Source organism: Hydractinia symbiolongicarpus, chromosome 4 (assembly GCF_029227915.1).
Source record: "Hydractinia symbiolongicarpus strain clone_291-10 chromosome 4, HSymV2.1, whole genome shotgun sequence".
NCBI classification, from domain to species: domain Eukaryota; kingdom Metazoa; phylum Cnidaria; class Hydrozoa; order Anthoathecata; family Hydractiniidae; genus Hydractinia; species Hydractinia symbiolongicarpus.
The window spans coordinates 13,847,987-13,902,682 of record NC_079878.1 but is presented as its reverse complement, the minus strand read 5'-3'; the positions used below and the strand labels follow the sequence as shown (position 1 = coordinate 13,902,682).

At 33.4% G+C, this 54,696-nt stretch overlaps 6 protein-coding genes across 9 annotated transcripts; 5 read left to right on the top strand and 1 right to left on the bottom strand.

Moving 5' to 3' along the window:
* Window positions 1–14,578: 14,578 nt before the first annotated feature.
* On the top strand, window positions 14,579–16,846 carry LOC130641446 (protein phosphatase 1 regulatory subunit 3C-like). Its single transcript, XM_057448251.1, has 2 exons — window positions 14,579–14,686; window positions 14,808–16,846. Exon 2 carries the CDS (start codon window positions 14,888–14,890, stop codon window positions 15,821–15,823), a length of 936 nt encoding a protein of 311 aa, XP_057304234.1. The 5' UTR covers window positions 14,579–14,686; window positions 14,808–14,887; the 3' UTR covers window positions 15,824–16,846.
* A 3,860-nt stretch (window positions 16,847–20,706) lies between these two features.
* LOC130641445 (sarcoplasmic reticulum histidine-rich calcium-binding protein-like) lies at window positions 20,707–23,250 on the bottom strand. Of its 2 annotated transcripts, none has more exons than XR_008982459.1 (5): window positions 22,893–23,250; window positions 22,590–22,658; window positions 21,977–22,031; window positions 21,703–21,812; window positions 20,707–21,567 (listed from the first exon to the last, which is right to left on the bottom strand). XR_008982459.1 is itself a non-coding variant. In XM_057448250.1 (5 exons), exons 1-5 carry the CDS (start codon window positions 23,211–23,213, stop codon window positions 21,480–21,482), a joined length of 570 nt encoding a protein of 189 aa, XP_057304233.1. In that variant the 5' UTR covers window positions 23,214–23,250; the 3' UTR covers window positions 20,707–21,479. The 2 variants fall into 2 exon arrangements, 1 of the variants encoding a protein (XP_057304233.1); XM_057448250.1 differs by having other exon boundaries at window positions 21,776–21,812.
* A 6,539-nt stretch (window positions 23,251–29,789) lies between these two features.
* LOC130641444 (E3 ubiquitin-protein ligase RNF168-like) lies at window positions 29,790–33,658 on the top strand. The gene is made up of 4 exons (XM_057448249.1): window positions 29,790–30,223; window positions 31,493–31,515; window positions 31,633–31,704; window positions 31,997–33,658. The coding sequence occupies exons 1-4, from the start codon at window positions 29,940–29,942 to the stop codon at window positions 32,776–32,778; spliced, it is 1,161 nt and encodes a 386-aa protein (XP_057304232.1). The 5' UTR covers window positions 29,790–29,939; the 3' UTR covers window positions 32,779–33,658.
* A 2,810-nt stretch (window positions 33,659–36,468) lies between these two features.
* LOC130641443 (E3 ubiquitin-protein ligase RNF168-like) lies at window positions 36,469–39,909 on the top strand. The gene is made up of 4 exons (XM_057448248.1): window positions 36,469–36,851; window positions 38,121–38,143; window positions 38,261–38,332; window positions 38,625–39,909. The coding sequence occupies exons 1-4, from the start codon at window positions 36,568–36,570 to the stop codon at window positions 39,404–39,406; spliced, it is 1,161 nt and encodes a 386-aa protein (XP_057304231.1). The 5' UTR covers window positions 36,469–36,567; the 3' UTR covers window positions 39,407–39,909.
* Window positions 39,726–44,407, top strand: LOC130641442 (uncharacterized). 3 transcript variants are annotated; one of them, XM_057448245.1, is made up of 5 exons: window positions 39,743–39,791; window positions 39,911–40,043; window positions 41,956–42,244; window positions 42,396–42,436; window positions 42,868–44,407. In XM_057448245.1, the coding sequence occupies exons 3-5, from the start codon at window positions 41,961–41,963 to the stop codon at window positions 43,716–43,718; spliced, it is 1,176 nt and encodes a 391-aa protein (XP_057304228.1). In that variant the 5' UTR covers window positions 39,743–39,791; window positions 39,911–40,043; window positions 41,956–41,960; the 3' UTR covers window positions 43,719–44,407. The 3 variants fall into 3 exon arrangements, with proteins under 3 accessions (XP_057304227.1, XP_057304229.1, XP_057304228.1); XM_057448244.1 differs by lacking the exon at window positions 39,911–40,043 and having other exon boundaries at window positions 39,726–39,791; XM_057448246.1 differs by lacking the exon at window positions 39,911–40,043 and having other exon boundaries at window positions 39,738–39,791; window positions 41,960–42,244.
* Window positions 44,408–45,387: 980 nt separating this feature from the next.
* Window positions 45,388–54,353, top strand: LOC130641426 (repetitive organellar protein-like). Its single transcript, XM_057448227.1, has 5 exons — window positions 45,388–45,620; window positions 46,755–47,185; window positions 47,426–50,680; window positions 50,921–51,102; window positions 51,396–54,353. Exons 2-5 carry the CDS (start codon window positions 46,780–46,782, stop codon window positions 52,647–52,649), a joined length of 5,097 nt encoding a protein of 1,698 aa, XP_057304210.1. The 5' UTR covers window positions 45,388–45,620; window positions 46,755–46,779; the 3' UTR covers window positions 52,650–54,353.
* The last annotated feature ends 343 nt before the right edge of the window (window positions 54,354–54,696 follow it).

Below are 54,696 nucleotides of genomic sequence, written 5' to 3'. Positions count from 1 at the left end.
GAGTTTGTGGTTGATTTGCCCAACTGATATAAATATAACCTAGTTAACAATTCTTTCTTTGAGAATATCAAATTGAGTTTTTCTCAAACACAAGCTTAGACGCAAACAAATGTCAGAGCGAAAATTCAAATCCTTCTTAAAAGCAAACCCCGAATCACAATTAACCAATAAACACAAACTCGACGTGGTGACATCTTACCCTATTAAATAATACAAGAATTATTTCTATTTGTTCGGGTAAGTGTACCATTCGCGCTCAAAACAGGATTTCCAAATATTGACTACGTAAGCAGACAATAGAATTAACTAATCAAAAAAGCGCGGTCCGTATTCTGAGCGTAGAAATTTCGTTTAAGATCCAGAGTAATTCTCCCCACCTTAGCTATTCCGATTTCCTGGTGGTAAGAAAAATTACGATGGGTCTCTTAATATGAATAATGTCAGTAGGTAAAATGATGCCAGAACAGGATATGTTCTTTCAATCTTACCCGTAACTACTTTAGTGAGGGTTGAGATATGCATAGTTGCGGTCTATTTCGGGAAAAAACGCATTCTTTCGAAACGTGCTTGTGTTAATGATTTGGTGATAAAATGCCGCACGTTGAATTATCATTCAGAACTTACAATATTTATTTGTTCCTTCTATTTTTCATTTAGGTTTTTATGAAGACATTATTTATTTATTGTTTGCTAAGTATTTCTCAATTCAACACAACTTGATTTCCCAATATTATTTTAATTAGAACATCGAGTCTAAATTATGTGCGCATATGCACGTGTACGCGTGTCTTTACATAAAACTTGTGAAATTGGATTCAACTGTTGGAAATAGATGTAAGTAACATACGCCGCTATCAATTTTCAAGAATGGCCCCCTTTTTAACTCCCAACCAACCAATCTACCCACCCACTCACCCACCCCTTTTTGTGCTTTGGTTAACTTCTCCAATCCTTATGTCTCTTGACGGTTTAAATACTGCGTCAGGCCATCCTGCATGGTTTTCATTAGTTGGAATAAATTGTACACATACATACTGAGAGAGCTACAGAGCTATTTTTGCCGCTGTCTATTGCGAATTTTAATTTTGAAAAAGTGTATCTTTGTCTTTCCAGTAAAAACACGTGTCCGTTTTTATACACCATTAGAAAATGCAAATTTTCCAAAACGTTTCTCTGAACAAAACGTGCATAACATCAGAAAGCAGGAAAATTTACAATCTCATTATCTCTTCCGAGTTATGATTTTATGACATAAACGTACAAGCGTGAATACAGAAATGTTTTTTGTTTTCAAAATTACTTCAGAAAAGAGCTTGTCACTTATAACATAATTTTAGTGACGGCTTGTTCCACAAGTGTTGGAATTATCTAACTCTTATTCAAAATGATAATAGATAGATGTCTTTGTCATCATACTTACATGTTGCAAGTAGAAGTTTTATTGAAAAGAATTTTGTACCGGGTAGGGTGTTTTACGCAAAGTCCTACCCTATTTGTTAAACAAATAATACCGCGTTGATGTAAGATGTAAAGTTTATGACTACACTGTCAAGCTGCTATTTTCTGAGTTAGAAAAAAGAGAAACAGAATGGTGAATTTAAAAGGTAAAAAAATTTTATATCAACTATTGTTGTGCGACATCAAGGGCTAACGTAGACTCATTTGTTCTTTTTATTTACTAAAACTCACACGAATAAACCACATTTGTTCTGAATTAGCAGAGGATATAAAACAAAATTTTTGGATAAAAAATTATCTATTGCTTGTTCTAAGTTTGATTTTCTTTTAAAAATTTTACAAAAAAAACCTGACAACAAGTTTTGGGTCAATAATGTTAATTAGTTTAAATTATTCCATTTTTGACTTTTGCGACATCGATCTGTGGGAGGTTCGTCCATGGCTAAATGGTGACAACGCCTTAAACTATACTTTTGTGGTAATGTCACAAATCATAAAACATAACAGATTATAAAGGAAACACCAACGGGACAAAACGGCTACCATTTTTATCTGGAGAACTGGACCGAGTTTACAGTAAACAAACTGCTAGCTAGCTGGTCATTTATTATTGTGAGTAAATGTAAAAGTTATTTGTGGCATTTGGTCGTAGAGATATAGGCTCTGCTAACTGTGCTTGTTGCTGGGTGTATGAATAACACAAGGAAACTACGTTTCGTTTTGTTTTACCCTTTACTCTTCTTGTTTTACTCTTCTTTATTTACGCCGTCCGTGTTATGTCGAATTAGTGTAACCACCGCGAACAATATATTTATTTTTAATCCACTTAAAATTCTAAGCTCGCTGTCAGAATGAACAAATCCATATTGCATTGCGTGTAGAAAATATAAACATGGGGACCCTAATTCCCTGTATGTAAAGTAAAGTTTAAAAACACCATAGCCATGAGAAAAATTGTCTAGAGGCGAGAACACGGATGTTATAATTTTTGTTCCCAAAAATACTAGTGTCCAGTCGAATGTATGTGGAATAAATTTCAAAGCGGTGAAAAGAGCGAGACAACTTTTTGAAGTGCTTATATCACTTAAAGGATGATAATCTTATATATTTATGGCTTTAATATTTCGAATCATTTTAACCCCATAACGGGTCGACTTGCGACACAAGCTGCCATTTTATTGTGTGAATAATACATCTAAATAAAACACGTTCTAAGTAATTATATGCTTTTGTAGCTGACAAGAAGAAAATTAAGCCATATCATGTGATTATGATCACGAATAAGGATTTCTATAGTTAAGGTTCTTAAAGAGCTTTTTAGGATTTATTAAGTCCTCCGTCTCGTCCTCGCTCGTCCTCGCGCCTCTTAATTACACTTCGCGTCCTTCCATTACACGAAGCATCCTTCTTTTGCGCCAAGCGTCCTTCTATTACGCCAAACGTCCTTCTATTGCGCTTTGTGTCTCTCCATTACTTCTCGCGACTTTCTGTATTGGACGCGATCTATATTGCACCTCGACACTGTACGACACTCTATAGTGTGACTTTTGTCCAGTACATGACTCCATAGACGGAAAGTTGTATATACTGACCATCTTTTGGTTTCTGCATGTTTCATCACCATGAATTGAACAATTAAAGCCAGACATACTTAAGATTTTCCTCCATAAACGACAAAAGCACTTCAAAAGTTTGTCTCGCTCTTTCCAACGCTTCGAAAGTTCATTCCACATACATTCGACTGGACACTATTATTTTGGAAACAATCTTAAAGGTGAATTTCCACTCAAAAATAAAATGAAACGGATTGGAACGGCACGGACAAAGTTGAAAGTTAAAATAGTTTTCTTGTGGACAGGAAGGAAAAAAATATAAAAAGGTGAATAGGTGAAAGGTCATCCATCGTCGTGTTTTTAGGCACGTTGGTAAATTTCGGAATGTTTGTCCTCTCTCGTCAATTTCATAAAATAAATAAAACACAAAGCCCAAAATAATATTTGCAATGTAACTTATTTATGCACGTCATTTCGTAGAATAAAATGAAATATAATATATACGAAGAATAATAAACTTAGTTTTAAGGGGGTGTTCGTATGGAGAAAAAACAGCCCTGCAAACCGGTGCCTTCGGTTGTTGGAGATTCTGCCAAGTGGTATTTTTCTAGTAAAAAATGCTTCGCATTCATATGTAAATAGAAAATTTCCGCCTCACCGAGATCTTGGCACACTGGTACCGAGATCTCGACACACTGGTACCGGGATATACAAACAAACTTTCATGTTTTTCTTCAGCCTGCCTAACTGGGACATCTCGCCTCATATGACCGTAAAAAATATCAACCCGCCTAACCGAGCCAGCTCGCCTTATATGAAAAACCTCAACTGTATATGTAAGTGGTGTTCAACCTATCATTTTATTTCATTTTATTATTAATCTTTGTTATTTTTTTTTGTTACATTTCGTTTATAGTTTTCAACCAGGCCTTGGTACCTACGACTAAAGAACATGCATTTTTCCAAATAAACCATACAGTATAAGCACGGAGCTTAAGCAAAAAAAAAACAACAAACAAAAAAAAAACGCTACAGTTGCAAATTGTAAATATTCAGAATCCATAATGTACAGTCTATTACTAAAAGATGGAATTTTACGAGGAAAGGCTCAATATATTAACTGGTTTACTACCACCATATTAAAACTTCTATGCTCCATCCTTTCGAGAGAAATGTTGTGAAAATAATTATGTTAGATTATTCGAATTTTAAACACAAAAAAATTTGTCGGAACCATTGCGATTCTTTTTAAAAGTGAAATTTAAACTATATATTACGCCACGTCAGAATGTGTCTCCCATAATAAGGCTTAGAGGCCGAGAGGCCCTAAATTTAAGGATGTACTATACCTCAGAATTCTTTTTTTAATGGATTTCTGTCACCACTCGCATTATAAGAAATGCGAACTGACAAAATAAAGTAAAGACGTGCAAAGTAGCATGAAAGAAGGTGGTATTTCAAGATTAAAAAGTTCTGGAATTACTCTAAGGTCTGTACACGCCTTATCATAGAAGCTCACAGTGACTGTACACACAAATGAGTGCGTAGTTTCAAGTGCGATATGCACGATTCTTTTGCTCAACAACATGAGGCTTAAGTTTTCTAAGAACGAAGCAATTGCTAACAACAGTTAGTCTAAAGTAAGCAAATATGAAAAAGGACTGAAAAAAAAGGATTGTAAAAATAAAATAATAAAGTTCTCGGATTATTAAAATTGAGTCTCAACCAATATTTGCGTTTCTTATGCCGCAATTCTCTGCCAGTTAAAGAACTTTTTCTCCCATTTAACAAACAAGTGAAATGAAAATAGTAAAGACAAACCTACAATTTTATATATCAAGGTCATCTAGAAAATCTCTAAACAATGGATAGAAATAAAAAAGCTTTATAGTTTCCATGTAGCGCTAATTGCAGATATATTTTTAACGCCTTAAGGTTGGTTTCCATCTGGCGTTAAATCGCGTTAATTTTTATGCGCTAATTTCTGACCTCAGAGTTAACCATATGTGTGCTATATCTTGCTGATAGGAGGGGTGGGTGAATCTTTATGTAAATTTTGATCACGTAATTAATTCGATTCCCCTTTTTTTTCGATTTTACCCGAAAATGAAGGAAACTGATTTTCGGGCAATTTTTGGCCTTAATTTATGCGAACTATATTAAAGCCGGAAAAGAAATTAAATAAAATTTATTTGGCTGTCAGAAACTTTAAACAGAATGTAAAAATTCGCAAACGGAGATGTTGATGACTAATACACCTTTTTCCCGAATTTCATAAATTATAGTAATTATGACGTCACCCAAAATTTTATAATGGTTCTATGCTCTTCCAATTAGGATGCTCAGATAAAATCTCAAAATATCATGACAAAACTGAAGTTTCTAGAGCAATATAATATTCTGGTTGGATTTTATTTAGATTTAAAAAAAATAATTATTTTATAAAATGAGGCAATTCTTAGACAGATCGACTATATAAAAGGTTTGACCGTAACTTTCAGCTCGCAATTGAGGCACTTAACGAGTAGAATTATGTATGCATTTGGTTATCTATTCTACCTTTTGATAAGAAACTTAGGGATAAGAATCATTTTTAGTATCAACCTCTTTAATTGAGTTTAACATAATTAGGAAATTCGGGAAAGGTCTATTATTAGCGCACCTATTTAACTCCGATTAGTGTACAGGTTAATTTTTTTTTTATAGTTCAAAGCGAATTAGCACAATTAAAAATATCATATATTTATTCGTCCAGAAGCTGGTGAAATTCTATAAAATAAATTAGCATATTATTTTTTTCAAACTGGTACACAAAAAAATATTTCAATATCACCATCTTGTCCAGGAGATATGGTGATACACTTCATATTACCATCATTTTACAAAAAAATCATGGACCTAAGTTCTTGACCGTTTTCTTTTTTGCTTTTGCCTTCTTCTTTAACTTTACCTTATAAAAATCCATGGCAAAATGTCCTCCTCGATGTCATTAGACATATTTACTCAACGAAACGAATTTAAACAAGATGCAGGCGCTGCATAAACTATCTTGCTATTAAAAATGCACAACTATGAAACATCCACAATGCGACCCAATTCTACAATTTCTGCTAACAAAAATACAGCCTATCATCCATGGTCGCGCGATTGAAACGTTTATGGTCTTAAACGGCATTTAGGTGACAAAGAATCAAAATTTTGATGTCACCATCATGTTAGCATACTTTTTTTGTTATCTGTGCCAAATTTTGTCGAAAATAAAGTAGTTTTAATTTCGGACCAATTTTGGCCTAAAATGACATTTAGGTGACAAAAATCAAAATTTTAATGTCACCATCATGTTCAGCATACGTTTTTTGTTAACTTTGCCAAATTTTGTCTAAAATAAAGTAGTTTTAATTTTTGGACCAATTTTGGCCTAAAATGACATTTAGGTGACAAAAATCAAAATTATGATGTCACTATTATGTTCAGCATACCTTTTTGCAATTGACCATTTGGGACATTTAGTTAGTTACGAGTTGGAAACCTATCCTCGCAGGCGAGATAGTAAAAAGAAAAAAAAAAGTAAAAATAGTTACCAAGATGAGATTCGAACACACGACTACTCCCGTGTCGGTGCTCAGAGAGCCAAAAATTTCCATTTTGGGACGGACAGCTGTATTTGAATACTCCTCGCAGGCGAGATAGTAATAAATACATGTTCGCCGAGTCGCATGTTTTTAAAAATTGTAGAATTTTGATGTTTGGACTTCAAAATCGTTGAATCAGTGAATGTATAAATTTTCAACTTAATCCGACATGTGAAAATGCTGTTTTGGTGTTGTCAATGTTACGGTCCAAGTCTCCTACACTTGTTCTAATAAGCTTCTGATTCAAGCAGAGGTCAATTAGTACAAAATTACAAAAAGACTGTTGTAACAGGTTGTTTGTTTGCTGTACGAATCTAAAGATTTCACATTCTATCAATTCAGGTGAGGATTTTAAAAATAATATTCATTTTGCTTGAGAAAAAGCAGCGGTACATCAAAGAAAACTGATTCAGAAAAGGTAAAATTTTACTTACAATGGTAACGTCCTTGCCTTAAATACTCAAGATGATTAAGCATAGTCTGATAATGAATTAACTCTTAGATCAGATTAGCGCAGATAAGTTGACGCGAATATCTCCAGATGGAAACCAAGCCTGTACCCACTGTATATTCACGGATCGACACAAGCTACCATTTTAATGTTTGAATATTACATCTAAATAAAACCTAACACGTTCTCAGTAATCATATGTAATCATATGCATATAAGAAATTTATACAAAATACCGCATCTGCCTGAACCCGTTTGCTGTAGTTCTTGACATTTATGGAAAGTTATATCGAGAGTCAAATAAAAGTTGTTTAACATACTCAGGCCTTTGCATATTTCAGATAACAAAATGCAATTTTTGGGTAAAATCCGAAAAAAATCAGGGAATCAGAACATGTTAGAATGATTATCCTTGATAAAACGAAGTTATGTTTCAAGTTTCAAGTACTATGCATAATCCCAACGAAAGTTAAATCAGTTTCCTCAAAATGAAAACTTGTAACTAATCCAACTCCCCGAAAGAAATTCAAATTTGAGAATTTGAATCAAAAAAGAATAATAAACAATCAGTTGAATTCAATAAATCAATTTCAACAAAATAAATACAGGTTTCAAAATCATGCATCGCCTGCTTAATATGTTACTTGTTTAACAAAGATATCAAAAGCCGGCCTGATTAAATTTATATACATTATTATATATATATAATATACCTGTGCATCACATCCCATGGATTTGTATCCTTGTTTTAAATTCCCTTTTTAAATCAAAGAGGCAAAGAGAGGTTAAAGAGACAATATTTAAACAACCTGGTTTTAATGCAGTTTATGGTAAAATTGAATTCTTGTTTGTTATTTTTAAAACGTACCTTCTTTTTCAGATCAGCTGTTATCAAACCATGCACCATCAGCATTTTCAAAAAATTTTCACCAAGAGAGTAAAAATTTGATTCAAATTTTTACTCTCTTGCTCTCTCTTTTTTACTCTCTATGCTCATATATTTATATATATTTACATATATGTAATATACCATGTGTATCACATGGCATTGATTTGTATCTTTTTAATAAATTCCCTCTTCAAATCAAAGAGACAAGGGAAACAATAATAAAACAACCTGGTGTTAATTATGGTAAAATTGTATTCAGGTTTCTCATTTTGTATTCATTCAGCATTTTCAAAAAATCTTCAATGAGAGTGAATTCTAAAGGCCTAAAAAACTGAAATATTCAAATGCTAATACGTATTTATTGCTGAATTAATTGAATAGTAATTCATTGAAATTGAACTTGTTCAGAAGTTATATTCAAATCTCTTCATGTTCATACATAACAAGATTTGTATCCTGGAATTTCCAGAATTTTCCAGATCAGTTTCAAAAATTTCCAGTTAAAGTTTTACTATTATTTTAGAGTATTATATATATAATATATAAGTTGTATTTAAACATTGCAGGTTAGTTACAATAATAATTGAGAATTAGTATACTCAATGATTTGTTTACCCCATTCTCCGTTTTCAAGGTCTACTTCAAATTTCAAAATCTCTCAGGCTAATGACGGAAATCTTAAAGCCGCAGGGCTTTTTGTTTTTAGTTTTTATTAACTCCTGATATAAATGGTATAGATAGATAATGTTGTATGTCAATAAAAATTCAATTTACACTTGTACTTGCATGTTTTTTTCATTGCCAAGATTGCCCCTTTTTCCGGTAACTGTTGACCAACCTCTTAAAAAAAACACTTTAACTCGAACTATAAACTCATTTTAGAGTAAATTTGACTTAACGGGAGCTTCTTTTTACTCAAATATTCATTAAGTCAAACTATTTTCCTTGGTCCCTTGGAGGTTCGAGTTACCGGGCGTTAACTGTAATAGGTGACTGGTTAAATTTTATGTACACATGATTTACGCTGATGTAGCAGCTCGTGATTTATGCTTTATTTAATGTAAATTACGGCTTATGATTTACGCTGTCTTCAATGTGTGCACCCCTTTCTCGCCGTGAATTATTTTCTAAAGTTGAGATATTTTGCATCAAAAATGTTGCAACGTGCGTATATATATATTAATATTGTTTCACTAATTATTTATACCTACCAATCTGCTCTTTTAGTGCCATTTAACAGAATAACGAATAATAGACTATATTAATAAAGAATACGAATTATCAAACAAAACATAATATTGGCCATAATTTGGAACTTTGAAAATGTCGGCTATAAAGAGGTGTCGACTACATTAAGGTTCTTCCCAATATATAGAGAGGTAAGCTGCAGGGGATTGCGCAAGTTGGGTCCTCGAAATGACGTCCACTGTGTCCGTTATAAATAAGTGAATAAAATATAGGGGATACAAAATTCACCACTTGGAGCGGAATCTTTAAAAATGGCCTCGAAAGGGATGTAGAGTACAGTATTTTCCTCAAATAACCTGAGGAAAAACAACCTTGTAAAAATCTTTGCTACAGTATTTTGGTAAAGCAGGTGAATACTTAAAAACGACCCACATCGCCCACAGTTTTGCAGAAAATGCGCCCAAAACCAAGTATGATTCTGAGAAACACGTGAAAATGTGCACATAGTGTTACTCTGACGTAACTTGGTAAGCTATTTTTTTATATTTTTTACCGATGTTTATCGATCATCAGCAAGGCATTTATAACCTCGAGTAAATTCCACATAATTAACGGTAATTATAAATCAATCTTTTTAAATGTTTATTAATAAGTCGATTACCTCCATATCCTGTTTTGAATGTAAATATTATAAATTGATGAATATTCAATGTCAGATCTCACGATGTAGGTAAAAAATGTAAGTACAGACTATTGGGTGTCACAGGACATAATTTGACAGGACGATTGTGTCATGTCGCGTCATGACAAATGCAGTCATGCAGGAATACGCATTCTACGGAATATAAAGACATGGTGGACAAGTGGAATTCCCTCACTATAGAAGGAAACAAGAAACCCAGGGGCCTCCGAAAGATCCTCGCTATTATTATTATGCTTAGTAACCCATAAAATTTGATGCATACTTAAAAAACAAGGTAGAGTAAGAAAAATCATAAAAACAAATGTATATTTTTGAACCATAACTATTTTTTTCAAATCACCAGCAATATAACTAAATATCAACCTTGATTCCAAGACCTGTTGTCTCTTTTTGCATATCGGACTGCGAGGCGCAGCGCCGATGAGAGGGAAAAAGCCCTCGGAACGAGGTTGACTAAACATGTATAAAAAGTACAAATTTACTCACAGTGTTGTTAAAAACTTAAAAATCGAGAAATTTCTTGAATCTAGAAAATTCTTGAAACTCCACGATGGAAATCCTTTTTATGCAAAATTGATAAATATTATCCAGATAAAGTTACTTTATGTAAGTGTAAGCAAGTTCAAACCACTGCTCTGTTGTCTTGCTTAGTAAAGCCATTATTAACATCCGAATGTTTTGAAGGCATTTAAATGTCACTGCTTTAAGATGTTTGTTGGATATTCTGCTGCTTTGGTAACGATTGCATTGAAAAAATGATAAAAGAATGGCATTGTTACTGGTGTTTTTCGAACTCACATTTAATAATATAATGTATATAGTAATGTAATGCTAGTCAGTGACCGTGGATAATTCCACTGGTTCGCCCGTACTTTTAACTGCATTTCGTGTGTGGACGGACGGACGGACGGACGGACGGACGAACGGACAGACGTCTACGGACATTATAATATAGATGTTGGCCTCATCTCAATAAGTTAATTTATATATCGCATTTTATGTTTCCGTAACAGACAGACAAACAGACAGACGACGGCTATTATTATAGAGAGTAGTTGCTACCCGTGGAAAAATCCAGGAGGTCGTGCGTCTTTAAATTACACACTATTTTGTGTGCCTGTTGCACGATACTTTCACTTTTATTGAAGAGATAATAGAAGAATGTAATAGAAGTTTAATATATTATCACTAGTCGTTAGCCCGTGGGAAAATCCACGGGTTCGCCCGTCGCAGCTAAGCTACCATTTTGCGTGACAGACAGACGGACGGACGGACGGACGGACAGACGTATACGGGCATTATAATATAGATATTGGCCTCATCTCAATAAGTTAATGGCCAAGTAATAGATCTTTGAAAATTAGTGTTTGCTGCCGCAACATCAAAAATTCATAGTAACAATCATCATTTGAGCCTTCTTTTTATGTCAAGTGCACATCCGTATTAAGACTTATCATTAGTTATTACACTCTCCTATGCCCCGGTATAAGTAGTTTTAATATTCGAAATTAAATTCTTTCCTTAGATTTTTCTTCTCTGGAACAACAAAATTGCTTAATTAGGGCATTTTTCTAATCACTTGATTTGAACTATGTGATAGATAGAAAGCAAAAGTAAGTAGTGTAGCCAGTTTCGCTTCCTAATTTCACCATACCGTTTTTTTTTTGCAGCATCATCATGAGAGTTTCTCGTAATGAGAGGAATGTTTTAATCCATGTGGGTAGGATTTAGAAACTTATTAATTAGTTATTAATAACTAAAGACAAGTTTGGAATTTTCCTGTTACCGAACATAAAAGAGACTTGTTACCAACAGTTTTTTTTTATAAAAAATTTTGATTGACGCGAAACTAAACAATTGTATTAAAATGTTGGTGAACACAAGGTTTCGATCGTGGGTAAATAAGGAGTTTTATTAAAGTGTACAACTTTGACTGCATTGAAAGTTATAAAGTTTTGTATGTATTTGATCTGCTAATATGTCAATCAATTGTTTATTTTAGCGCGTATGTTTGAGCTAAAATGGTAGCTGCAAGTAGCAAAGGGAGAATTTTCGTGTTTTTTTTCGCGAAGATCGTTTTTAAAAAAATTTGTGATGAAGGTGAAAAGAGATGTTTTAAATAAAGTTTTGACAAAGTTGATAAAGAAGTTTTGTTGTCCTTCCTTTTTAGCGGCATCAGAAGAAGTACAACATAACTTAAAAAAACGGAACTCGGCGAACTGGAATTGAGTTTAAAATGCAACGAATGTAAAAGTAACACTTACAAATTTTCAATTCATTCAATCAACTTTTGTTCCAACCTCGTTCCCAAGGCTATTTTTCTCTTTTTGACAATCGCTGTCCAAGATTGCCAGAAAGAAAAAGAAGCCCTGGGGATTAGGTTGCTTGTCCTCGTCAATAAGTGTAGGTTCTAAAACTGTGCACAGTCATAGACTATGAACTGTGGAATTGCGGATAAAATTTGAAGAAACACAGATATTTCCTCATTAACATTTAAAATTTATAGAACTTTCAGAGTTTTACAAACACGTTTGTCATGCGATTTACAATAATGATTTTCACGTGGAACGAAAAACGTGTGTAAAATTTACAATACTGAATGTAAGCACTCCTTTGGGTATCTTAAACTCAGACAGTTATTTTAAAATCTTTCCAGTAATGAGTTTTTCTAAGAATAAACATTGAATATTGCGTTATGATTAATTAAAAGTTTACAGCGAAATATTTTACTATTAAAAGGAAGGAACTAATTCTACTTTTCGGCGAAGCAAATTTTCTCGATGCAAAATAAAAACAACTGCGCATGCTCATATACATTCGTCGGCGAATTCGCCGTTCAATCATCCGCTCCGTGAAAATCCTCCTATAAAAATTCAATTTTAAAGGTTACCTCCTGCGAAAAATCAAGTTGAGCACATATGAAAGATCTTTGAAGGTTCTATAGAAATATTTTTATTTTTTTGAAAAATCTTTATCTGTTCTCGAGATATTTGTCTCAAAAGTTGCGCTAATTATGCAAAATTATGACGTCATGAGTTAGTATTGAGTATAATTATGGCAACTAAATATTAAAATTTATGTAAAATGTTCAAAATGGGTCAAAGTGAATGGACAGAAAACATTTTTAACTCTATATGGCTTGTCAAAAATGTTAAATATAACACGTCTGCAGAGCTAGCTTATGACATCATGCATAATTAGTGCATCTTCCTAGTCCAAGTTCTGAAGAACCAATCAAGAATTTTAAAAAAAAATATTTAAATTTCTTCTAGACAACCTTTCAAGCTCTTTCATATGCAATAAACTTTATTTTTCGCGGGAGATAACATTTAAACGAAAAGGACTTCTTTACTGAACGCTCATAACCTCGTGCCCCAGGGCTTGTTGACTTTTTCTACGTCGGTCAGGAGAGAACTCATGATAAAAAACGAATATAATTAACAGTCCATAGTTGCTTAATTTTCTTAGATACAAGATCAAATAAAATTGAAACAGCCTGCATCTTCGTCCCCAGGGTTTCTTGTCTTATGTCAAAGCCGCTAAGGCTTATTTGACGCCTCGATGTCAAAAAACCAAAACCGCTGCGTACGAGGTTGAACTGCCTGCCTGTAAATGTTTATGACAGACGAAAACCTTATGTTTATTCTTGTTCCTTAAACTCTTTAAAGATAGTAATTATGAAAGAACCCCAGGTACTGCTCCTATATAGATGAAAGTAGTATTAATTTTGTTACAATTGAATTATTTAATAGTCAATGCTTTAAAATTTATGTTTTTATCCAACAATATTGGTAATGTTTAATGACATTGCCTTACTACTACAGTTTTGAAAATTTATCGGACAGTGGTTTATGATGACAATTCGCGTTAAAACATTAATTGTCCTGAATTCACTGTATTTTACGGACCCCGTCATTTTATGCCAAAAAATGCGCCGGTGTTAGAGGTTATCAACTTGGATATTATGATGTCATAATGATGATGAATATTCCAACGGGACTGTCCGCTTTTTTGTTGTTTACGCGCCCAGTGTCGGGAACGCATGTTTGGTATTATGACGTCATAATTGTTATAAATATTCAAATAGAGCTACATACTCTTCTACCTAGAGCCTTTTACACTTCTATAAAGCTCGACGTGCAAATGACCTTCATGAGTGACGACATAATTATGATAAATATTCAAGTAGATTATTCGCTCTCCTACTTAAAGCCTTTTTATCAATATAATTTTGTATAGCTTTATAATTTTGTTCACCACAACAAGATTATTTATACTGGGACTTTACTTTAAGTTTAACCGTTTGTGTGTAGCTGTTAGAAAAAGGTGTCGTTTTTTGTACATTCTAAGTGTAAACAGAGATTAAAAATTGTTTTAATCGTTGCCATGAGTATAATATAAAAAATGTAGTGTGAAAAAATATTCTCAAAAAGGTTAAAATGAATTTTTGAGAATAATCGCTACTCATGCAGCTGTTTATAAAAATAATATGACAAGCCGGGGGTAAGATGCTTAAATTGTTTTAACGACAACTAATTTTGTGTCAAGGGATTTGCAAAAAATAGTTTTGAAATACTATGTCATTAAATATTGCTAAGCCCTTTGATAAAAAAGAATTACTCTGTTAAAATAATAGAAAAATAAAAAAATACATTAATTATGCAATAATTACACCCCCCCTGTGTCATTTTCGGCTGCCGTAAAGCGTTTTAACTACAAGAGTAAACGAGCGCGTAGAAATGATTTGTTGCACGACTCTCGCTTGCGGTCGTAATTTGTTCATTTTCGTGCTCACACTCATTTCAAAGACGGGTATATATATTATATTTCTTTTTAAAGTCGTTACAGTTTTCTATTTACGCTCAGCGCACACTGTCCTAAGGAAGAGCGGAAAAGAATAGTCAAAAACAATAAATAATAATTTTTATTTTAGAACTTAAACTTTTACACAAGATTTACTTTTAACACAGAGATTAAAGAAGAACGTATGAGAACTTTCTGGACAAATCTTACATGGCTTTACTTTGCACGTCCGAAGTGTTGACTTTAAATCCTTTTATCATGGGTTTTCCAAGACATAGTGAATTGTCAAACTTTGAACGAGACACCTTAGAAATACACGAGTGTTATGGACTGAGGTTTCCTCGTGATGATTATACGCGTAGAAGATGTAAACTTAGTGTATCTGTGGAAGAACTGACATCAAAAATGAAGGACGAGCCACGGAGTATACTGAAGAAAAGTATAAGCGCCGACGAAGCTAAGATACATGAACTGAAGCAGTGTCTCCTCTCTCAGATATCCAATGCGCGATCGTTTCCAGATATTGATCAAATAACAAACGAAAATACTTCAGAACCACCGAAAAGTCCAACGAAAAACGTAACTTTCGCCGACGATAATAATTTATCCTTGGTGGAAATTCGGAACTTTATACCAAGTAGCGATAGCATAAACGAGTGGCAAAGTTTTCGTGGTAAATATAAAGTTGATTTATGCGAAACCGAAGAATCAAATATGCTTGCTTATCATAATAAGAAAAATAATCGCAAGAAACCGAACGAGTTGACTTTATGTTTCAAAGAGCCGTCCGAATCTACCGATTTCTTAGAACGCTTCAAGCATCGTTGTGTAGCGCTGGAGAAATGCGGGACGAGAGACAGGGTAGTTACAGGAGTCATAATGGTTAAAAATATGGAATATCATAAATCGGTTTTTGTGCGTTACACGTTGGACAGTTGGCAGAGTTCGGCAGATACCGAAGCGTGCTATGTACCGAATTCTAACGATGGTGGAACCGACCGTTTTACATTCTCGTTATCGTTACCCAAAAGCTCTAAAGAAATGGAATTTGCTATTTGTTATAAAATTTCAGCTAGTGAGTTTTGGGATAACAATTATAATAGAAACTATAAAATACAAGATATATTGGCCACATTCAAGAATTGAATTTTAATGATGACATCATTAATCTCCAAAGTAACAATGCGCCCCTGTATTTTTGACCCTGGTCCACGGTGACGTCACATGACATGGCATGACGTTATGTCGTAGACATGTATATACGTCTTAGTAAGTCTTAGATTAACTATTTGGTATCTTGCATTACTGAAGTTACATGAAGGGTTTTCAATGTATTGACATCAATATGTTTGAGAGTTGTGGTAACATATGCAAGGATATGAACAAAGTGAATAAACAAAACACAGGCTTGTGCAATTGTAATGGTCATGTGTGAAGTACCTTTCCATGCAGGTGTTGAAGAAGGATGTACATGTTTGCCAGTGTTTATTTTTTTACTTCTTTAGTTTCAGTGTGACCGCGGTGTTAAAAAAATTAAAAAATGTATTCTAAACAGATGTTTTTTTTCGCTCGTAGATCTTTTTTTTTTTTAATTTCGGACATGTTTTTTTTAACTAGCTTTTATACTAATAAATTATACATAAAACTATATATATTTATATATAGAAATATATATATATATAGGCCTTCTTCCATGTCTTCGTGTTAACAATGACACGATTTTGTTTTTACTTATATGCTGTCACATATCTGTCCTTTTTATTCTGTTAATTTCGAAAGGTACTGTACGAAATCTGACCATCTGCATGTAAATTCTTCAGGAGAGATAAAGCCATCGTTTTCAATATCTGGTCTTTATTTTTGTTAATTAGAAACATTTCCAAATGCCGAATTTCTCTACTACTGACGCAAGTATTGAGGGATAGTTAAACTTAACGAGAGATTTGAGAATTACAAAATAAACGTCATTAACAAATTCTTTGACTTGTTTATTAAACTTTCTTAAAACAAATATTGTACATAAATAGATAAACAGCGAGACAAACTAGGCTTGTGAGAATTGTAAATATATTAGAATATTGACTGTTTTAAAATGCCATTGAAAATCTTAACAACATATTTTATACATATAGATTTTGTGAAACAAAGAAAAAAGAAAATTAAAATCCACTTTGCTTAAGTTTTTATTCTTTTATAGCCCGGTCAGAGGTTCGGGACCCTTGAGATAAACGGGAGCAAAAGTCTCTTCCGTGATCAGGATTGTAGCAGTTGAAGAAGTAGAAGAGAAAAAAGGTTGGCTGGCTAGGCTATTCTTTTGGTGCTGATGCAAAAATTCTAGGAAGCAAATGTTTAAGAGATTGGAGTAAATTTTAGACTGCTTTGAACCGAATTATTTTTGATTGTTTTTGTGAGAGAAAACACGGAACACAGGAAAGCACAAATGTGTTTTAGGTAACTTCTTGCGAACGAGTATGCTTTAATTTAAATCGTTCTTGCTTTTTTCTAGTCTGCATTATACTCTGCAGCACATGGTTTAAGTCTGTTTAGAATGAAGGTCAAATCATTATGGTCAAAGTAGGCGTTTTCTAAGCAGTAAAAAGTGCCATTATACAAGAACAGAACTGTCATAGTAGAGTATGGGTTCGTGTAAGCAAGCACGAAATATGCCCGTCCTAAAACTTGTCTTGGTGCTATTGCATGTTTACGTAATAAAAGGGTTGCTAAGTAGAGAATTTACGCTCTTTATATTTTTCTGTTGAGGGTGAATAAAATTGAAACTGATGTCATATGTATGAAAGAAGACAATGTTAATAGTAAGTTCCGTTTATGGATTATCAGTCGTTATAAATCAAATTAAATTTGTTACAAAATTTTGCTGTAACCTTATTCGTAGGATCATCTATTGTATTTCAGAATAAAAGAGCCCTGAAAACGAGGTTGGTGTTACCCGACTTCCCGCCTATTTAACCTCGTTGTTTTTTGCTTTTTATGTATGAAATGGTTTCGTTGACATTTATTTTCCCGAGAGGGTTTAACCTCTTCATCCCCAGGACGTAACACCCTGTAAGAGAATTTCCTTTTATTTTTATTTATGCGTTGCAAAAATGCCCAAAGGTATTATGGTTGTGATGTAACCTACCTTTCTGTTAACCATAAAAGGAAGCCCTGTGTTTTGCTACGTAAGCCTGTATTGAAATAGCATAAAAGAGCCTTCACAATCACGAAACACATGTTGATTGTGAAAATGATTGCCAGTCATTTTTAACATCTTCACCACAGTAATGAATAAAGAAACTATTTAAAGCGATTTAAAGTTATTATAAAAAGTACAAATTTAATACGTGAATTATAAGCTCCATTATGTCACAGTTTTTAAAAAAGTTTGATGTGACCATGTGACTGAAAGATTGTTTAGTTCAGAACTTAGCTTTGATTCCTTAAAAAATATAAACAAATCCAATCAGTCTTCTTATAAAAAACGTGTACCGTTCGATTAACCCTATCTCCAAACTATGTGACAATATTAGTAGCAGACTTTTGTTGTGTCTGCACTTAGCTACAAATCACAACCTCGGGCACTTAGAATAATCTAGGAGGAATAGGAATGATTTGAGGTTCAAAAATTTCTCTGCAATTTTCTTTAAAATATATATATATATTTTATACATTAATTGTCAAAAAACCCAGGTTCTATACTTTGAATGTCTTCCACGAAAAAAGTCAAAATTTTGCTTTGTGTGACAGAAATTCTCCCTGAAGAATATATTCTATGGTCAAAAATTTCATAAACACCCTCCCTCTTAGCGATTTTTCGTCGTCTTCTTTCATATTAAAAGGGCAAAAACAACCTGGGGACAAGGGTGAATTATTAAAATAACGAAATAATTGGCTAGGGATAAAAATTTTCCAACGAATTTTCCCCATTAAGGTTAGTTTTAAAAGATATCGTCATACAATAGTTAGACAAGCATATACATTTCCTATTTCAATGTGATAGCAACCACATAATATCATGTTCCAGAAAATATTACCAACAAATTGTTAAAAAATAGAAAAAATAATTGGACGCATAATCCTCATTTGCGTCAGATATATTTTAGGAGCAATTTTTACATGTGTTAATAATGTTCCATAAAGTGTAAATGGCTCCAGTGCGGTTGGGTATAAGCTGTTTTCGGTTTTGGTGTTTAAATCACCAGGATGTAAATGTGACACAAAATAAACTTTTCAAAATCTCGAAGCAGCCACGAGAGGTTTGACTTGGCCCTTGTATTATTTTGGTCCTTTAAACATTTTTCTAGTGTTAATCCGACACAACCTTTACCCCAGGACTGTTCAAGACTCTTCAAGACTTCAATATGCTGAATATCCGCTTAGTGGCATACTATAGACCTAGTAGAAAAGATAGCCGTGATAAAAGAGCACTTGGAACGAGGTTGAATGCGAGATACCTGGTTGAGAGAAAAAAATATGTCTGGTATTTTGTCTATTTATCTATTATGAAGTAGGACACGCAAAATAATTAGAATTTGTAAAAAAATGTCTTTCGATCTTAATAATAATGTGTAAATGCCACGTGAATCAACATAGCGAGACACTGGTATTCTGCAGAACTTATCTAGACAGCTCTATTGACGTGAATGCGGTGATATGCACACTTCACGTGGTACCACAATATTTTAATTGAAGCTCGGTAATGGTTCATTAACTGATTCTAACGGTTTTCTTTAAGATTTTTAGATTAGAACCTGAGAAAAATAACTTGAGAAGTCCTGGTAATGAAGTTGTAATATGTTTGAGGATTCTGATCGTTTTTTGACTTACATCTGCAGGATCGACAAAATGCGCTTTTATCCAACCTTGAGCACATGAAGATGTTATAAAGAAGCAGCTGATTTATGAAATGCTGTTAAATTTTACCCTTTTACGTATAATTTTTAAAGATTCATCATATGTCAATCGTTTATCTGTTCTGACATACACTGGGTCTGCCCTGAAGTTAGAATAGCCCTTAATAGTCCGAAAAATAATAAATCACATCATAGTTATCCCAAACTCGCCTTCAGGGTCTTGTGGCCCCTCTGAGCCGCTATTAAGGCCAAGATACATTTGAAATTTTTGTTTCGAAACTGTCTGAAATTTTTATTTCAGAAGTATTTCGAAATACGTTTTCCATTGTTTCGAAATTAAAATAAAGTGTTTCAGCATTATTTTAAACATGAATCGAAAGAGGAAGGTTGTGTTCATGTCAATGGTCGCTTCCTTTTTCTTCGAAGAAGAGTGGAATGAACAACATTACAAAAAACGCAAACGAAGCATATGGATAAAGTCATGGCTGCAAAGAAGAGAGCAGTCCGGTGCATATCATACAATTTTAAGCGAATTGAGAATGGAAGACGCATATGAGTATAGAAAATATCTTCTTATTCACTCATTTTTATGTTTTCTTCTGTTTATCGCAAGAAAAAAAAAAAGAAAAAAAAATGCACAAAAGCTTCTCATAAACGTCAGAAAAATGGGCACCTGTTGTCGGCAGCTTTGAACTTATTTCGAAATATACGAAAATTATACAAATCGATTTGCAGAATTTTCTTGCTCTGAAATACCTGTGAATGTTTTGCAGCATGTCTCGAAATTAATTTCAGAGCAATTCGAAATACTCTCGAAAGCTTTCGAAAATATTTCTGAAATAAAAATTTCAGTTTCGAAATAAAAATTTCAAATGTATCTCACTACTTTTACAGAACAATTCCTAAAAAAAAGTTCCCTGGGAACGAGGTTATAGTTACTTATTACATTTTTTAAGGAATTCAAAACATGTCAAAACAACGTAAGCTTTCCTTTTTACTGAATGTTGTTTTCACGATTCTTTTTAAATATGACAAGCTTTAAACTATTTAAATTTACTGAAAGCGCCTCTGTTACTTTGTTTCCTTGGTTGCAACTATCAAGGGTGTCATTTATATCAAAATTTAGATAATGAACACTCCACCGTTGGGCTGAAATTGATATATAGGTAAAAGGCACAATTCGGACGCCGTAGTTTTTCAACAATAACAAAACTCATCGTAATAACTCTATACATCATTTTAAACGGCAATACAATAAGTATATTATGAAGCACAAAATAGACTCTATTGTTTAAAAACATCAAATATAAAAAATATTTTTTTTAATAAAACTATGTAATATATATAACGTAGTTACACAAGAAATTAAAAATCACTATGGCAACGCTTAAGAGGTCGACCATATTCCGTATACAATCATTATACCTTCATCAGGAAAAAGCTCTTTTTAATCTGATTACAAAAAAAAATATGAAATAGTCCATATCATCCAATTGGCTATAAAAGACGCCTCGTCATTTAATAAAAAATTTCAGTTTCAAAAATTATGCAAGCTCATGAATGGTAACAATGTCAGTGGGCTAAATTTAATCCATCTCGTTGCCATATGAACATTTATTAATTACATACGTAGATAAGTCCGTGTGGGTGGGTGAGAAAAAGAAGCGTAGAAGGTGGTTACTTTCAAATAGTACAGCTGTGTACAAGAAACAGCAAGGGTCGAAAACTTTTGTGAATAACAAAATCACTGAATATAATGCTTTTTTTTTGAGATTTGACATATGAGGATAAAGATATACCTTGGTATAAAAATATAAATTTGAACCTAAAAAAACTGGAAAAACAAACAGGCATGAAACCATCCCTGGTGCAACTGCTTAATCACTTTATAAGCTAATATTCAAACAAACACAAAAAGTAGCATATACTAGAATGATAAAATTCTAACCGTACTATAAATATTCTTTTATAAAATTTTTCGCTTTTTCTATGTCTTCATTGATATCCTTTTTCGTTTCATCGCTGAACGTGGGTAGCGCGCTAAAACAAAACGAAAAATGACGTAATGACATAATGCGGCAAGACTAGTAACAATACCCACCCCTGACCCTCGACCCTGACTGTTATTTGTTTAATAGTTTCGTAATCCTGTTATACATAATTACTAAGATTTACATGTAAAATGTTTTTGGTGTTTGTTGAATTGCCAACGCCTCTTCTTTTTCTATGAAGCAATGGAAAAACTTACTCATAAACAGCCGATGAAAAGATGTCCAAAAAACTTCCTGAAAAAATAAAAAGGACCAAAAATAAGTCAAATTTTCACTAAAAAAGACGCAGTTGGAGAAAGACGTATAGGGATGCCAAGACATCAATGATTCTCTTGTTAGACCACCCAACGTTATTGCAGAAATAGATTTACCAAACAAATACACATAACTTGACTAACCTGGAGTGCAAACTGTGTCGCATACTGTGCCACAAAAATTACAATACTTGCAATACTAAATGAAAACATTGGTTGAAATTATACGCCTATTTCTGTTAAAGTTATGTAGCAACAGAAGTATGTAAACCATACAACTTCATTATGAATTTGGAAAGTGAAGACACTCTATTTCATTATATAGCATGCTTAGATAGTATTAAGACACCACATGAATCGGATTCAACAACAATGAACAGGGTGGTCAATAAAACGCCCAAAATCAGTTCAAGAACATTTCTAGAGCGCTTTTATATTTTTTAAAAAAATGTACCACAACAGTAAGCAAACGAACCGAAAGATATTCAGCATTGGGCACCCTGCTAAATATGAATGGAGTCAAAGACTGGTATTATTTCACTATCAAAGCAGGTCAGATGAAAAATAAAATTATTTTCACACCTATTGACTCTTTTTCGAATGTAATTTTAAACCCTCTAACAAATTCAAGAAAAAAATGCCTTATATACATGCCTCGTTTACTAATAGAAATAGGTGATACAGAGAATTTTACTAAAAACTAACAAAACAAAATTGGGAACTATAGACTACAAACTTCTAATAAAAGTTATATTACCTTGCACATATCACAGTGCTCACTTGTTGACTTTTCACAAGGACATTTCTCTTCACAAAGATTGCATAACTAAATAAGAGATAGTAAACAAATTAAGCTTCGGTTTTGTTGGAGGACCAATGTAATTTCAGTGAATTAAATTTCAACTTTAGCAGTTTTTATATTGTGTCGCCTACAGAAAAGCTCCTGAAATTGGTAAAAATGAGAGAGAAAATCAAATTCTTATACTTTGCAAGATTTACTCACAAAATACTAGTATTGTTAACCTTGCTAAAATTATTTCCAAGGTACTGAAAACCTTACTTTACAATATTTGCAATAACTACAAATTGAACCATTTTTGTAACCATTTTCTTCCTTTGCAGTGCTCTCAGATGTGTGTTCACTGTCTTCATTATTTGAGTCACTTGAGTCGTTAGGTGATGGTATTGGTTTCTCTTTCTCAGTTTCAGAGCTTGAATCTGCCTCCCTCCCATCTTCAGCTGGTGATATAGTAGGCGGGGGAGCCTGTTTGGAATTCTCTTCTATATTTACAATATTATCACTAATTTTTTCCTTGTCATTGCAATAAGCAGCAACAATGCAGCAAAACAAAATAACAAGTATCCCTTTCATTGTTTTCATTTCTAAATATTCTAAAAAGGCATAATTATATATATATATAACATATTCTTTAGTGTTGAAACAACATATTTTTTCGCATTTAGACTATGCAAGACAAACATTGGGATTTTGCCCTTCCTGATCTTTCCCACTTGGCCTTGTGCATTCTGATTCGAGACGCAAATATAAATGCTTTGTTGTTATCAGGGTTCCCACTCATTTTGCAAGTAACTTTTTTAGGATATTTAAGAAAATTTAGGAGGATTTAAGCTGTTTTTTAAGAGATTTTTTCAATAAGCGGGGAAAAGAAATACAAAAATTTAGGTGATTTTAGGAGAATTTGAATTAGTGACAAGGGTAACTTAGAAAATGTAAATAAATATTTCTGACTTATATTCCACAAAAAATCCATTATACAAATAGAGTTTCATAAATAGTTGTTCTCTAACAAAATTTAGAAGATTTTTAGAAGTATTTGCAAAAAATCAGAAAATTTTAGGATATTTTACGATTTTATTTTTTTAGGATTTTTTAGGATTTTTAGGAGGCGTAGGAACCCTGGTTATGTATTCGCAGAAACTTTGCGCTTCCTAAATCTGAGTACATATACTAATTTTCTTGGTGCAATAGTTTTCCTTCTGGTAGACACATATTTTATAATTACGTTAAGTACATTACACTAAACAAAATAAAAATTGATTTGTAAGGATTCAAGTTAAACACAAGTCTTCAAGGCCGAGTCATACTGAAACTCACATAAGTTATGGTGAAACAAGTCCATTTTGACCTGTGCTAAAAGTTTATAATTGCTTGCATAAAAACAAAGTTGAAAAACAACAAAGGAAAAAAGAATTTTTTTTTCTATAGCGTAGGACATCAATGCTCGAAGCATTTAACTATTAAAAGCTAAGCCGTGCGTTTCGTGAACAAATTTAAACATTAATTATGCCAAAAATTTCTGCAAACATCACTTTTACCAAGTTGAATACTTTTTATTCAAAATCATGTACATTTAAGGACTGTAAAGTAGATTTCTAACATCCCCTAAACTTCAAAACATGTGTAAAGTTAAAAAAAATAGACTATTGTATCCAGTTAGAACACACAGAGCTCTTTAGAAAAATGCAGCAATGTTACTGACAAAATCTTAAATGCATAGCTCAATGATAAGTAAACTAACACAATAGAACAATGCATAACATAAAAAAGTTTTCCACAAACACATACTGAAAATACTAAAATATATAAAAATAATAATAGAGAGCTGACATTCAGCTGAGATTCAGTTTGTATGCAAGCGTTGTAAAGGTGAGATTATAGAGAATGAAGTATTTCCAGCTCCAATGATGTACAACAGTGGCTCGTTAGAGATAGTTGAGAACTGTTGGGCAGTGAAGGTGGTGTTGGAAGAAGTGTTACTTGCAGGATAGGTTCTGCTTGGAAAAAGTTCAGAGAGTTACTTCCTTTGTTGACTAGCAGAGTCAAGTGTTATGTTGTACGGTAGTGAGACATGGGCAGTGAAGCAGGAAGATCTTGACTGTTTAGAAAGGAATGATATGAGAATGGTTAGGTGGATGTGTAACGCCAGTCTGAGAGACAGAAAGAGTTCAGATGATCAAGAAGCAGGCTAAGTATCCGTAGAATTAAAGATGTTATCCAGATAAGAAGATTGAATTGGCTGGGGCACTTGGAAAGAATGGAGGGGGATAATTGGGAAAGAAAGTGTAGAGACTTGATAGTTCCTGGGGCAAAGCCTAGAGGCAGACCAAGAAAGACTTGGCAGGAGGTTATAAGGACAGACTTGATACAGAGGAAGTTGAGTTTAGATCTAACACAGGCTAGATCAGATTGGAAAGGGTCATTAATATACCCCTTCCAACCCATGCTAGCATGGAAAACGGACGTTAAGCCGAGAATGATGACGATGATGAATAATACTAAAACACTTACAAATTGACAAAAAGCTAAAAACAAACATAAAAACATAAACAAATTGCCACTGAGGCAGTTTTAGATTTTGAGATATGCCACAATTTCTTTAACCACCATATTGAAAAAAATTACCCCACATAAATCTTTTTTAGTGTAATAAACCATCCATAAACCTTACTTTGTCAAGGCCTATAAATCAAGAACTTTTGATAGGTTTTCTCCACAGGAAATCAAAATTGGCACAGTGGTAGTGTCATAAAAAGACCAAAAGCGTAGAAATTTTATGCTGATACAGTACTTTTTCTGTGACACCAACACAAGCTTGAAATTTGTTTTAAATGCGACTATTGACAATATGAAAATGATGCAAACTGGCCTAGAGGTTGAAAATAACATGTGTAGATCAAATATATATAACAATGTCTGGTGGCAGGCATTCCTCTTTACTGAACACAGATTTGACCCATGTTGAAGCTGCGCTGTGATTTAAGATACGTTAACCCCTTATTATTTTTATTTCAAAGTCTTATTCTGTCTTATTCAGTTAAAGAAAAAATCTTTAAAATGTTTTAGAATTCCTCGTTGTGCCTTGAGTTTTGCGACACCCTGCTCACATGGTTTGTCATCCTTCAAGCAATAAATTTTATCATCATCTGTGCTATCCACTGGTAATATTGTTTTACAGTATTTAAAGGAATATACAATGATTTTCTTTGATTTACTTTCCCATAATAATAAAACCCATTTCAAAACTTCATTTCTTGGAGGCCAGTGCAGATTTCTAGCTTCGTTCAATTGATTTTCTTCAAATTTGATTTAACTATGGCTACCAATGACATTCAAAGGAATCCCAAGCGTGGCTAATTGAACTCTTCATGCAAAGTTTGAACTTCCTTGAAGCACCACGAAAAACAACAAGGGACTTTAGGTTTATAGTGCCATCCCCTCTGGCTGCTAAGCACCCAGAAACACAAACCTTTTCATGTCCCATATATTTCAGTGGGACAGTTCTCTTTCCCACATTTATAATTGTTGTCTTTACAAGCATATCATTCCACACACTTGTTTCATCCATGTAAGCGTTTTGTTAATCATGCTAACCCACTGTTGTTTTACAAGGCTTCCACCACATGATATCCTTTGTTTTACTTGCCTTTGATGTGGTCATCAACAGTGGTATCTTTGTTGAAATGTTGAAATTTTCCGCAGCAGGGTGATGATTTCCGCATTCTCAGTGATGGTTGCGTGTAATGTTTAGCAACAAAAACTGGCTCATGCTTTGGAAGGTAACTTCAAGATGCAATGTTGTTTATCATGGAATATGGACATCTTCAAAAGGAGAATTTTCACTGTGCAGAGATAGAGAGTCCTAGAGTATTTAATGCTCATTTTGAGCTACACAGACCCAATTAGTAGGGCCCATGCTCTACTAGACAAATCCCGGCAACATCCAACAGCCCACACAGTGTGCAATCTTCCTAATTTCCCTCACATGGCTCGAGTTAACGTGGGGCTATGGTAACATTCACTCGCCCATTTTGAATCGCTGTCAAGAAATAAAAAATAAATAAAAAAAATTATATTTTATGCGATCAGTCTTACCAGTTTTGAACGCAGCCTTTAGCTCCCATTTGAGCTACAGAAACCTTTTTTGAAATTCTTGCCCAACTGGATGACAGCCTTATGTGGGGATCAATCCCACAACCAATTGGACATGAGTCGATTGCTCTACTGACCGTATTACTAATCCCCATATATCAAATTTATTTGTCAATTTATGTCTGTGTTTGTTCAATTTTTAAGAAAAAAAATGACATGGTATTTGTATTGCTCATTACTTAAGCTATATTTGTAATATATATATATATAGATTATATTTAGAGAATTTATGATTCATTCTTCTCAATACATTCTTTGTTCTCTTTAGTCTTCTCCTATAGACACTGCATTTGCGCTAGGCCTGTTTCTTTTTTTAAAAGCACAAGTCCTTTGTCAATAGTTGGGCCTGTCCCATCCTGTGACAAAGTCTTTAAAAAGCATGGAAATTGTTTGTCATAGTTAGGCCTGTCCCATCTTATGACACTATTTCTGAAATTGCAAGAGTCTTTGTGTACAGTTGAGTTTGTCCAATCCGATGTCACCGTCTTTGAAAGCGAGAGACCTTTAGTCAATAGTTGGGCCTGTACCAACTTAAGACAGATTTGCATACATTTGTCCAGAGTTGGTCCTGGCCCATTAATAGATGGGCTATCCCAACTGCAAACTCACTGACCAGTCTTTTGATAGACCTTCCCGTTTAAAGACGGGCCAGTCCTGTGTCCAAAGTTAGGCCGGTGTCCATAGTTGGGTCAGAGCAGTACCACGTCACATTCCATGACATATGCACATGTAAAGCTATATACATAGCTATACACCTATAATTAGAATATCCTGTTATAAAAAGTTGTGCGTGACCTGCCTCTATATACATACACTAAGCTTAGATTAGCTAAGTATTTTAGGTAGGTCATGTTCTGATGACTTGCAAAAGATAGCAAAGCTTTATAGTATATTCTTGGATCTGGGTTAGCATGCTTGAAATTTTCTGATCATTTTCAACAAAAATGACCAACATAATTTGAATTCAGTGTTCCGTACGATGTCATTCACTGTACGAAGTTGGGCTTTTTTGCCGTAGCGCTGAGAGTGACCATCCTCGTACAAAACTGACCATCTTCGTACAGCGGCGAATATCGTCAAAATATAAAACTTTTATAAAATAATAACTTTTTTAAAATATCTTCTTTTCTTTTATTTCGTTTTCAAAAAGAATACATTCGTTTTACGATCTAGATGCCTATTTGAAAAAATACTAATGAGGCGAGCAGGTTAGACTCCTGTCTGGATCTCATCAACCTCGTCCCCAGGACCTATTAGGCTTTTCTTGGTTTTTATGGTAGTGACTTTTGAATTTTATGCTATATTGAATTTTCGTGCAAAAAAACTGTAAATCACCCTTGTCTCCAGTGCCTTTGCGTGGCTCGTACGAAACTGTTTTTGTAAGCATGGTTTTGTTAATAATTGAGTGAGAACGGAGAAGAACGCAAAAACTTTCAATATATTATTTTTTCTAACCTTTTTAAGTTATTACGATAGGAAAAGGTAGGTAAATATCGACCTTTTCGAGTACTTTTTCGAACGCACATTTTTAAATTTACATTAAAACTTTTAACGCGTGTTTTTATGTTCAGCACAATGAAGACTGAAAAGAGGTACATGGAAGAAAAATTTTAGGAATGACTAAACGGAATTCCGTAATAATACCCGAACAGACTTATAAAACAATGATGGATTCTTTATGTGGAAGAATAGACAACGTTCCACGTGCTATGAAACGAAAACTTTGCAGAAAAAAATTCCAAATTGTACAAAGTTAGTATTGTTAAAAAAATTCAACTTAAGTAGAAGAAGTGAAGTAGGCCCAGCCTCGTACACAGTTATTTAAGTTGTACGAATTTGGTATTGTTAAAAAAAATTCAACCTAAGTAGAAGAAGTGATGGAGGCCCAACGTCGTACAAAGTTATCTCAGTTGTATGAAGTTGGTTCGAATCAGAAAAATTCAAATAAATTAAAAGAAGTTAAGTAGGCCCAACCTCGTATATAGTATTTGAAGTCGTACGAAGTTAGTATGGATAAAAAGAATCAATTTTTAAGTGGGAGCAATGACGTTGCCCAACCTTGTACACAGTTATTTAGGCTGTACGAAGTTGGTACAATCGTTAGATAATAATGGTCAAAAATTAACGTTCAGAGAATATTTAAGATATTATAATGTTTACTGAATGTATTTAGCAATGCTTAGATATTTATTTCTAAACCAAATTATTCGTTGCATAATTTTTGTACAGCAAATGTAATGCCCATCTTCGTACAAAATTGCCCATCTTCGTACAAGTGCGAAAAATGACCAACCTCGTACAACGGGTCAATTTCGTACGGAACATCAGCACCAAAATTTATGGAAAAATGAAAGTTTATACAAGTAATTACAACTGCCCCTATTAGCAGTCAAACTTTTGATGTTTTATGAAGAAATGACTACACAAATTAACTGTAGTGAAAATTTTTCTCTGCACTTAAATATTATGGTCAAACTTCTATAGCTAAAATTTGAAAACTTTAACTAGCTAAATAACATTAAATCCTGTTCTAATAATGCTTTGGTTTCCTAAATTTCCTATGTCATATATAATTTTTACTGACAAATCCAAATATGCCACTCATTTTCCTCAAAAGTTCCTTGTTTTCTTTTTTTAAATTTGATGATGTTATAACCACCGGGATACAAGAATACAAGACGAAAGAATACAAGACGAAAGATATTTCAAATATAAGTGCATCCTTGTGTACCAAAAACCTAAAAGAAAAACAGTATATTTTGAATATATAGGAAGGAAAAAGATCTAAAGTAATATAACTATCAACCAACATAGCTAGAGCTAAAGCTAGCCCATCTAGTAGCAGTGTTAGAGCACACATTTTTTTGTAATCTTTGGACCCATGACGGAAGGGTCATATAAAATTAGTGTGACGTAATTGGAAAATGGCAGGAAAAAATAATAACAAAGATGGTACCTTTACTGAAAGTTCATTTAATTTTGTTGAACAGAGCCTTTTTATACATGCTATGTTTTTTAAATTTCTCACGGTGCAGAGTAAATAAATAATGGCTAAATCATGTGTTGTTGTTTTGTTTTAAAATCTATTTATTACTTTTAGTTTTAGCTAGCTTACTAGCCATATAAAAAAGCCATATAAAAAGGCAGAGCAAAACTATGGCAGAGCAATCTTTGGAAGAAAAAATGAAGCAGCTACTTACATGCAGCATCTGTTTACAAAGGTTAAGACATCCTAAAACATTATCCTGCGAACATTCGTTTTGTCAGAGATGTCTACAGTTAATTTTCAGAAAAAGTAAAGGGCAACTTGTTTGTCCTAGTTGTCGTACAAAACAAGATCAGATAACTCAATTGACAGATATTGCATGTTTGCACACTGGTTTGCATTTAAGGCAAACAATGGATGTTTTTAGTGAAGATTTAAAAGAAAAAGAGTCAAGGTATATTTTCCTAAAGATCTTTTTATTTCAGTTTTTACAATCTTAAGGAATTCCCTTTTCCAGTGTTTTTTTTCTGTTGTATCAGAAAACCTATGAAAACCATGCATTAGTAAGGTAGCATGTAAAAAAGCTGCTGGTGTTTATTAAAAACTTCAAAATTTTATTGAAATTTGCATTTGGATAATGATTATAATCTTCCAAGTTGTAATAAATATATAATACGCACGTGTATTAACAGAATAGTTTTGCTTGCAAAACTATTCTGTTAATACACATTTACATTTTATTTCCAAAACTTCGTAGCAACACAAGATTGCAATGTATTTTCATAAAAATTACGACACGTTTTATTTTTATTTTTAACATGTTTCGACTTTACCAAAGTCATCTTCAAAATATTATACAAAAGTTGATACATACACTCTTTATACAAAAATTTTTTCGAAAGTTATTTAAATATTTCCCAAAAGTACAATTTTATATGAATTATACAGGCTCTGACTGAAATTTTGAGAAAAAACTTTTTTCCTACAAAACTGGTAAACCGCCATATTTCAAATTACCTTGATAAGAATTTTTCTACAGTTGTCAGTACAGAGACAACTAATGTATTAGAAAAGAGGTATTTTAAATTGCCTTTTATTGGCAAGTACTCTAATACTGCCAAAGAAAAAGTCAATCAACTTGTCAATAAGATGTGTAAAGAAATTAATGTGTGCCTCGTTTTTAAGTCCTGTAAAATTAAAGATTATTTTTCTTGCAAGGACAGAGTTCCTGAATCTTTTAAATCTGGAGTATAAATTTGTTTGTGCTAGTTGTAATGCTAGCTATGTGGGTGAAACCACCAGGCACATTTCTAGTAGAGTTAAAGAACATTTGAAAACTGATAAAAACTCACAAATATTTAAGCACATGCAGTCAAATCTTAACTGTAAATTACTATGTAACGAAAATTGTTTTTCTATTTTGGATTATGCAGACACTGATTGGCAGAGGAAACTCAAAGAGGGTATGCATATTTCTTGGTTGAAACTAGACCTCAATAAACAAGTTAAGCATTGCATCATCAATTTATCCGTTTAATTTTATGTTTTGTATTAGCCGCTTGTTCAATATCGTTTTTGTTACTTAGATATTGATTTAGCATGTGTAAATTCATTTATTAAAATTAAAAAATTGTACTTTTGGGAAATATTTAATTGTCTTAAACAAATTGTGTGTATACATTTACATTTTGAATTTAATTTATCTGTATATTTTATTTTGCAGTGATGAGGATGCAACGAATTTCGGTATTTAATGTTTACATCATTTTTGTTATTATTTTGTCGAATTCTGTACAAGATACTATTTTGTTTAAAAAGTTATTGCTCGCGCCTTTGTGTTAGACCTTTATTTATGTTTAACAGATGAGGCAGACACTGTTGATGATGATGATGATAATATCGATAAGAAATTAAAACAGAAGGTTGAAATTCCAGGTAGGCGAAATTTATTAAGTCATTTCTGTTTAAACGTATGTTGGGTATAATATTAATAAAGGTTATAGACTGGTAACTAAATCTTTTTAAACATTCTCTTTTTTTTTTTCTTTTTTCATAAATTCTCCCCAATTTGTGCTTGGAAATAACCTCAACATTCTCTATCTCTATAAATTTATACAGTTGTCTTCTAATATGTCACTGGTATAAATGTCATAGATCAATATATGCTCTTAACTTAGAGAGGAAAATAAAATTTATTTAAGATTTAATTTAATTTTCTATTTTATAGAACTGGAAAAATTGTCACTCAATAAAAAATCTGTCAATAAAAAAGTTGATAAAAATACCTTTCATGACCTGGATGGTGCATGCTCTAATCATACCGAAACTGATGATGATTATGAAAGTGAAATTGAGGAAGATTTAGATGATGACTTAAAGAAGAAAGTTCGTGAAGTTTCAGATAATGAATCAGATGATAACGTGTGTTCTGCAAATCCCATTGCCTGGCCTAAAAAATCTAAGAAGCATCATCTTAAGAAAAAGATTTTTAAAAGGATTTCAAAGAGCCTGTTTAAGAATCATATTGTGCATGATCTAATGGAAGAAAGCCCTAGAAAGTACAAAGTCACTTCCAACGAAACTCCTTTAAGCGAAAATAAAAAAACAGCCCCTGAAAAAAGCATTCCCATTGAGAGAGAAGAAGAAAGAGGCACAGGTAAAATAAAACCTGATGATAAACAAGAGGTAAAAGAAGCTGAAAAAATCTTGTCTTGTTCATATTGTAAAGAACAAGGTCATGACACAAAAGAATGTAAGGAACTTGTAAAGTTAAGACGGGCTGAAAGACAAATAGCTTACACTGGAAGCTTAGCTGGGGTAAGTTATGCTACAAGAGCAAAACTTAGCGCATCTGCATTAAGCAAATTGAAGACTGGAGCTGTCGGTTATAATGCAGGTGGTTTAAGAACCAAGCGAAATGTAACTTCAAAGAAAGTTCGAAATTCTTCATCGAGTAGATCTCAAGGGCGTAGCCGTGGTAACAAACGTGGTTTTCTTGTTGTTTTTTAATATCGTGTCTTTTTTCGCTAAAGCGTCATTTTAACTTGTTTCATCCATGTAAGCGTTTTGTTAATCATGCTAACCCACTGTTGTTTTACAAGGCTTCCACCACATGATATCCTTTGTTTTACTTGCCTTTGATGTGGTCATCAACAGTGGTATCTTTGTTGAAATGTTGAAATTTTCCGCAGCAGGGTGATGATTTCCGCATTCTCAGTGATGGTTGCGTGTAATGTTTAGCAACAAAAACTGGCTCATGCTTTGGAAGGTAACTTCAAGATGCAATGTTGTTTATCATGGAATATGGACATCTTCAAAAGGAGAATTTTCACTGTGCAGAGATAGAGAGTCCTAGAGTATTTAATGCTCATTTTGAGCTACACAGACCCAATTAGTAGGGCCCATGCTCTACTAGACAAATCCCGGCAACATCCAACAGCCCACACAGTGTGCAATCTTCCTAATTTCCCTCACATGGCTCGAGTTAACGTGGGGCTATGGTAACATTCACTCGCCCATTTTGAATCGCTGTCAAGAAATAAAAAATAAATAAAAAAAAATTATATTTTATGCGATCAGTCTTACCAGTTTTGAACGCAGCCTTTAGCTCCCATTTGAGCTACAGAAACCTTTTTTGAAATTCTTGCCCAACTGGATGACAGCCTTATGTGGGGATCAATCCCACAACCAATTGGACATGAGTCGATTGCTCTACTGACCGTATTACTAATCCCCATATATCAAATTTATTTGTCAATTTATGTCTGTGTTTGTTCAATTTTTAAGAAAAAAAATGACATGGTATTTGTATTGCTCATTACTTAAGCTATATTTGTAATATATATATATATAGATTATATTTAGAGAATTTATGATTCATTCTTCTCAATACATTCTTTGTTCTCTTTAGTCTTCTCCTATAGACACTGCATTTGCGCTAGGCCTGTTTCTTTTTTTAAAAGCACAAGTCCTTTGTCAATAGTTGGGCCTGTCCCATCCTGTGACAAAGTCTTTAAAAAGCATGGAAATTGTTTGTCATAGTTAGGCCTGTCCCATCTTATGACACTATTTCTGAAATTGCAAGAGTCTTTGTGTACAGTTGAGTTTGTCCAATCCGATGTCACCGTCTTTGAAAGCGAGAGACCTTTAGTCAATAGTTGGGCCTGTACCAACTTAAGACAGATTTGCATACATTTGTCCAGAGTTGGTCCTGGCCCATTAATAGATGGGCTATCCCAACTGCAAACTCACTGACCAGTCTTTTGATAGACCTTCCCGTTTAAAGACGGGCCAGTCCTGTGTCCAAAGTTAGGCCGGTGTCCATAGTTGGGTCAGAGCAGTACCACGTCACATTCCATGACATATGCACATGTAAAGCTATATACATAGCTATACACCTATAATTAGAATATCCTGTTATAAAAAGTTGTGCGTGACCTGCCTCTATATACATACACTAAGCTTAGATTAGCTAAGTATTTTAGGTAGGTCATGTTCTGATGACTTGCAAAAGATAGCAAAGCTTTATAGTATATTCTTGGATCTGGGTTAGCATGCTTGAAATTTTCTGATCATTTTCAACAAAAATGACCAACATAATTTGAATTCAGTGTTCCGTACGATGTCATTCACTGTACGAAGTTGGGCTTTTTTGCCGTAGCGCTGAGAGTGACCATCCTCGTACAAAACTGACCATCTTCGTACAGCGGCGAATATCGTCAAAATATAAAACTTTTATAAAATAATAACTTTTTTAAAATATCTTCTTTTCTTTTATTTCGTTTTCAAAAAGAATACATTCGTTTTACGATCTAGATGCCTATTTGAAAAAATACTAATGAGGCGAGCAGGTTAGACTCCTGTCTGGATCTCATCAACCTCGTCCCCAGGACCTATTAGGCTTTTCTTGGTTTTTATGGTAGTGACTTTTGAATTTTATGCTATATTGAATTTTCGTGCAAAAAAACTGTAAATCACCCTTGTCTCCAGTGCCTTTGCGTGGCTCGTACGAAACTGTTTTTGTAAGCATGGTTTTGTTAATAATTGAGTGAGAACGGAGAAGAACGCAAAAACTTTCAATATATTATTTTTTCTAACCTTTTTAAGTTATTACGATAGGAAAAGGTAGGTAAATATCGACCTTTTCGAGTACTTTTTCGAACGCACATTTTTAAATTTACATTAAAACTTTTAACGCGTGTTTTTATGTTCAGCACAATGAAGACTGAAAAGAGGTACATGGAAGAAAAATTTTAGGAATGACTAAACGGAATTCCGTAATAATACCCGAACAGACTTATAAAACAATGATGGATTCTTTATGTGGAAGAATAGACAACGTTCCACGTGCTATGAAACGAAAACTTTGCAGAAAAAAATTCCAAATTGTACAAAGTTAGTATTGTTAAAAAAATTCAACTTAAGTAGAAGAAGTGAAGTAGGCCCAGCCTCGTACACAGTTATTTAAGTTGTACGAATTTGGTATTGTTAAAAAAAATTCAACCTAAGTAGAAGAAGTGATGGAGGCCCAACGTCGTACAAAGTTATCTCAGTTGTATGAAGTTGGTTCGAATCAGAAAAATTCAAATAAATTAAAAGAAGTTAAGTAGGCCCAACCTCGTATATAGTATTTGAAGTCGTACGAAGTTAGTATGGATAAAAAGAATCAATTTTTAAGTGGGAGCAATGACGTTGCCCAACCTTGTACACAGTTATTTAGGCTGTACGAAGTTGGTACAATCGTTAGATAATAATGGTCAAAAATTAACGTTCAGAGAATATTTAAGATATTATAATGTTTACTGAATGTATTTAGCAATGCTTAGATATTTATTTCTAAACCAAATTATTCGTTGCATAATTTTTGTACAGCAAATGTAATGCCCATCTTCGTACAAAATTGACCATCTTCGTACAAGTGCGAAAAATGACCAACCTCGTACAACGGGTCAATTTCGTACGGAACATCAGCACCAAAATTTATGGAAAAATGAAAGTTTATACAAGTAATTACAACTGCCCCTATTAGCAGTCAAACTTTTGATGTTTTATGAAGAAATGACTACACAAATTAACTGTAGTGAAAATTTTTCTCTGCACTTAAATATTATGGTCAAACTTCTATAGCTAAAATTTGAAAACTTTAACTAGCTAAATAACAATAAATCCTGTTCTAATAATGCTTTGGTTTCCTAAATTTCCTATGTCATATATAATTTTTACTGACAAATCCAAATATGCCACTCATTTTCCTCAAAAGTTCCTTGTTTTCTTTTTTTAAATTTGATGATGTTATAACCACCGGGATACAAGAATACAAGACGAAAGAATACAAGACGAAAGATATTTCAAATATAAGTGCATCCTTGTGTACCAAAAACCTAAAAGAAAAACAGTATATTTTGAATATATAGGAAGGAAAAAGATCTAAAGTAATATAACTATCAACCAACATAGCTAGAGCTAAAGCTAGCCCATCTAGTAGCAGTGTTAGAGCACACATTTTTTTGTAATCTTTGGACCCATGACGGAAGGGTCATATAAAATTAGTGTGACGTAATTGGAAAATGGCAGGAAAAAATGATAACAAAGATGGTACCTTTACTGAAAGTTCATTTAATTTTGTTGAACAGAGCCTTTTTATACATGCTATGTTTTTTAAATTTCTCACGGTGCAGAGTAAATAAATAATGGCTAAATCATGTGTTGTTGTTTTGTTTTAAAATCTATTTATTACTTTTAGTTTTAGCTAGCTTACTAGCCATATAAAAAAGCCATATAAAAAGGCAGAGCAAAACTATGGCAGAGCAATCTTTGGAAGAAAAAATGAAGCAGCTACTTACATGCAGCATCTGTTTACAAAGGTTAAGACATCCTAAAACATTATCCTGCGAACATTCGTTTTGTCAGAGATGTCTACAGTTAATTTTCAGAAAAAGTAAAGGGCAACTTGTTTGTCCTAGTTGTCGTACAAAACAAGATCAGATAACTCAATTGACAGATATTGCATGTTTGCACACTGGTTTGCATTTAAGGCAAACAATGGATGTTTTTAGTGAAGATTTAAAAGAAAAAGAGTCAAGGTATATTTTCCTAAAGATCTTTTTATTTCAGTTTTTACAATCTTAAGGAATTCACTTTTCCAGTGTTTTTTTTCTGTTGTATCAGAAAACCTATGAAAACCATGCATTAGTAAGGTAGCATGTAAAAAAGCTGCTGGTGTTTATTAAAAACTTCAAAATTTTATTGAAATTTGCATTTGGATAATGATTATAATCTTCCAAGTTGTAATAAATATATAATACGCACGTGTATTAACAGAATAGTTTTGCTTGCAAAACTATTCTGTTAATACACATTTACATTTTATTTCCAAAACTTCGTAGCAACACAAGATTGCAATGTATTTTCATAAAAATTACGACACGTTTTATTTTTATTTTTAACATGTTTCGACTTTACCAAAGTCATCTTCAAAATATTATACAAAAGTTGATACATACACTCTTTATACAAAAATTTTTTCGAAAGTTATTTAAATATTTCCCAAAAGTACAATTTTATATGAATTATACAGGCTCTGACTGAAATTTTGAGAAAAAACTTTTTTCCTACAAAACTGGTAAACCGCCATATTTCAAATTACCTTGATAAGAATTTTTCTACAGTTGTCAGTACAGAGACAACTAATGTATTAGAAAAGAGGTATTTTAAATTGCCTTTTATTGGCAAGTACTCTAATACTGCCAAAGAAAAAGTCAATCAACTTGTCAATAAGATGTGTAAAGAAATCAATGTGTGCCTCGTTTTTAAGTCCTGTAAAATTAAAGATTATTTTTCTTGCAAGGACAGAGTTCCTGAATCTTTTAAATCTGGAGTATAAATTTGTTTGTGCTAGTTGTAATGCTAGCTATGTGGGTGAAACCACCAGGCACATTTCTAGTAGAGTTAAAGAACATTTGAAAACTGATAAAAACTCACAAATATTTAAGCACATGCAGTCAAATCTTAACTGTAAATTACTATGTAACGAAAATTGTTTTTCTATTTTGGATTATGCAGACACTGATTGGCAGAGGAAACTCAAAGAGGGTATGCATATTTCTTGGTTGAAACTAGACCTCAATAAACAAGTTAAGCATTGCATCATCAATTTATCCGTTTAATTTTATGTTTTGTATTAGCCGCTTGTTCAATATCGTTTTTGTTACTTAGATATTGATTTAGCATGTGTAAATTCATTTATTAAAATTAAAAAATTGTACTTTTGGGAAATATTTAATTGTCTTAAACAAATTGTGTGTATACATTTACATTTTGAATTTAATTTATCTGTATATTTTATTTTGCAGTGATGAGGATGCAACGAATTTCGGTATTTAATGTTTACATCATTTTTGTTATTATTTTGTCGAATTCTGTACAAGATACTATTTTGTTTAAAAAGTTATTGCTCGCGCCTTTGTGTTAGACCTTTATTTATGTTTAACAGATGAGGCAGACACTGTTGATGATGATGATGATAATATCGATAAGAAATTAAAACAGAAGGTTGAAATTCCAGGTAGGCGAAATTTATTAAGTCATTTCTGTTTAAACGTATGTTGGGTATAATATTAATAAAGGTTATAGACTGGTAACTAAATCTTTTTAAACATTCTCTTTTTTTTTTTCTTTTTTCATAAATTCTCCCCAATTTGTGCTTGGAAATAACCTCAACATTCTCTATCTCTATAAATTTATACAGTTGTCTTCTAATATGTCACTGGTATAAATGTCATAGATCAATATATGCTCTTAACTTAGAGAGGAAAATAAAATTTATTTAAGATTTAATTTAATTTTCTATTTTATAGAACTGGAAAAATTGTCACTCAATAAAAAATCTGTCAATAAAAAAGTTGATAAAAATACCTTTCATGACCTGGATGGTGCATGCTCTAATCATACCGAAACTGATGATGATTATGAAAGTGAAATTGAGGAAGATTTAGATGATGACTTAAAGAAGAAAGTTCGTGAAGTTTCAGATAATGAATCAGATGATAACGTGTGTTCTGCAAATCCCATTGCCTGGCCTAAAAAATCTAAGAAGCATCATCTTAAGAAAAAGATTTTTAAAAGGATTTCAAAGAGCCTGTTTAAGAATCATATTGTGCATGATCTAATGGAAGAAAGCCCTAGAAAGTACAAAGTCACTTCCAACGAAACTCCTTTAAGCGAAAATAAAAAAACAGCCCCTGAAAAAAGCATTCCCATTGAGAGAGAAGAAGAAAGAGGCACAGGTAAAATAAAACCTGATGATAAACAAGAGGTAAAAGAAGCTGAAAAAATCTTGTCTTGTTCATATTGTAAAGAACAAGGTCATGACACAAAAGAATGTAAGGAACTTGTAAAGTTAAGACGGGCTGAAAGACAAATAGCTTACACTGGAAGCTTAGCTGGGGTAAGTTATGCTACAAGAGCAAAACTTAGCGCATCTGCATTAAGCAAATTGAAGACTGGAGCTGTCGGTTATAATGCAGGTGGTTTAAGAACCAAGCGAAATGTAACTTCAAAGAAAGTTCGAAATTCTTCATCGAGTAGATCTCAAGGGCGTAGCCGTGGTAACAAACGTGGTTTTCTTGTTGTTTTTTAATATCGTGTCTTTTTTCGCTAAAGCGTCATTTTAAAAGCGACTTATACGGTAAACTTACCTTAACACAACTTAAAAATTGTAAATATGTCCTGGTTGGAAAAATGTAATTATAAAATATATATCTGGTTCTGTTTAATATTTTCAATAACGATCTAAGAATTAAAAATACAATTTTGAAAGGACGCTGAACTGGGTGTTTAATACCAAGCCTAGAGAATGTGAATTATTAAAATTTCATCAAAGCTGATATGAAATTTATGAATTGAAATTTAATGGATGGTATATTATGAAAATAATTTATGCAATTTTAAAAAAAATCATTCTTGAGAAAATATACTGAAACGCAGCAACAGGGAAAGAACGTGTTTTTGTATTTATTGTAAATGTAAGTTTATGTTCAGTTATTTTCTTATTTAAAACTTATAGTATAAATCGGCTTTGTACTTTTACCAATGTATTTTTTATCAGTTTTTTTATTCGAAAAAATATAGTTTTATATCTTAGATACATTTTACTGGAAGTGACACATAGATATAGCTACTATCCCGGAAATATGCAAAGCCATAAACTGTTGGAAAATAAATAAAACGAGAGAGCAATTATTACAGAAACCTCAAAAACCTAATAATTCGCCAAAGTAAGTCCATGCTATATACGCATAAAAAACATATCTTTGAAATCCCAGTCAGTAATTTTGATACAAAGATCTTCATCACGCCATCAATCAGCCTCTATATATGCGGTGGCAGTGTTGTTAAGATGGTTCAACGATGAAACTAATTTTATTGCATTTACACAAATTTCAATTCTGCTGTTTCGAGATCAAATTGATTTAAATTATAAACCCTTGTAGGGTTAAATATTTCAATTTTTTTTTCAAAAAGGGTAAATTATTTCTGGCCCAATATGTTGTAAAACTGGATGCAAAAGAATCTTGATTTTTGATTTTTTTTAATAACTGCATCAATTTTTATGGAAAGCAGAACAGTTTAAAATGTTGACTAATTTCGACATAAATCAACGTTTAGATGACAAAAAATCCAGATTTCCATATAAATGATCAGATTCAGCAGCAGTTTTTAATCACGGAGTCAAAGTTAGTCAACAACGACGTCCAATGTTTTAAATCACATGATTTTTTTATATGCAACTTAGGATTTTGATCAGATCTCAGGTCATTCAATTTCAAGTTAATATCTACAATCTTGGACAAAAATTTTGAGGCAGTTTTTTCGTAATTTTTACCAGTCACTATTTTTGCACACAAGTAGGCAAACAGCGTGTAAAGTTTGCTGATCGCATTTTTTAGCACGCTTGCACAAAAAAATAATCCACGTCTGCGCCAACCCAGGTCCTTATATTCGTGAATAATTGCCATGTGCAGATCTGAAGCTGCACAATTTTATATGATTCAACTAATTTGCGTAATTTGTGTGAAGAGAAAAAGAAGAAAATATTTTTTGTAAGGAAAGTTCTTCAAAAAATAAACTGTACTAAAGTGTCCAACAAAGAAGTTTTATTTATTTTGTTTTAAAGTGTTTCCTTTTCTATTTTCGTAAAAAATTTTTTTTTGCTTTTGCTGGTGTTTATATTTTGTACAGAAATAAAGAAAGAAAAATCGTGAAAAAGAATTTTGAAATAAGTTCCCGGTTTGGTGATAAATGTCACATTTCCTCTACAAATTTACCATACTAGTCGTTGGCCCGTTGAAAATCCACGAGTTCGCCTATCCTTTTTATACCGCATTGCGTGCTTCTGGCTACTTGCGCAGCTAAGCTACCATTTTGCGTGACGGACAGACAGACGTATACGGGCATTATAATATAGATCAATAGCGGACTTGATAAATTTAAATTCATTCTTTCTCACATTGACATTAACACGTGGACCAAATTTTTGTGTTTCGCACGGCTGTTTAAAACTAATTTCATTTCGTGTGTCGTCATCTTCGTTCCCAGGATCTTTTGCCTAGATACAGTTTTTGTCGATATCAAGTTTAACATAAAGGAAGTTTGACACTCATGTAAATAAAGGCTTCACTAGACGATATTCATGACGAATTGTATTACGATCGCAGATTATTGAAGTATAGTGAAGAAATACAGAAAAATTAAATTAATTTCTGGACGATTGATGGCTGATGTTAACATGCGTGTTTTTACTTTGGAGAAGCCTTCTATTATTAATATTGTTTATAATTATTATGAATACTATATATGATTTGTACTAAGAAGTTGTCAAACTAATTCTAACAACACAACACGACCTTGCTCTTCGGATGCCATCTTTAAATTATTATCTAAGCACTCTGCTTTCTAAATTGTTTTTCTGTTTTTTGATTAGTTTAAAACTGGACGACCGCTGACTTGCTTTTCATGAGACAATATTTTTGCTGCAGCGATGACATTTTTCTCTCTTTCCGCATGTTACGAAATATTTGACAGCCGTCGTGAAAATCGTCTAGTGGAGATCCGTCTTAAAAAAGGAAGAGCGCCTATTTATTGATTGAATAAAAAGCATCCTATTTTTGTATTTTATTTTATTTTAAGACAGCATGACTTCAAGTGAAAATCGCATAAAAACGAAACTGGAAAAATTATGCCAATGTCCCATTTGTCTCGATGTCTTCAAAGACCCGAGAACGTTAAATTGTCAACATACATTTTGTCGCAGATGTTTGGAAGGATCATGTGTTGAGAACGAAGCTGGGTTATTGAGTTTATGTTGTCCGACATGCCGTTCGAGGCAACCACTTATCTATCAACTATCAGACGTGTCACGAATCACTGGTTTTCTGTTTATCACACAAGTACTTGAAATCTTAAAAGAATGGAAGGGGTAAGCCTGAAGGGTAAACCTCTCTTTTTTATTTTTCTAAAAATTTATAAAAAGAGACAGCTGGCTTTTGAAACGAGGTTATCATTAAACATTTCGACGTGAAATACACCTTATTTTATATGTTCATAATTTTTTTAATTTATTTATTTAGTGGCAATAAATATATGGATAACGACAAACTACTAAAGACTGGTAAGTATAGTCGCTAACCAAGTTCTTTCCTGGGGCTTTATTTTCTCTTTTTAATATCGGTCAGCAAGAAATAAGCCGGAGTTTAATTGCTCACAACGATAAAATCCTCCATTGGAATTGGTTGCAGTGAAACCTTCATCAAGTGAACATCTCTATCAAGCGAGCATTCTCTATTCTTCGCACTGTCTGGAATTCCCAGCCTCTTCTCTAGGAGATCTTGTATTTTACCCTTGTAACGAGGTTGTGAATTTCCTACCTTTTTCTCGCTTGTAGTATATCAGAGATTTGTGTCGAGGTATTTTTAATATTTGAAATCAATATCATTGTTTTGTTGTGTTGAAATTTTTTTGTCATTTTTTCAAGTCTGTACATTCTCACCAGCGTTTCTATCACCGCAATATTGCAGATTGAAATCTTTTTTTTACTTTTAGAAAAGTCATCTGATGAAAGAATGTTTTTAAACACAAAAGTGACAAGCTTCTATCAAAGTATCAACATTGACACGATGGAACATATAGCACAAATGCATACACAAGAATATGGTGCACGTGATATGAAGATCAAATCTTTACAAGAGGAATTATCCCGCGTGAAAAGACACAACGCAAATCTTTTACTTGATAACATGTCCTTACGCATAGCGTTAGTTAAACATTCAAAATTACCGCCCGATAATCTTTTCCCTCCTGCGAAATATTTACCGCCAAATGAATATTCACCGCCCCAAAATATTGCGCCCGATGATAGTAGTGGGCACAAGTTAAACAAAGATTTAACAACTTCGTATAAAGATTCCAGTGTTACGGAAGAAGATATCAGCAAAGACAAATCTATAAACAACAAACGAAACGATTATAATCTGCGAAAGATAGCACTAATAAATTCTCTAAGAAGAGGAAGAGATTCAAGTTTCAGTCGCCCGTTAATTGAATCGCGAAACAAGATGACTAAGCCATACAGAGATGAGAATTTTTATAACGAAATTGCGTTTATCCCTAAAGATTCAACCAATGATATCAAAGGTCCAAAACAAAGCAATCACGTTTATTTAAACGATTTGCAAGTCCTGGATAGAAAGATTAAGAACTACACTAACAGATCAAGCCCTGTATTAGAGAAACAATTTTCATTCTCTGAGAGAAACAACAAAAGTCTGTGTTGGAAATGTTTTCGTCCGGGGCATTCAGGTAGTAAGTGTAGGGAGACAACGACTGCTCGTGGTAGAATTATCTGTGCGCGATGCAATTTGGTGGGCCACAGTGAAGCGAAATGTACAGCTTGAAGGATCATCAAGTATTTGGTACCAAAAATAAAAAGGTCGAAGCTTTAAGGAACAAAAACAGCCGTTACTTTTTGTGTGCTGCCATGTTTTTGATGTAACTCCATCGCTATGTTTTTGATGAAACTCCAAACCGTATTTAGCTATATTGTCATGGGATAATTTAGGAAGTTTGGTCATTCAGAGAATTAGCACTTACATTACTTATGGAATACTGATTATTCGCAATTCCTTTTTAGCCACCTGTTGTAAATTTTAGAACACCTTTTAACACGGACCAACTTAGATAGCTGGAGTGGAAAAGCAACAAACAACGCCGATTTTTTACTTCGTTGAGCAATCTCGCACACATGATATTTGATTGTAATAATTATTGTTTGCACTTCAGAGAATATTCACAATTTTATTTATATCATTTATTTAGTTTTTATACATTCAGAGACATTTTAGTTTTTTATAGTTTCGAGGTGTAATGTAAAATATAAAATATTGTAATGATGTAAAAATACATAAAAAAAACTTGATAACAAGGTTTAAAAAAGCAAGGGATATATTAAGGATTGCTCAAAATTTGAATCCACTTTTGCTAATTTACTATCGACTGTAATGAAATACTTTCCGACTTACCTAGATCCATTTTTTGTTGCTGCTACCAAGGAGGATTTGGTACTTACTTACGTACTTACAAGAATCATTAATCTCCTGCGAAATCTAAAACTTTTTCGTATTTCAAAGTTTTAGGCCTACATATGTTTTAGAATTTATTTGTAAAATGAAAAACTCCCTTGCTTCTATAATTTTGCAATCAGAAGCAAAGATTTTCTAGTCCAAAATTAGTTATAGAAAAATAAAACTCAAATTGATACCAGCATGATTTTTTTTATTCCAGTTTTTCTTAAAAAATTTGCTTGTCAACATATTTGACATCGGTGTTTGTATAGATTTTAAATCAGAAATGTAACTATAAACGAGTCAAAAAAAACGAAGTCAAAAATATATTTTGAAAATGGCTGTTTGATGAAATACTTTTTTTTCTCTTCACATCCATCAAAATTATCATTTATGTTTTAATTTTCTTATTGATTGAGTTTTTCTGTATTTTCTTGATTTGATATGCACCACCACCATAATTAATGCTTTTTTTTCAAAATTTTCAAGACACATAAAAAGGCTCCCACGCCTCCTCAAATCTCCTTAAATCTGTCTACAAAATTCTTCTCAATTCTACTCAATTCTCCTCAAAACAATTTAAAATCTAAACTTTCCTCTCATTTTCAGCACTAAAATCTCCTCAATTCTTTTACATTTTGATTTGAAAAAATAAAGGGTGAACACCCTTTAGAAGGTACACAATCAAAATATAAGTCAGTCCTAAAATGTTGGTGAAAAATATCGAATTTTCCGTGATATTAACTGGTCAAATCTCTTAAACAAAAAACCAAGGGAACAATCTTTCAATGAAATGCTTAATATACTGATATATTAATTTAAAATCAAGCAGTAGATCAAATGCAATCAAAAGTTGAATCGTTTGGCTGCGTGCTTGCGTTTTTGCTTAAGATTGCACGCTTGGTTGCAATATTTTTATTCAGAATGGCTCTACTGTGGCGATTAAGAGGTTGAACTTATTCACATGACCACGAAAACTGGTGTTACATTCTTTACAAAATACCGTTCGTTTCTTCGGCATAATATTTTCAATAAAATAATATACTAACAACTTATGAAATTAATCGTTGAAGTGATTGGAAATTTTTCTATTTACAAACTTTATTAGAAGCCTGGTCGGTATAACTCTTTTTTTTATCTCCAACAAAAGTTCGGAAATAAATAAGTAAATAAAATCATTGACTTGGTAGAAGACAACATGTGGTTATAAGTTGGCTGTATACTTTTAACATCAAGGTAACGAAATTTCTAATCGCTACTCAGTATCTTTGTCATCCAGGCAGTAACTATTATATTTCTAACTAACAACCATCAATTAAGTTTTGTCTACTTCGTGATTGCCTAACTGTCTTAAATATTATAAGTTACAACTGTCTAATATTGTCCGGTATTACACCAACACGTATGGTGCCGCCTCTCCAGTTATTGGGAAGTGGCATTGAGGGGTGGGCCTGAAATTTTGTAATGATCAGAGAGCAACATTTTTTTTAAACAAGATACGAGCTTGTATGATAACTTTGTTTGTAAAGTTGTAAGTTAAGGTGGGTTTTCATTAACATAAAAGGTGTCTCCTTTTACAACAGCCGCACAACAATGGTTGTTGCATCTTTAATTGAAACACATTGTACATCAGAGCAACGCAAGAAATACCGTACAACAAATGTTGTAGAGATAGAATTCTTTTTACATCTACAACAGTTGCACAAAATCTGCACAGCATGTACTGACTTTAATGGAAACCGATCTTTAGTTTACTTTGCTAGACGTAAGTAACTGTATGTGGAAAGTGTTTTTAATGCAGACACCCCCGCTCTACCCGCTTACGTGCCTTAACGAATGTAATATCTGTTATCGCAAGGATAAAAATAAGATGGAAGATTCGATAGTTGTTTTAACACTTTCGATTAACAGTCTTCTCAAGAACGAATTGCATCTTAGGTGTTGACAACATTAGTTGGAAAGTTATATTCAGATGGTTATTGCTACTTTATGTTATGTTATATAGATTCTGACAAGAGAGTTTTTTCCTGGTATACAAGTCAATTTATCAATTTATAATGTTGTTAATGACAGTTTCAAAGGTCTGCCGTGTTTTTATGATAAAATATATTAAAAAATTGATTTCAATGTCCATGGATCCTTAGCGTGAATCTAAGATTAGCCAACTGACAGTTATTCTCACTCAATGCCCGCCGCTCGCTTCCTGGATCAATCGACTCCAGGAAAAATGTTCTTGTCCATCATAAAAACATAAGAATAGACCTGAGCTATAATTATGTCTGGTAATTATGTCTGGTATTGGGGAACCAAGGGAGGAGCACAAACAGTGACTGGAGATTTGAATTTCAACTAAATGTTTTTATTTTTTAGGTGGTCAGTCTTTATTTCGTAAGAAATGAATTCAATAAAAGTATTTGCCTTCTGCTTATTTGCAATTGGATTTTGGTATGTGACGGAAGCACATAGCGATTTTAACAATGCTTATAAAGATTACTCGCTGAACTTAGATAACTATGAAATTGAAAACCTAATCAGACCTATAATGAGTGATGATGAAAGTGATGAAGATAATGAAGAAGACGAAGAAGATGAAAATGATGGTGACAATTACGACAACTACGATGACGAAAATGCTGACAAAAGGGACATTATTAAAGGCCCAAGTTATGTGCCGAATATTGATGATGATTCTGCCGAAAATTATCTTGAACAAGAAAATTATGAAACTGATTTTTCCAGAAAAAGAAAGACTATCCCAAAGAAGTCCACATTGTCGTCAAGTGATGATCTGATGAATAAAGGTAAAGAAAGTTTACAGGAACTAAGAGAGCTTGAAAATGAAGATGATGATATATCTGAAACAGGTTCTAAGAAGGATAAGATAAATGAACACTTAGAAGATAAAGCAAGGGGGGTACTGTCTACTAAAATTATTAATATGCTCTACAATTGGAAAAGTAAACGACACAACACACACACACACTCACATAACACAAAAGACGATGTTTCAACTGTACAAAATGATTTTGAAACTCTTTCAGATAAACCAGTTGCAAATGAGAATGACGTAGCTGACACAAACATTGCTAAAGAAACATCAGAAGCATCTTCTTCTTCTGTCCCGGAAGTTGGCAAAGCGACAGTCACTACTAAAAAAAGTAAAGGTAAAATCAACGTTATGGTGAACGTCAATATTAACGAACGTCCTGCAAGAAGGTCAAAGGTAAATCACGCCGTTGAATTTCCTCGCTCAACTTACAAGAAGGAGTTGGATAGCAGCAAGGGAATCATGCAACAATATGGTGCACTGCAAAAATTGAGGGAAGATTCCGAAAATTCTGAAACAAGTGGGAGTGGTTCTTCCGACGATAACCAGCAAAATTTTAAGCCGGTGGAAAATAACACAACGCTTAATTTGTTTGCAGGAATTGCTTTTCCGAAACATGACCATATCCAAATTGTCAATGTTGTCAATGGAAGTGATACTGATACTGATGACAATGATGATTCGGATGATTCAGATGATTCAGATGATAACAATGCCTCTGGATCTGGCGAATCACAAGGAGATGATGTATCTACAAAAGCCGAGAAGTATAAAGCGCATTCGATGAAGCCACAAACAGCTTCTGTTCAGAAAGCACCAGGTGTCGTTGTGAAGAGACCCGTGAGACCATTAACACAAAAGATGAATTTTCATAAGAAATACCACCCAACACACGCGTACGAGGAAGCTGCAGAAGCAGAAAAGGGTGAAACACCTGATACAGTATTTGCAAGTAAGATTGCTGCAGATAAAGAAGAAAAAGATAATGAAATGGAGCACAATGACGAACACGCTGAAAACGTAGATTTAGTGAAACACAAACAAGAAAAAGAATTATCAAAAGCAGTTGAAGATGAAGTATCGACGGACCAAAAGTCAAAAAGCACCGGAGTTTCAAAGACTTTAGATTCTGAAACGGAAGAATTAGCACATTCTGTTACGTCTGAAAAATTAAAAACAACAAAAGTTGATGCAGAAGATGTAAGTATTGAACAGCTGAAAGAAAAAGATGAGAAGCCTAAAGACATACCAAAGGATAGCGCAATGGAAGAAAAAACACCTGAAGTTCCATTAGAAAAAGTTTCTGCAATTGAAAAAGATGAAGATAAAGTTGCTTCCTCAAAAGCAACAAAAGATGTTAGCACAGGAGAAGAAAAGGTAGCTGCTATGAAAACACCATCGTCTGAAAAAGAAGATGGACAGAATGATGAAATTTTGTTCACTAAAAAGGAAAGGGAACACAAATTTGCAGATAATGATGGTAAAGAAAACATTGGCAAAAATAACCAAGACGATAAATATGAAACTTTAGAGGAAGTACGTGAAAAATTCAAAACCTGGGAAAACAGAATTGAAAAGGATAACGATTCTTTGTCTGAAACAGTTGGTGAAAAGGAGAAGAAGATTGATGTAAAATCTGACAAGAAATCTGAAAATGTTAACAAGGAATCTTTAGAAAAACATACTACGTCAGGAAAATCTAAAAATGGAACTGTTCCAGAAGAAAAAGCAAAAACATGGAAAGAAGAAGAAAAGTTACTGCTTGAAAAATTGAAAAATCCTTTCCTTCACGAAAGTTTAAAATTTAAGAATGATGAAGAAGATCAAGAAGAAGAAAGTCAAAAAGAACAACAAGTTGAAAAGGTTGCTGCAGATATAACCAAGAGTGCAAATGCTGAGTTTACTTCAGTCGTTGATAAAGTAACGTCTTCTGTTGAAAAGACAGAGAAGCAAAAAAAGCAGGAGAAAGACACGAAAGAGTTACAAGAAAGTGCTGATAAAGCTTTTTCTTCTGTTGTGAACAAAGTCACATCAGGTCAAGAAATGTCAGTGCCAGAAGTACAAATTGGAGGTAAAGACAAAGTGCAATCTCCAAAGATTAAAAATGTTCAGTTCAATGAAATGAATAATAACACATCTCATGGCAATAAAAACCTAATGCAACTTCAAAAATTTAAGGAACAAATTTTAAGCGAAGTATCAAAAATTGATAATTTACAGGGAGAATATGGAAAAGATGGCCGAAGTGCAACTGAATTGAAAGAAGCGAAAGATGTCCTTGAAAAAGACCTTAAAGTTGTGAAAGATTTAGAAAATAACTTAAAGAAAAAAGCATTTCACAAAAGTGGTACTAAATCACACAACAAAGGCAAAAGTAAACATCAAAAGCACATCAAAACAAATAAACACAGCGTTGCAGCAACATTTACAAAACCGGTCGACCCTGCAAAAGATCAAGAAATAATTCCTGATGCCAAATTAGGTTTTGATGAAAATCCACAACAGAAAAAGCATAAAAGTAAGCTGGATAAGATGAAAAAAGCATTGAATTCGTATGAATATTCCTATTATGTCAGTAAGAAAGAAAGCGACAAAAATAAAAAGAGTCATCCCTTGGAAGAAATTACAACTTTGTTAAAAGCAGAAATACAAAGACTGAAGAAAAAAGGAAACAAGCCCGACAAGCAACTCAACCTAATTCGTGGTCTCGTCCAGCAAAAGATAAAAGCAGTCATTGCTAATGGTGATTTAGACAAGGCAGCTTTCCACAGCTTGGGACCAGAAATTAAAGAGTTAGGCAAGCTGTTGAAATCTAGAATCAACAAAGAAAAGAAACGCAAAAAGTGGCATAAGAAGAAGACCAAAAAGATAAAAGGTGGTCATATGAGTAGCAAGAACATTGATATGATGAAACAACCTGTCAGAAATCCTTTGGATTCGTTTGAAAAAGGAAACAAAATGCTTAGTCCTGGCCCACAAAGTGGAATCGACAAACAAATCAACAAAATGCAAAGTGAATTGTCCAAAGTAAATAAATCACCACCTTCCAATTCCAACCAAAACCAACAGCAATCTTCTCCAAATAATTTACAGCAAGCCACACAACATTTATCAAATGCGCAAACAGCTTTTCAAAATATCGAAAGCAGAAATGTATCGTTGGATCCAAAACAAAGCAGCAACATTAAAACACTTCTTACGACACTAAATAAAAATCTTGGTGAAATCTACAACAAAGCGCAAGGTGTCCAACAACAGAACCAACCACCACAGCAGCAGCTGCAACAGCAACAACCACAACAATATGGAACTCCAAATGCAACTACCTATCCATCGATGCAAACTGGTGTTGATCCAAATGCGCAACTTCAAGATATTTATATTCCAGCAACCTACACTAATACTGCAGCTCAGACACAAAACTATAATCACTTATTGCCACAAGACGCTTCTCATCAGACAGCAGAAGGTAAACACTCCATAACTTTTCTTGTTTTACAAACTTCAACTAAGGAATCACACTTTTGGTTTTACCATAATCAAAAGGGAGAGAAACAGGGAGCTCTTTTCGCAACTCAACAAAGTTTTTAAGTGACACCAATAAAATCTGAAATACTCAAGAGCCCAATATATGCTGGTTGACTTTACCATTACATGACAATAGGCGCCACAGCTGACCAATAATTAACCATATATTATTATTTTTAAGGCAAACATGATACTCCTACTCCAGCTGAAGATGTTGACATCGAAGAGAGCAAAGGAAAAGCTCTTGCTGATGATGAACCCGTTGACACTTTAGTTGAAGAACTGGAACGCGATATTACTGATGTTTGGTCATACAGAGATATCTTCCCTGATGCGGATTCCTTGGGACTGGATAACGAGAAGGTAAAGAAAACTACTGTTGCTTTATAAAAACTAAACAAAGTCCCTCCTAAACCTGAAAACAAAATGTCTGTTTTGATGTGTATACTTAATGATTTATTGCTTCAAAATGCATTGTGTTTGTACCATTTATCTTGTCCAGTAAAATCAAAAATCCTTAAATATATTGGCTTCTACTGTGGAGATAAAACTCTCCATACCTTATCCAAATGATGAAATAAGTAACTTCTTTTAAAACCTAAGTGGACCCAAAGTCTAGGATTCGATGGTAGCTATACATTCTTTTAATCTTTTAGGTTCACAATACATATGCGAATCTTGGTTCCCTATCCGGATTAAACTTGCGTCGTGCGTTGAACAGAGCTTTACGTGGGGAAGACGTCGGACTTGCTGTTGTTGGTGGTTCCATTTCTAAAGGAGGACCCTTCAGTGAAAAAGGGCTTGATTTTGTGTTACGATCCTACTTCTATGCTATTGAAGATTACTGGAATAAAATTATTCGTCCTGTTACTGGTTCATCTATGATCATCCGAGATGTATCCATTGGAGGAATTGCGACAGACTATTACTCCTACTGTCTCCAAAATCATTTACCAGATGATAAACTGACAAATATTGTCCTTTGGGAATTATCAGCGAACGATTTGAGGCGATATGAGGGAGATTCCAAGCCAAAACCACAACCTTTGGAGCAATTCACAAGAAATGTGTTGTCCTACAAAGCCAAACCAGCATTGATATACATAAACTTCTTTGCTTTGTTTGACTGGGAACCTGATCTTGCCGCCAATTGTCGAAATTATGAGGACGAAGGTGAGGACGAGGTAGCGAAATATTACAAGATAACATCATTAAGTTGGCGTAACATGGCATGCCCTCTACTCAAGGCCGGTAACCAGCCGTTGTTTACGAAAAGTAATCTTTTTGCTGAAGATAATTTTCACCCAAGTATACTTGCGCATGCGCAGATGTCTTATATCACTATTGATTATATTCGAACGGAGTTTTTAAAGAATCTTGTTAAAATGAGGCGCACGTTCATCGCTGATGCAGTGGCGAGGTTACAAATCCCAAAATCCATCTACATACCTCGTTCGATGTACGCACAGACATACTCGTGGAAACCTCTCTGTTTCACATACATGCTTGTTGACAATCGCTCACCGAACAACACTCTTGAGGTTGACGAAGAGGTAAACGGCAACTTTCGTTACACAGTTGTGCGAGAATTCAAAATTCGTTCCGACAAAATTGTTGGCATGGAAACGCAAAATAAAGATCAGTTTATCCGGTTCCGTGCAAATGTACCTAAACATGCAGGTGGAGGCATCGAGCCATATCGAAGAATGGGAATTATGACTTTCACAGATGATCGATATGCTCAGGTGCAATTTGACAGTGAAAAACCTTTAGATATAAATTCGAAGAAAAAATTCTTAGAAGGGACAGTAATAAAAACAATAGCAGAGAATGTTAAACCCGGTGAACATACGATTACGGTCAGATCTGGAAGTAACGGTTTCCTTATATGTGCTTTGGTGCTTGGTTAGACAAACGGTACACGACAATCGGTGTGATTAATTGAATCTAAAAATCCTGTCAGGAGGAGTTTGGGTCGAGTTCGGTAGAGAGACGCTTATCCCACCACCCCATGGGGCTAAGCGCAGATTTGTTATGAAATGAATACGTAAACAACGTTATTGAACCAATTTTAGGTTCGAACAATAATTATTTTAATTCAAATTTTTTTATGTATATAGAAATGACAAGCCAAACTTGGTGCGAAAGAAGTTTTTTATCCAGAGACCTGATTTATTGGTCTCTCTTTTGAAACACATTTGAACAAACAACTACCATCAATTTCTCTTCTCTTCACAAAGATATTTTCGAGTTTTTGTTTTATTTTAATTCAAAAAAGCTAATCGAATAAATTCCCTTCGTTTTGTGCTTCCAAATATATTTTACTAAGACGCATATAATATTTTGTACAAATAACGCATATATAAATATATATTGACTTATATAATATCAAATGTCATTAACATTCTTTATTTGATCACTCGAGCTGTAGCGATTAAGCTGTGAACAAGCGTATAAGCGTACTACATAAAATTGTATTGTTAAATTGTATACATAAAATTGCGTAGCAATCGCTTGATTTTTGACACCACAAATCTGTAACAACCAAACAGAATAAATGTATGCAAAAAAATAATTGTTCTGTAGAGTGATTATTAAGATAACAAAAACATGATAAACTTTTGCTCCCCCTTTCGCTACTTCGTTCCGTTTTGCGCTACTTTGCTCCGTTTTTCGCTACCTCGTTATGACAAATCTGATAACAGCTTATTCCTTCCGATTGCTAGTGTTCAGAAACTAAGATTCGCTTATTTGACAACACATCGAGAAAATGTCCAAAACGTGTCATGTGCAGGTATTTGTAAAGAAATATATTTTGTCTGTCTGTCAACCAAAACTGGGTAATGCTACCCCCGCACGAATAGTTACAAATAGCAAATGCGATATAGTCTTATCGACTTTGGTATGACGGGCGAATTTCCGTGAATTTCCCACGTCCTAACGAATAGAACGAACAGTCTCTTTATTACTACTCATATTATGTGTTCAAAATGGTTGCGCGCAGCTTTATATGCAGAATCCCCGTTATTTTACCGGCTTTGTTTTGACGGCTCACGCATAAAAGGCCAAACACGAAACTTGATTTTTTGCTAATAATCAATCCCATTCAAGATCTTTAGCCAATAAGTGCTTTTTAATCTAGACATTTTTGTTTCTTTTTGTGTTATTTTTACCAATCTGATTTTTACGAAGCTGTAGCTTGGGTGGTGGTAACTAGTTGTTAGCTGACTCTGGCTAAATACAGTTGGGTGCAATAAAATTTCCAAATAATCGTTCTTATGCTAAATGCAGTTAGTTAGCTCCACCTTTTGTGTAATATAAACATTGGCGAAAGTGTAAAGTTGATTGATTAGCCTATGGTGCATAGGGTTTATTTTTTAATCGCAATAAATTTTATGGCGACATGTTTTCGCGTGGCACGGATGTTCAACATGAATTACCTGTACTAAGCGCTCATCCTAGGTTACGATTAGTTTTTCAACCTTCACAGGAGACTCCTTTTACTATGATGAACCTGTTTTTATTTCAGTTAAAGTTTCAAGAAACTTTTTTTCTTTAAAAATATATTACATGGGATCTTATTCCGCAAAATAAAAAAATATCGACCGTCTGTTTTTGCTATGACGGATTAACAACAGGTTTTAACAATCCGCGAGAATGTGTGTTTGCTTAGCCTTTCTTCGTCTCCGGAAATAAATTAGACTTTTATTTGTGAAGTTCTCTACAGAATTTTTATTTCACTGGATTCACTTTTAAAAAAAATTTTATTGCGATTTGCTGGCAATGTGTCGTTTGCCGTGGGGCCAAGATTTGTTAGGAAACCTGAACAAAAGAAAAAGAAAAGTATTAACAAACATAGTTATGGAGATAATGGCCTGATTATAATGTACAAAGAATATATTATACGAAGAGCGCTTAAGGATGTTAGGCGCTAATTTTAACCATGACCTCACTGTT

Coding starts and splice junctions, on each gene's coding strand:
- LOC130641442 (XM_057448244.1), top strand. CDS start 41,961: ATGACTTCAAGTGAAAATCGCATAAAAACGAAACTGGAAAAATTATGC. Junction 42,245..42,395: donor ATCTTAAAAGAATGGAAGGG/GTAAGCCTGAAG, acceptor TTATTTATTTAG/TGGCAATAAATATATGGATA. Junction 42,437..42,867: donor CGACAAACTACTAAAGACTG/GTAAGTATAGTC, acceptor TTTTACTTTTAG/AAAAGTCATCTGATGAAAGA.
- LOC130641443 (XM_057448248.1), top strand. CDS start 36,568: ATGGCAGAGCAATCTTTGGAAGAAAAAATGAAGCAGCTACTTACATGC. Junction 36,852..38,120: donor TTAAAAGAAAAAGAGTCAAG/GTATATTTTCCT, acceptor TTTATTTTGCAG/TGATGAGGATGCAACGAATT. Junction 38,333..38,624: donor ACAGAAGGTTGAAATTCCAG/GTAGGCGAAATT, acceptor TCTATTTTATAG/AACTGGAAAAATTGTCACTC.
- LOC130641426 (XM_057448227.1), top strand. CDS start 46,780: ATGAATTCAATAAAAGTATTTGCCTTCTGCTTATTTGCAATTGGATTT. Junction 47,186..47,425: donor TGATGATCTGATGAATAAAG/GTAAAGAAAGTT, acceptor AAACTCTTTCAG/ATAAACCAGTTGCAAATGAG. Junction 50,681..50,920: donor TTCTCATCAGACAGCAGAAG/GTAAACACTCCA, acceptor ATTATTTTTAAG/GCAAACATGATACTCCTACT.
- LOC130641446 (XM_057448251.1), top strand. CDS start 14,888: ATGGCTTTACTTTGCACGTCCGAAGTGTTGACTTTAAATCCTTTTATC.
- LOC130641444 (XM_057448249.1), top strand. CDS start 29,940: ATGGCAGAGCAATCTTTGGAAGAAAAAATGAAGCAGCTACTTACATGC. Junction 30,224..31,492: donor TTAAAAGAAAAAGAGTCAAG/GTATATTTTCCT, acceptor TTTATTTTGCAG/TGATGAGGATGCAACGAATT. Junction 31,705..31,996: donor ACAGAAGGTTGAAATTCCAG/GTAGGCGAAATT, acceptor TCTATTTTATAG/AACTGGAAAAATTGTCACTC.
- LOC130641445 (XM_057448250.1), bottom strand. CDS start 23,213: ATGAAAACAATGAAAGGGATACTTGTTATTTTGTTTTGCTGCATTGTT. Junction 22,659..22,892: donor GTTATTGCAAATATTGTAAA/GTAAGGTTTTCA, acceptor TCTCTTATTTAG/TTATGCAATCTTTGTGAAGA. Junction 21,813..21,976: donor CGACACAGTTTGCACTCCAG/GTTAGTCAAGTT, acceptor TTATTTTTTCAG/GAAGTTTTTTGGACATCTTT.